We start from the raw sequence: 71,337 nt of genomic DNA, 5'->3' as shown, positions 1-71,337 counted from the left end.
GACAACCTGATTCCCTTGTATCTACCCAGCGCTTAGAACAGTGCTCTGCACATAGTAAGCGCTTAACAAATACCAACGTTAACGTTAATGGGGTCGGGGAGGGAGTTGTTGATCTTTGGTGAGAATTCTCAGTTCTTAATTCTCAATCAATCCTTTATGCCTGGCACTGAGGAACCCAGAGTACCTGGGGGTTGTCATTCCTTGCACATACTCTCTCCCTTTCTCCCTCGGTCGGGAGTTGGTGGGGGGGGGGAGTTCTGTGCAGACCTCATTATGCTGTTTCAGGGGCACCTGGCTTATCATAATAATATCTGCCCCCTGCCTCCCTAGGCTTATCAGACAATTCACCAACAGCATTTAATTAGCACCTCCTGTGTGCAGAGCACAATAATAAATGCTTGGGAGAATATAAAACAATAATAATAATAATGGTATTTGATAAGCACTTACTATGTGCCAGACACTATCCTACTCTTTAGGGGTGATACAAGCAAATCATCCCACGTGAGGTTCACAGTCTTAATCCCCATGTTAAAGGTGAGGGAACTGAGGATCAGAGAATAATAATAATAATAATAATGGCATTTGTTAAGCACTTACTATGTGACAGGCACTGTATTAAGCACCAGATGGATACAGGCAAATCGAGTTGGACACAAGTCCCTGTCCCATGTGGGGCTCACAGTCTCACTCCCCATTTTACTGATGAGGTAGCCAAGGCATAGAGAAGTGAAGTGACTTGTTCAAGGTCACAAAGCAGACAAGAGGCCAAGCCAGGATTAGAGCTTGAAGTCTCAATCCCTGCCCTCAAGGAGTTTACAGACCAGTTTGGGGAGAAAGATCTGTCAGGTATGATAGGGCAGGGAGTTCCAGGCTGGAGGGAGGACATGAGCTGGTGAGGACATCCCATCTCTGCCATCCACTTCGGGTAAAAATGAACTAGGTCCTTCATAGAGAGTGAGAAAGAAGAGGAAAAGTTTTACAAAATGATTAGAACCCAGGTCCTCTGATTCCCAGGCCCATGCTCTTTCCACTAGGCAACTCCGCTTTCCTGTAATTAAGAAAGAAGCCTGGCTTTGTCAAAACTGAATGGTGCCTGTTTGTCATATGTCTGACAGCATCCGTAGGGAAAAGGAACAGAAGGCAAGATGTACTCATAAAAGCAACCTGATCAAAAAAGATCTGCTTCCCAGACTTTTCCAGAGAATTTCCAAAAGCAGATGAGCTTTTGCATGAACCTTAGAGAACTGGTGGGAGAAGGCAGTGTAATCTAATAGTGCGCGGGACTGAGTTTGAGAAACTGGTCAGTCAATGAGTGGCCTGCAGTGTGGTTATGGGCAAGTCACTTAATGGGATCAGCACTGGATTGTAAATTAATTTTGAAGTTCCTTAGATTCCTGATTTAGGTCACTAAGCTCTGTGAGACTAAACTCTTTAAGGGTAGAAATTGTGTCTTGTTCCTCTACTATACTCTCCTAAGTACTCATTTCAGTGCCCAGAACATAGGTGCACAATAAGTACTATTGTATTTGTCTGCTGTGTGACCTTGGGCAAGTCACCTGGCCCTCATTTACCTAGTCTGTAAAATGGGGATTGAGACTGTGCACTCCACATGGGACAAGGACTGTGTCCAACCCAATTTGCTTGTATCTACCCCAGAACTCTTAGTATTGTGCCTGGCACAAAGTAAGTGCTTAACAAATACCATAATTATTATTATTCTGTTGTACTCTCCCAAGCACTCAGCACAGTGCTCTGTACATAGCACTCAGTAAATACCACTGATTGAATGATTTAATTAAGAGAAAAAAGCAGAAAGCAGCCACATGGGAGCCACATTGAGTTGTCTCTGCATTTCCAATATCTTTTGACCTAAGCAGAACAACAAGTTGCCGGATTCAGGGTCCTCATAACCAAAGAGATCACATTAACCCCTATAGTTTATTAAAACACTACACCCTAGGTACCATCACACATAGGACTCACAGGAACACACATCTATTTAATTGGCTGTGAATCAGCCTGTTCAACAAGAACTGGTATTGTGCAATGGATTATTTTTTTTTTACTGCCTGGAATTCAAATATTGCCAGTAGAATGTGTCCAGCTTTATTCATCCAACCTTTTTTTTATTCCAATAAAAAGTATTTATCCTTAAAATGAAAAAAATAAACAGAGATGAGAGAAAAATATTGGATTATGTGAATGCTGCTTGCCCCATTTGGGTCCATTTTATCCACGCTTTCAAGCACTATTGCCTAGTTTCCAGTTCATCATTAACATGTTTAAAATTGAGATCGCAATCTAGAACAGAGCTAAAAAAGATCAAAGGCTCAAGTTCTTCTCCTTATATTAGCTGAGACATGTTTTATCTAGTCAAGGGAGTGTGTTGGGGCACTTTAAGACTGTAACTTCTACTTTTTAAATTGTGAAGCACAGTGTGTAGATAACAATAATCTAGTCTTAGAAACAGCAGTAAAACTAGCTACATTATATGTAAAAGTTCTTCAAACAGGCACAGCATATCTATTCAAAGTAGGACTTCAGACCTCACCTGATGAAACTCATTCTCCAGTTGCCAGCTCTTCATCCACTCTCCAAGAAAGCAAGCACTGATATAAAGGATGCTTTAGGTCCACTCATTCAATCGTATTTATTGAACACTTACCATGTGCAGAGCACTGTACTAAGCACTTAGTCCATAAATTCATACGCAGTGGCCTTTCCGGCACAAGTCTAGTCAGAAGAGAGATTTCAGGGACTGCATTGATTTCAATGACTGGGTTTCGAAAGGTTATTGGGGTGTATAGCATTAAGGGGCTCTTGTGCCTGATTTGGAACAGCGAGAAGGAAAAACGTGGCCTGAGTGGGATGTTCCTTTCTGGGTCTTCCCTAAGCCCTTATTTCCTCTTTTCCCAGTCTCTTCTGTGTTGCCCTGATATGCTCCCTTTATCCACCACTCTCCCATCCCATCCCCACAGCAGTTCAAGACTGCCTAGCAGGAGGTGCTTAAAAGGAGAAAAAACAATTTGCTCTTTTTCCACAGGCACATGAGCACAGATCAGCCTGATTTTTTCTTTCAGGTAGTAGTCAGTGCTAACAGTGCTGAGGTCTTTTTAGCCTCTTGTGTGTCATGCAAGACCTAGAGCAGCAGGGTTTGAGATGGTTCTCAGATGGGCCAAAGCTCATCTGCAGAAGGAAGGGAGGCACCCATTGTTCATCAACCACATAGTATTCCAAGGTAGGAGAGCAAGACAGAATACTGTTTTAAGGAAATGAAAAGCACACTTTGGCTAGGAGGAGTGTAAGGCAGTTGTCTGTTCAGATGGGGAATCATCCCCTCTCATTTGGATTTTCTTCTCGTTGCTGAAGTCATCAGAGTGTGAATTCCTTTCAGCGCTGAACTCTACATCCTGAACTGTGTTAAATATTGAAAACCTAGTGGAAAAAGCCTGGGGTTGGGTGTTAGAAGACCCAGGTCCTAGTCCCAACTCTGCCAATGGCCTGCTCTGTGACCTTGAGCATGTCACTTAACCTCTCTGGGCCTCACTTTCTCCATGTGTAAAATGAAAATAATCCCGGCTCTGCCATTTGTCAGCTGTGTGACTTTAGGCAAGTCACTTAACTTCTCTGTGCCTCAGTTACCTCATATGCAAAATGGGGATTAAGACTGTGAGCCCCACGTGGGACAACCTGATAACCTTGTATCTCTCCCAGTGCTTAGAACAGTGCTTAGCACATAGTAAGCACTTAACAAATACCATTATTATTATTAGTAGTAGTAGTAGTAACAACAACAATAATAACATTTGTTTAGAGCTTACTATGTGCTAAGCACTGTTCTAAGCACTTTAGGTAGATACAAGTTAATCAAGTTTTAGACTGTAAACCCGTCAAAGGGCAGGGACTGTCTCTGTTGCCGATTTATACATTCCAAGTGCTTAGTACAGTGCTCTGCACATAGTAAGCGCTCAATAAATACTATTGAATGAATGAATGAAAGTTGGATCCAGTATGGGAAAGACACTGTGGTCCATCTCATTGCCTTCTCTATAACCCAATGCTTAGACCACAGTGCTTAATAAATGCCATAGAAAACCAATGCATAGCATTTTGAGAATGGGCATCCTTAAGCATAACTGTTCTTTAAGGAAGGTTTTGCTTGATGTTTATGTGCTGCTGGGGTACAGATGGGGTATTAGAAGGAAGAGCACACAATGGGAGTCAGGAGACTTGGGTCTTAGTCATTCATTCATTTGTATTTATTGAGGGCTTACTATGTGTGGAGCACTGTACTAAACACTTGGGAGAGTACAATACAACAGTAAACAGAGACAATCTCTGCCCACAACAAGCTAGTCCCTGCTCCAACATATGCCTTTTGTGTGTCCTCAGACAAGTCACATCATGGCTCCGTTTCCTCATCTGTAAAACAGGGATAAAATACCTGTTGCCCCTCCCTCTTTGACCATGGGACAAGAATTGTTCTTGATTCAATTATCTTGTATCTACCTCAGTGCTTACTTAGCATGCTGCTTGGCACATAGCGAGCACTTAATAAATCCCACCAATAGTAAAAGTATTTATTGAGCACCTATTGGGAGCACTATACTAAGCACTGGGAGAGAACACACAGGTGGGAATTTGACATGATCTCTGTCCCTTGGGGGCTCGTTATTGTTATTATCATCATTTCCTGCTCCAGGAGTACATTCTGTCAGGACAACAAGCAATGAAAACTCAAATGACATCGGAAGGGAAAGAAAAGGAAGAATACTCACAAATGCAGTGCTAAACCCTGAGGATTTGATAGGTAAAATAGAAAAATATTATCATCAGTAGTATTTATTTAGCACCTTCCATGTGCAGAGCATTGTATTAAGCGCTTGGGAGAGTACAGTACAAAAGTAAACAGTATCCACTAGGCCACACTGTCTCACCATAAATCATCAGCAGCAGCAGCATAAGTATTCGCTACGTGTATACTATGTGTCAAACACTTTTTTAAGAGCAGGGTAAAGACAAGATTATCAGATCAGACACAGTATCTGTCCCACACAGGGCTCACAGTCTAAATAGGAGGGAGAACGGGTATTGAATCCTCATTTTACAGATGAAGACACTAAGGCACAGAGAAGTTAAGTGACTTGTCCACCATCTCACAGCAAGCAAGTGGCAGAGTCAGGATTAGAACCCAGGTCCTTTGACTCCCTGGAGTATGCCCATCTCCATACATGTTTTCTATAGACCACCTTTTACTTAAATTGTGCATTCACATTTCCCTTGACCTGTAATTTGGCACCACATCAAGTGACAGTTCCATTAGCATTACAGGGAGAGGTGAGTTTCTCATTCATTCTTTTACTCCCAGAACAGAAGCAATATTAGTTTAGTGGCAAGAGCACAGGACTGCGACTCAGGAAACTGAGCACACGTGATGATCCTGTGCCTACCCCACCTTTAGCACAGGGCTTGGTATCTAGCAAGTCCTTAACAAATATCACAATTATTATTAGTAGTAGTAATTCAACTGGAGCTGGAGCCTGTTCAGAAGGAAATCATGTCAAACTGCATCTGAGCCAGTAATTTGATTTTTTAATGGTGCTGCTTAAGCACTTTCTACATGTCAAACACAGTTCTAAGCACTGGGGTAGATACAAGTTCATCAGGCCAAATTTTGAGAAATGTTGGGAAAATGCCTTTCAACCTGTTAAAGATATAAGCTTCCAAATACCGGGCAAATGACAGTGTTAGTTTGCAGGTTAATTAGATAAGTATCCTCTTGGTAATGTTTGGCTTTGACATGAGTCGAATTCCCAACCTTCATACTTGTTTGAGTTTGCAGTATTGCCATGGATTGTAACACGATACAGGTGACTGATCTTGACAGAACATTTCTCATTTTGTGTCTGGCAGTTATTTGATGGCCCTGGATGCAAAAGAATTGAACAGTCAGTGACTCCGTTCTCAAACTGGAATAGTTTCCCAAGAGCCAGTCCTGTTCAACTGTAGCATAGTTGAGAATATCGCCTATGGTGATAACAGTCGTACTGTGCCTCTTAGATGAGATAAAAGAGGTAGCAAAGGCAGCAAATATTCATTCTTTTATTGAAGAACTCCCTGAGGTAAGAAGGTGTCTGAAGCCTCATACAACAAAGAGTGTTAAAGTAAGGGAAGATGGCTTTTTTCACAACCACCCAGTACTGCATTTTTATGGAGTTTGCAGTGGGATCTTAAATTTTGACTTCAAAGGAGTCATCTTTCAAAGTGAGATTTTTTTTTTAAATTCTGGCTTTTTTTTTATTTCTTTTAACATCACTATCACTAACTCTTAGTAGTCACTGGACAACAGAATACCAGGAGTGACTCTCCAGTAGATTGTGACCTCGCTTGATTAGCCCAAGTTTGATTAGCCCAAGTTTATGGGGAGCTTAAACCATGTTTTCATTATCCTTTGGAAGGAACTTTATCTTGCTGCTTTGTCCCTAGCACAAAAGCCGAAAATAGTATAAGATTATAAAACTTGCATCAGAGGGGGGTAAATGACAGTTCAACCTTCCACCAAACCAAGAAAACTTGAGCCATCTTGGGAAAGTGCAGAACAGGCCTTGTTCTCCCTCCTCCTCCTACTGTAATCCCCACATGGATTGTGTCCGTTCTGTTTATAGCATATCTACTCTAGCACTTGATTCAGTGTTCCTCACATAGTAAACTGCAGAGTGGCTCAGTGGAAAGAGCCCGGGCTTGGGAGTCAGAGATCATGGGTTCAAATCCCGGCTCTGCCACTTGTCAGCTGTGTGACTGTGGGCAAGTCGCTTCACTTCTCTGTGCCTCAGTTCCCTCATCTGTAAAATGGGGATGGAGACTGTGAGCCCCACGTGGGACATCCTGATTCCCCTGTGTCTACCCCAGCGCTTAGAACAGTGCTCGGCACATAGTAAGCGCGTAACAAATACCAACATTATTATTATTACTGAAATGAGAAAGTTGAAGCCAAATACCATCTTGATTCCACATGCTCGTTATGGGCAGGGAATATGTCTTCTAATTCTGTTGTACTTTTCCAAGCGCTTAGTACAGTGCTCAGCACATAGTAAGTGCTCAGTAGATACCATTAATTGATTGTTGTAAAACCATACCGCAGTCACTGACCCCTTGGGTCCGCCCCAGTAACATTAATTATTATGGTATTTGTTAAGCGCTCACAGTCTTCATCCCCATTTTACAGATGAGGGAACTGGGGCACAGAGAAGTTAAGTGACTTGCCCAAAGTCACACAGCTGACAAGTGGCGGAGCTGGGATTAGAACCCATTACCTCTGACTCCCAAGCCGGGGCTCTTTCCACTGAGCCACGCTGCTTCTCAGGGAAGGGCTTTGGCTGTAGGGTAATTAACTATCATACTTATTAAGCACTTACTATGTGCCAGGCACTGTTCTAAACGCTGGAGTAGATAGAAGTTAATCGGGTTGGACACAGTCCCTGTCCCCCATGGGGCTCACACTCTTAATCCCCATTTTCCAGACGAGGGAACTGAGGCCCAGAGAAGTGAAGTGACTTGCCCAAGGCTGCAGAGCAGACAAGTGGAGAAGCCAGGATAAGAACCCAGGTCCTTTGGACTCCCAGGCCTGTGCTCTATCCACTAGGCCAGGTTGCTTCTCCCTCCTACTTAGACTGTGAGCCCTGGGATGGCAGCAGCTGGCTTGACGTGCCTCCTCGCTCCTGCTGCTCCTGCTGCTGCTGCTGCTGCTGCTTCCCTGCTCTGGGCTCCTGGCCAACATGCCAAGAGAAGCAATTAGAAGCAGCCTGGGAGTGGCCGGGACAAGTAGGAACGCCCCATCTGCTGCTGCTCCTACTGCCGCCACCATTATACCCACCACCACCACCATCCCCACTTTCGCCTTGGGCAGCAGTGACCCGAAACCCGCTCCTACCTCTAGGCCGCAACCGCCATCAAGACGGTGACGGCGCCAGCCGGGACCAGAGTCGGCACCCTAACCCGCTGGACGGTGCCTCTCTGAAGACACCAGCCTCGGAGATCGAGAGGTTGCTCTATTTCTTGTTTTTACACAATTCCAGGGTCGGCGATTCCACAGACTAACTCCCCCTTCGAAGTTCCTTTCGACGTTCCCTTACGGTACTCATTGACTATCAGTACCATGCCGGCATTTAGCCTTAGATGGCGTCTACCACCCGCTTCGGGCTGCATATTCAAACAATCCTACATGGAATCGTCAGAAAGTAATAATAATAATGATAATGATAATAATAATAATAGTATTTGTTAAGTGCTTACTAGGTGCCAGGCATTCTACTAAGCGCTGGGGTAAATACAAGCAAAAAGGGTTGGAAACAGTCCCTGTCCCACCTGGGGCACAAAGCCTCAATCTCTGCTATACAGATGAGGTAACTGAGGCACAAAAAAGTGACATGACTTGTCCAAGGTCACACAGCAGACAAATGGTGGAGCCAGGTTTAGAACTCACAACCTTCTGACTCCCAGGCCTGTGCTAGCTCTTGTTAAGCATTTATTGTGTGCCAAGTACTGTCCTGAGCACTGGAATTGATACAAGATACTCAAATCAGAAACAGTCTCTGTTCCACATGGGGCTCACTACCTGAGTCAGGAAATTTTACCCTATTCTTAATTTAATTCTTGTGCAATGGTTTTGTTCTCACTGGAGATGGAGAGCAGATAGTCATTACCCTCTGAATGTAAATCCATTATTCAATCAATCGATCATACGGAGCACTGTACTAAGCACTTGGGAAAGTACAATAGAGTTGGTCTGATCCCTGTCCACACTGAGTTTACAGTCTGCAAGAGGAGGCAGACATTAAAATAAATTACAGTTAGGGAAAAAATTACAGGCTGGTCTTTGTTTCCCACTCTTCACTCCTCTTCAAGGCTCTCCTTCGAACCTGTCCTATGGTCTGCATATCATTCTTTTGCTGGGAGGGCAGACTGGAAATAGCATTCTCCTTAGGGTGTGCCAGTGTTGTGGATAATGAGAGGATTAGCTCATTTGTTCCTATCCACTCTGCTCCTATCTAGGAATCCCAGTGTTGTCAAGGGCTTCTTTCACTCCAGCTCCACATTGCTGACTCATGGCCAACTTCAGTCCATCCTCACCTCTAGCTCCTTGTCCTGCCCCGCTTTACAAAGCATGTGACTCACTGGCTTTCATCAACTCATTTTGCTTTTTTTGTCACATTGCTGTCTCCTGGTTCTTAATGTATTTTCACTCGGTTTCTGATCTCTTCCCCTACTGATCAGAAACTCTGCAAATAAAATCAATAAATGGCATTTATTGAGCACTTACTGTGTGCCGTGCACTGTACTAAACACTTGGGAGAGCACAAAACAGTAGAGGTGGTAAACATGTTTTCAGTTTTAAAAAAATTCAGGTAAAATTATTATTCTTAAGGGAATGTTAGCTTCCTTACAGTTGTACTTAAATAACCAACTTGTCTCCTTGTCCTTTCTCTCTCCCCACTTAACACAGTCACTCTCCCACACACACACAAAAAATCACACGTCAATGGAAATCCAACTTTCTATCTATAGGACGGATACTTAGGGTACACCTGTACCTCACTGAACTCATGCTGAATCCAACTGCCCACCTCTAGTTGTAACTAAATAAACTGTAAGTAAACTCCTTGTGGGCAGGGATTCTGTCTACCAACTCCATTATATTGTACTCTCCCTAACACTTATTACAGTGCTCTGCACAGAGTAAATGCTCAATTAATATGATTGACTGATTGATCGAATAGAGGTTTTTCTCTCCCTCTTGAGACATTACCACTTGATGTAACAAAAGAGTTTTTCTGGGACATAGAAAGAGTTACTCTCATCAATCAATCGATGGATGGATCAATCAATGAATTGTATTTATTGAGCACTTACTGTGTGCGGAGCATTGTACTAAGCACTTGGGAGAATACAAAACAACAGAGTTAGTAGACACATTCCCTACTCACAAGAAGCTTACCTAGAGGGACTGTGTTTATGTCTTTTAGGGCATACTACAAAGGAAGGGCTTTGGCTGTAGGGTAATTCGTAATTCAAATCCATTATTCCCAATGTGATGTGCCCAGAAGAGCACTTTGAGAAGCAAAGACCTGAAGAGATTCACCGCTGTTTCTCCAAAACCCTGAGAAATAGTTTGGGAACACTTGTTACATGAACACAGCCAGAATATTGGTTGGTTAGCAAACACTTCTGCTTGAGCATAAAGAGTTTCTGAACAATCAACAGCTGCCTTGCAAATTTCCCCATCCTCCCTGAAAAAGAAAAGAACTGGGGAGAGATTATTATTGTTGCCATTATCATCATCATCATTATTATTATTATGTTACATACTTACTATGTGCCAAGCACTGTTCTAAGCTCTGGGGCGAACACAAGATAATCAGACCGAACATAGTCCCAGTCCCATATGAAGCTCACAGCTTGAGAAGGCGGGAGAACAGGAATTGAATCCTTATTTTACAGATGAGAAAATGAGGGCACAGAGAAGTGATACGGCTGATACAGCAGGCAAGTATCAGAGCAGGATCAGAACCCAGGTCCTCTGATTCCCAGGCCCATGTCTTTCCATTAGGGCAAGCTGCTTCCCTAAGATGGATGAGTTGCCAGTGGAGTGTGCTGAGGGGACCAAGATGGAATGGGAGGAGGGAAACCCCAGGGAATCTAGCCACAGCTGAAGCCTCCCAACTCCTTCAAGCTATCCCCACACCAACAGCAACAATACCACTGCCCCCCATCATCTGATGGGACCTGAGCCTGGGATTATTAGAAAGGTAATATTATTTAAGTGACTTGTCTAAGGTCACTCAGCAGACTGGTGGCAGAGCCAGAATTAAAACCCAGATCCTTGTGACTTCCAAGCCCGTGCTCTATCCACTAGGCAACGCTAACTTCTCTAGGTCCTGCTTGGCAACAATCCTGGCTCAAGAAGTGCCATTACTTTTTCTATTAGCTGCCTGGTTTTTACAGAGACAAACACACTAGCTTCTGGTTTGCGTCCTCGATCGCAGGCTCTCTCTTTTCCAGGTGGCTTGACAAGCCCTGGATGAAGCAAGAATAGGAAGGCCCTGCTTCATGTTTGCTCAGCAGCTGTCCGCCATGCAGAAAGGAGATGTCATCGTTGTTAGCCACAGTGGAGATCGGGAATCTCATCCCAAGCTTCTGGGAAAGCACACCCCAGACTTTAAATGAGTTCATGCACAAACATTGCCCTGCACATGTGGGAAAAGTAGCAGCTAAGTGTTCAGCAAAATACGTGTCCTCGGTGATGATTCAGCCCAGCCCAGTTCTCTGTAGACTTTTGCTGCTGCTCATATTGCCGCCCCTGCATACCGAAAGGCTCTGCTATGGCAAAACTTCATGTTAGAGAGATTTAAGGTACGCTAGAGTGTAACCATCAGGGGAAAAGGTCCTGGAAAACAGTTATATTCCATAGTAGCCAGGCATGAGGTTTCAAAAACAATACTTGAGGAAAAGACACTATGGAAAATCTGTCATTCTACTTAAAAATGTTTGTTGAGATTTTAAAATTTAACCCTGCCGCAGTTTAACACCCAGTTTCTAAATAATCCAACTCCAATACTGTAGAACTAACTTAAGGAGGTTATAATGAATACTAATGATGAAATATTTAAAATAGCAGAGCGGTCACAATTGTTTACTTCATATTGAGCTAAAGGTTAGGTGACAGAAGAAAAACCAAGAGGTGGATTTATTGTCTTTTTCCACTCATAAAACCAAATCTTTACAACAGATCTGTCAAAAGGTGAATGTTTATCTCCCCCTGTAAACTGTAAGGTACTTGTGGGCAGGAACAGCATCAACCGTTTTTTTTATTTTATTTTATGGAGTTTGTTAATGTTGGTATTTGTTAAGCGCTTACTATGTGCCGAGCACTGTTCTAAGCGCTGGGGTAGACATAGGGGAATCAGGTTGTCACGTGCTTGTTAAGTGCTTACTATGTTCCAGGCACTATACTGAGTCCTGGGGTAGATGATTAGACTTTAAGCCCCTCAAACAGCAGGGACTGTCTCTATCTGTTGCCGACTTGTTCATCCCAAGCGCTTAGTACAGTGCTCTGCACATAGTAAGCGCTCAATAAATACTATTGAATGAATGAATGAATGAATGAATGAATGAATACAAGCTAATCAGATTGGATACAGTCCAGATCCTACATGGGGCTCATAGTCTTAATCCCCATTTTATAGATGAGGTAACTGAGGAGCAGAGAAGATAAGCCTCTTGCCCACGGGAGACAAGTGGCGGAGCTGGTATTAGAATCCAGGTCCTTGTTATTTCCCTAGTTGTCTGAGTCTCACCTTTAGCCCTTATGGTTCCCCCACATTCATCCCAACTCCCACCTAGTGCTGTTTATAAACTTGCTTCATCCCTACATCTGCCATTTCCCCAACCTTCTAGTCCCTGGAGCCATTCAGTCATTCATTGTCATATTTATTGAGCACTTACTTCATTCATTCATTCAATAGTATTTATTGAGCATTTACTATGTGCAGAGCACTGTACCAAGCGCTTGGAAGGTACAATTTGGCAACAGATAAGAGAGAATCCCTGTCCAATGACAGGCTCAGTCTAAATGGGAGAGACAGACAGCAAAGCAGAACAGAACAAAACAAAAACAAGACAACATCATCAAGATAAATAGAATCAAGGGGATGTACACCTCATTAACCAAATAAATAGGGTAATAAATAATATATACAAAAGACCACAGTGCTGAGGGGAGTGGAAGGGGGAAGATCAGAGGGTGGGAGGGAGGTGAGGGAGAGCAGAGGGAAAGGGGGCTCAGTCTGGGAAGGCCTCCTGGAGGAGGTGTGGGGAGACAGACCTTAATACATTCATACAGACATTAATATCCTTAATATCCTTGCTCCCTTTGTTCTTCCCCCATCCCAACCCACAGCACTTATGTACATAATTGTAATTTGTTCATTTGTATTGATGTCTGTCTCCCCCCTCTAGACTGTAAGCTTGCTGTGGGCAGGGAATGTGTCTGTTTAGTGTTGCATTGTACTCTCCCAAGCACTTAGTACAGTGCTCTGTACACAGTAAGTGCTCAGTAAATATGAATGAATGAATGAATGAATGAATGGGAGGGATCAGGCAGAAGGGCATCACCTCATGGCCTTGCCCCCAGTGTATCCCAGCCAGGGATGTCAGCAGTAGTGGGATCAAACTGAGGATAGGGAGGGGCTGCCTAGTCACCTGCAGCTGCTGTACCCTCCCAAGCACTTAGTACAGTGCTCTGCACACAGAAATGCTCAATAAATGCAACTGAATGAGTGACTGAATGAATGAAATGAAAAACAAATTTAAAAATTGGCAGGAATGGGGAAAGAGTATATAAAATGTGGAGTATACATGTCAATCTGCAAGGCAATAGGGAAACAATCTTAGAAGCTGGGGTGGGGGGGTTGGGGGGAGAAAGGCAGTTTAAAAGGGGGTGGGGGAGATGAAGAGCAGGAGAAACTAGAGGCACGCCTACCTATACCATGGTAGATACCACAGTGAAAATACCACATTGAGGGAGACTCAACAATTTTACTTCTGAGGAAGCCAAAGTCAGTGCTCTCCCAGAAGCACCTCAGAGCCTTTCTAAGAGCTTTGAGCAGCTGGAATACCTGGAAAGAGCCTGGGTCCCCTGGAAGAGCAGGCCCACAGCTATGTGTTTTTCCTGCACTCCCAGGTTCATCAAGGGGGCAGGAGATGGGCAAGCGGCATGAGAAGTTCAGAGCACTATAATGTCCAGTACGAGCTTGTTGTGGGCAGAGAATGTGTCTACCAACTCTGTTATATTGTACTCTCCCAAGTGCTTAATACAGTGCTTTGCACACAGTAAGCGCTCAAAAAATACTATTGAATGAATGAATGCTCTGCACACAGTAAGCACTCAATAAATATGATTGATTGATTGATTGATAAGCTGTACATGTCTGGGCAGCTAACAGAAGACCAGAGAGGCCCTGAGTTTACTAATAAACCAGCAGATGCTCAAACTACATTTAGCAGTTTCCTTACCCTGCTCTCCATGACTCCAGTCCACTCTCCAGCCTCCATCTTCTAATCCCTTAAGTCCCAATACGGTCCTGCATGTCTGTGAAAACACTCGCATAATATATAGTAGCTATGTGGTTTCTGAAACAGACAGCTCCATGCATTTCTCTGCCATCTTTGTTTTCTCTAAAATCAGTAAATTGCTAGTATTGATGGACTTTTTTTCTTGCACTGTATCTGTAGAGTTTTTATTTTTCCGAAGTACTTTAACACCAATGACCTGATTTTGTCCTCAGAAAATTTCCCTTGAGGGAGAAAGTGGTAGATAGTATTATCCTCCTTTTACAGATGAGGAAACAGAGGCCCAGAGAGATTAAATGACTTGCCTTAAGTCACACAAAAGGCCAGTGGTGGAGCTGGGATTAGAATCAGTCTACTAGCTGTCAGATCCATGTTCTTCCAACTACATAGTCTTATCATAATCTGTTATGGTAAAAATCGCAAGGCATCCAGCAGCTCCAGTGATCTCAGGACTCAGCTCCAGTGATCTCAGGACTCACATCCTGTGAAACACTTTAGTTCTATAAACTTGAAGAGTCCCTTCAAGCCGTTTAAATCTTCACCCTGAAGTGCCGCAGGACTTCAGCTAGAGAAGCCGCATGGCACAGTGGAAAGAGCCCAGGCTTGGGAGTCAAAGGACATAGGTTCTAATCCCAGCTCCTCCACTTGTCTGCTGTGTGATCTTGGGCAAGTCACTTCAATTCTCTGTGCCTCAGTTACTTCATCTGTAACATGGGGATAAAGACTGTGAGCCCCACATGGGACAACTTGATTACCTTGTATCATCTACCCCAGTGCTTAGAACACTGCTTGACACATAGTAAGCACTTAACAAATACCATGATTATTATTATTATTATTATTATTATTATTAGAAAAACAAGTAGAACCTTCAGACCACCACTTGAAGAGATGAGAGATGGTTGACCTGGAACACGGTTTCTAGAATAACGAGTAGTCTTTGGGCTTTTGACTGGTGTTGTTCCATCTGTGAGAACACGTCACCATAGGAAAGTTTAATGAGGGTAGAACGTATGTGATGAAGTACTTCAGGGAGGAAAATAGAAGCATGCCTCACTTGCCTCTCAACAAATTCATGCCAACTAGGTTATACCATGCCCCTCCTTAAATCACATAGCTGGCTGTCTAGTCATCTGGGGCCTACTCTTTTAAAGGGGGACAGTTTAGGAAAATCTTTGTCAGAGTTTCACGATACTCCATCCCCAGGAGCTGACCCACTCTCGAGGAAAATCTCATTATCAGCTGATTTGCTCTGAACCTCCTGGCAGGCTCTGCCAATCCAGTCTTGGTGACCTTCTCTGACAGAAATTCCAGAAGGAAAGGAGGCATAGTGGGGGAGGAGAGGAGAGGGGCTTCAGTGTCTCATCTCACCCCTACAGAGGCTGATTTTACACTCCACACATCTGGAATTTAAAGCCAGAGCTAGAAATGAAGGGCAGGGCCAAAAGCCCAGACAGACACAGAAAACACCCACACTCTCTACTGGGAACAGAGAAGAAGCAGTTATTGGGGACAGGTTATTGCTTAGCTTGGCAGCATCACCACATCAGGGCTTCCCATAGTGCTCTGCCTCAAAGCAAAACAAGCCATCATTTCAGTTTACAGTATCCATCCTGGATCAATATTAATACATGGGGGCACTGTCTGAGAAGAAGAGGAGAGGGAGAGAAGAGGGGGAGAGGGAGAGGAAAGATTATCCCCTCTCTGCATTCCAACACTGAGAATTACAAGCATTCTGAGAAGTACTCATTCATTCATTCATTCAATCATATTTATTGAGCACTTACTATGTGCAGAGCACTGCACTAGCTTGGAATGTACAATTCTGCAACAGAAGCAGTGTGGTCCAGTAGATAAAGCATGGCCTAGGAGTCAGAGGACCTGGGTTCTAATTCTGACTCTGCCACTTGTTTGCTGTGTGACCTTGAGCAAATCACTTCACTTCTCTGGGCCTCAGTTCCCTCATCTGTAAAATGGGGAATAAGACACTGAGCCCTATATAGGATAGGGACTGCGTCCAACCCGATTATCTTGTATCTACACCAGTGCTTAGAACAGTGTCAGGCACATAGTAAGGGTTTAACAAATACCACAAAAATAGGAGAGGGAAAGGGAGAGCTAAAGGGAGAAGAAGAGGGAAAGGATATGAAAGGAAGCACTGCCCCCCTCCGCATTCCAAAGTTGAGAATTACAAGCATTAGGCTCCACTCTAAGGGTCATTTTATCAGTTGCTGGCCAACTACCCTCTGGAATAATAATGCCTGTGGACAACCTAGTATTAAAAAAAGTAGATATAAAAGTTGTGAACGGGGGATTAATGATGAGAGAGATGAGATCGAGGCCCAGTGAGTAGCTTGGTAATAAAGGAGCAAAGCATTTATTCATTAATTCATTCACTCAATTGAATTTATAGAGCGCTTACTTACTGCACCATACTAAGCGCTCAGAAATGTACAATATAACAATAAACAGATATAGTCCCTGCCTGCAATAAGCTTACAGTTCGGAGGTGAAGACAGACATTAATATAAATAAATGACAGATGTGTACATAAGTACCGTGGGACTGGGATGGGGGATGAAGAAAGGGAGCAAGTCAGAGCGATGCAGAAAGGAGTGGGAGAAGAGAAAAGGAGGGCTTAGTTGGGAAAGGCTTCTTGGAGGAGGAGATGGGCCTTCAATAAGGCCTTCAATAAGGGGGAGTAATTGTCTGTCGGATATGAGGAGGGAGGGCATTCCAGACCAGAGGCAGAACGTGGGTGAGAGGTTGGCTGCGAGATAGAAGAGATTGAGGTAAAGTGAGACAGTTAGCAATAGAGGAGCCAAGTGTGTGGGCTGGGTTGCAGTAGGAGAGTAGAAAGGCGAGATAGGAGGGAGCAAGGTGATCGAGTGCTTTAAAGTCAATGGTGAGGAGTTTCTGTTCAGTGTGGAGGTGGATGAGGAGTGGAGAAACATGTCCTGAATGCTCCTGTAGAAAAATGATCCAGGCAACAGAATGAAGTATGGATTTGAGTGGAGAGAGAGAGGAGGCAGGGAGGTCAGCAAGAAGGCTGATAGAGTAATCAAGGCGGGATAGGATAAGTGATTGAACTACCATAGTAGCAGTTTGGATGGAGAGGAAAGGGCAGGTTGGGTTGTAGTGGGAGAGGAGCAAAAACAGGTAGAGGAAAGAGAGCTTACTGAGTGCTCATGATTGAGGTGGCAGAGTAAAAACAGGTTTACTGGCATAAAGCTTATGGAGCATTTGTGAGGCTGCAAGTGCACAAGATACGGCTCACGCTGATACCAGATGTAAGTGCACAAGATATGGTTCTCGAAGGTCCCAATGATGCAAGGCATGCCAAGGCTACATTTAATAAGTAGATCGAACAGGGAAGCATATTCACATCCCAGTCAGGGAGGGGAGGCACCGACATAGATTCCCTGGGGGTCCACAGGCAGCACATCATGGTGGCATCGCAATCCTCACACCTCAATCGGTGCAGGGAGACCAAAGCATAGCTGCTCGGGAGAGTCTCGGGGAGCAGGAAGGACGGTTCACTTGAACGGCCATCGTATGTCTCAATAGCACGGGGGGAAGCAGCGCATTTTTTAAGCCATGCTGGTTTGAAGCACAATGGTAGAGGGAGGGGGGCTAAGGGTGTGTTTTCACCTTGGGAAGTATCCTCCTGACCAAGTCCAGCATTTTTCTCACTGTCCAGACTTTGGGGTTTGTCCTCATTCTATAAGGACCACATTCCCGGAGTTAGGCTATTCTGCACTTGGTGCAGGGACGTGGCTCTTCTTTATTGGGAACCTTCCTCCTCCCCGGAATATGAATCGAGGAGGCCTCAGTTTTCGGGTTGGCATCGGGAGATCCTCACGTGCTAAACTGGTTAAGTATCACTAAAATCCCTCCTTGTTATTCTTCCGTGGTATCCCCCTTTCAGAGGCAGAAAGGTCCATTTGCAAATCCTGGTAACGGCAAGGGATGTGGCCCACTCTGGGCTGGAAGCAGGGCATTATTCTGTCATGCAAACTTGAAAATCCTGCCTCAGCCTCATACACGCCTCAATCTCCATCTTCCTCTAAGATCAAGTCTCCTTGGCTCTGGGAAACATCCTTTATTGAAAAGGGAAGATGACAAAATTGTTTAAGGGCTGTGCCGTGGCCCAACAGAAATGTGTCGACTTTAATTTAAAACTCTTCTTAACGGGACAGTTAAAGGAAAGACATGATCGATAAGAGGAAAACAGAATCATCAGGACATGGTGCCGTCTCTCAGTGGCAAATCTGAGGGAAGAAAGGAAGGGAATTATGAAGTGACTGGGGATCAAGATGAATACTGGATAAGCCAGAGAGAATTACAAAATATGGTTTCCCTAATGACCATGATCTGGCGAATTTAGATTCTCTCCTACTATGGTAGAGCTTTCCTTGGACTGGATTAAGTGGGGCTTCTGCCTGGCCGATCCCTATCCAGAGCCTTCCTTTTTAAATTTCAATCAATAGTATTTATTGAGCGCTTACTATTTGCACAGCACTGTACTAAGCGCTTGGAATGTACAATTCGGCAACAGATAGAGACCATCCCTGCTCAATAATGGGCTCACTGTCTAAACGGGGGAGACAGACAGCAAAGCAAAACAGAACAAAACAAAACAACATCATCAAGATAAATAGAATCATAGAGGTATACAGTCATTAACAAAATGAATAGGGTAATAAATACTGTATACAAATATGCACAGTGCTGAGGGGAGGGGAAGGGGGAAGAGCAGAGGGTGGGAGAGGGGAGAATAGGGAGGGGAGAAGGAGCAGAGGGAAAGGGGGGCTCAGTCTGGGAAGGCCTCCTGGAGGTGAGCTCTCAGTAGGGCTTTGAAGAGGGGAAGAGAGTTAGTTTGGCAGAGGCAAGGAGGGAGGGCATTCCAGGACAGCGGTAGGACGTAGGCCAGGGGTCGACGGCGGGACAGACGAGAACGGGAGACGGTGAGGAAGTGAGTGGCAGAGGAGCGGAGTGTACGGGGTGGGCAGTAGAAAGAGAGAAGGGAGGTGAAGTAGGAGGGGGCAAGGTGAGGGAGAGCTTTGAAGCCAAGAGTGAGGAGTTTTTGTTTCATGCGAAGGTGTGCTTGCGGCAGGTCTAATACTCAAAGAGGGCATGACCTCTTTAAATGGCCAAGAGCCTGCACACTTAGCTCACAGCACAGTCCCAATCTGCTTCCTGCTTGTGTCATCTGGCTCCTTTCCTTCAGTGATCTTCTGTACCTGCTTTGCCCTAGGCCTCAAGACAAGAAGGGGCTAGGTGAGTCCAGCACAAACCTAAGTGGGTTTGGCTTTACTCGGATTTCTAATCAAGCGCTTAGTACAGTGCTTTGTTAGCAGTAAGTGCTCAATAAATACAAATGAATGAATGAATCATCTGTGGCCCTCTCTGAGCAGATCATGTAAGACAGGAATCCCTGTCCCTTCTCTGTGCTCCAGGTTTGAGAATTGCTAATCATAGTAATAATAATATTTGTTAAATGCTTACTATGTACCAGGTACTGTATTAAGCCCTCGGGTGGATACAAGCAAATTGGGTTAGACACAATCCCTGTCCCAAATGGGGCTCACAATCTCATCCTCATTTTACAGATGAAGTAACTGAGGCACAGAGAAGTTACTTGCCCAAGGTCACACAGCAGACAAGTCACAGAGCTGGGATTAGAACCTATGACCTTCTGTATCCCAGGGTCACGCTCTATCCACGCCGCCATCCACCATGGAGCCTAGTAGACAATAGGTTGTTTCATCGGTAGCTGGCCAACTTCCTTCTGGAATAATCCTTGTGGGCAGGCCAGTATCAGAACACTAGTCAGAGGTAACCATCAAATGGTGAGGGGTTTCCTCCGTGTGAAAGCTGAGGTTGCTGAAGCAGCACATACCCCAGTGGGAAAGGCGTATGGGGGAGCCATGAGACCTTGAAGAGAAGTTAGCCAGTAAGATATGTGACTGGGTAAGAAGAGTAGCTCTGGTATTTGTTAAGCATTTACTATGTGCCAAGCACTGTACTAAGTGGTAGATATGAGTTAATCAGATCAAACACAATCCATTTCCTACATGCGGCTCAAAGGGAGACTGAGTCACAAGGATGTTATGTAATGGTAATTGTATTTATAGTGCTGTTCACTCTACAAAGGGCCGGCTGGGTGAAATTGCTTTCCTGGACCCCACTTGCCTCCTCTCCCACAACTTCCACAGTTCCTCCTTAGTCTCTCTTTCCTTGTGGGGAGTAATGGGGAGAAGGTTGACTAGCCAGTTCCTCCTTGTTGCAGGTATAAGAGTTTCTGAATATGAAGCCAGGATGTTGGCTGGTTAGTCAAGAAGAATGTTTCAACTTGCAACAAAGTTTAGATGGAATTCAGCAGTGACAAATGTAGGTAGGTCAGATTTCTGCCCAAACTCTTCACTCTGCCTTGCCTTCAGATGCAATTTGTTTTTGAAGATGTAGGGGAAAATCAAGTCCCATTATCTATACAAATTGCCCTGACTATTGATTCATCACTGCTATCTTTATTTTCGGTGTTTATCATAACTCTAGCTTCATTTGAAACCCAGCTGCTGGCACAGCATTGGTTTTGGGGTCAGATTAAAAAATAGCTATGTCATAATTCTAACTGGAAAAACAAAATGGGCAAATCCTCAATTTAAAGTGCTATGAGTTGCAATGAGCATTACAGTGTTTCTAAATTTGCAAAGTTTCAGCGTTACCACATGTGGCTCAGTGGAAAGAGCACGGGCTTTGGAGTCAGGGCTCATGAGTTCGAATCCCAGCTCTGCCACTTGTCGGCTGTGTGACTGTGGGCAAGTCACTTAACTTCTCTGTGCCTCAGTTCCCTCATCTGTAAAATGGGGATTAAGACTGTGAGCCCTACGTGGGACAACCTGATTCCCCTATGTCTACCCCAGCGCTTAGAACAGTGCTCGGCACATAGTAAGCGCTTAGCAAATACCAACATTCATCACATTAGTTTGACTTTACAACATGAGCCTTCTTTAAGGCACTAGCCCTGAGGGGTGGGCAGTGGGGAAGCAGTTTTATAAACTGTGATATGGATGAGAATTAGAGGAAAGGGAAGGAAAGTTTAGAGAGGGTAGATAAGTTTATAGCAGGATGAACAGAGTGAGATAATCTGGGGAGGTAGGGGACACAGAGAAGGGGAGAGTTAGTCCCTGATGACCACAGTGTGGTTAACAAAATTGAGTGAAAGAAAATTTGGCTACCCTATCATATCACCCATTTGACAATATAAATACGTCTGTAGATGCTGTAGACTGTGAGCTCATTGTGGGCAGGGAATATGTCTGTTTGTTGTTATCCTGTACTCTCCCAAGTGCTTAGTACAGTGCTCTGCACACAGTAAGAACCCAATAAATACAATAATCAAAGTGGTTATACTATTCACTTATAAAGGAATACAAAATTCTGAGTAATCTGGGTGAAAATAAGGTAACCGACTGGATAATAAGTCTGGTATTCAACTCGCAACATAATTCCTATGAGAAAATTGGCTCTTTTTAAAAAAAATTAAAAAGTTTGAGGCAGCTTTCAGATACCCATTTGACTGTAAGTCCAAAGACTCCCTGTATCAACACATGTATCCAAATGTTGTCTTCACCCCCGAGACATTGGCATTAAAATTTATGTTGCAACTGGGCTGGCTAAAATTTGGAAATGGCTTCTCGTACTTACCTGGTAGGGTAAAAACTACTTTCAGGAAAAAACAGAAATGCACATATTGTCTGACTGCCCTATATCTCAGTAAGAGAGAGTGACTTAGATAACATCAGAATTTGGGCATAGCTCCCTAAAACATTTTTCACGCCCAAATACTGGAATAACAGGACCCAAAGAAATGCAGAGATTAATATCACTTGCATTTTTAAAAATTTCATCTGGAAGCAATCCTCATGATATTTCTCTTCCTTTTTGGTGTTGCTGTTTTTCTGAAAATGATCCTTTTCCTATGAAGTTCGGAGTCTGGCTGGAATGAGACAGGAATTCTCTCCACTCATTAGCTCAGGTTATTCATTACTGCATTTTGGAGCCACAGAAAGAGGGCCCCACTCTCCTCCATTTGCCCCCTAATCTATGCAATTTTATCAGGGATTCAACCCTAGCTATTCAACTAATTCCTAACACTAGACCAAAAGATCAACCACCAAACAAATCACCGTAGGAAGGCTGTTCATGATGAAATGTCATATTGCAGGTTCATTTACTTAGCCTTAGTGTAGGAGAGGAAAAAATTAAACTTATTTTGAAGTTTCCCTAAGTGTCACTTCTTTGTTGCAATGTAATTTGAAAAGGAATATTGGCTAGTCTCAGTTTCTTTTCCTTGACTACTCTCTTTTTCTTTTTTTTTTTTTAGTATTTTGGAAGTAGGATTCTGAACAGAGCCCAAACCCTGAGAAAAAGCAGCTAGACCTTATTTTTTATAAAACAGTTTTCTCTTCAAGAGGTCTACGCTTGTCAGCATTGAAATGCCTCTTCTTTTGCAAAGGTGTAAGTAAATTTTGGGAAGAGCCACACTTCTTATAATCACTTTTTCTATTATATTTTAAATAAAATCATTGATGGCAACGTGGCAGAATGCCTCAAGCTTTTGCTGTTTACTATATCTAAATAATATCTTTTAAAGAAAAATGTGTGACCAATAAACTCTCTGGAGGTTATACATTTTGTTTGAATTAATTTGTGCAAACATCCAGTTATAGTACGAAAGAGATTGTGCTTCCTTACTGTAGGAAGAGAAAAAGTCTATTTTTCAAATAAACTTGCAAATGCAACTTTTGACAAGAGCCATGAAAAGGTTTAAACTTAAAATGATCTCACAGGAAGGTATTTCCATAATCATGCTTTGACTTAAGCCCGTGTGGCTACTATGCAAACATGGTTTCTTTGGGCATTCAGGCAGACTTGCTTGTCCTGGCAGTCACAGCTAATATCCTGAACCATGAATGCTTTTCCTTCATTGTAACCAAGGTTTCATTTCACTTCTTATTACTGCTGAGGACTCTCAGTACTTATGGATACAATGTAACCAAACACCGTCCCGGTATACTACATGAAAAAAAATAACTTTGGTCTTTTCAGTCCTTAAACTGAATCCTAGATACTCCTACACACAAATACTCTAAATCAAAGGGTTTTTAAATAGAGTTTTAAACCCATGCAACTCTAGTATTCATTTTTTTCCATTTGTGGAGTAAACTAATTTGAAAGATCAGAAAGCTTTATTAACTCTGTAACGTGGCTAGTTATGAAACAATGAATTTACTTTCAAACCAGCAGCATTCTTTTCTTTCAAAAAAAAAAATCACTTCTTTAAAGACCCCTATGACCAGTCATTAAACATTGTAAGCAATTTCTCATGTTAAAAATGTCACAACCAACCACTTAATAGTCAGTCTTCAGGAGTCTTTCACACCTGTAAAAGTAGATGGTTAAATGCCAGGCAATCTAGACTCTAGCCAGAACTACACTAGAGAATTGATGGCTTTACCTTCATGGGAAAAAGCAATGTTTATTTCCTCCCCAAATACCCCAAATCTAGACAGCTCTGACCTGCATGTTTGCCGGTTCATGCAGATTTGTCACGACTAGTCCATTAAAAAATGACTGCATAAGGTCCAAGTTTCTTTCCAAGTTTCTTTCCAAGGGTTTAGATTCACCCATTCTTAACAATAATATCCTAACCACTTTTTCCTCCCTTCATTCCCATTCTAAACAGACTGGTGACTAATAGCCACTTCACTCAAAATAATAACAATTCACCTCAGTGTTGTGGACATGGGACAATTCTCTCACTCACTTTGCCTCAATTGGCAGCAGAGGCAAACAATTTCAAAGGCTGGCAAGGGTCTGGGAAACAAATTAGGGGCCTAACATACACCGGCCCTCATGGTTGACAAAATCAGTTTAAAAAAATGTGAAAACTACCCAGATCAGTTCTAGTCTGTTCATCCTTTAAACCCGGGTGGCAATTAATAATAACAACTGTAGAATTTGTGTGCTACTTACAGTGTACCAAGCCCTGTACTAAGCACTAGGGAAGTACAATTTAATCAGGTCAGACACAGTCCCCGTCCCACATAGGGTTCACAGTCTAAGTAGGAGAGAGATCTGGTATTGAATACCCATTTTCAGAGATGAGGAAAGTGAGGCACAGAGAAATTAAGTGATTTGCCCAGGGTAGCATAGCAGACAAGTAGTGGAGTGGGATTAGAACTCAGGTCCTCTGGCTTCTAGGCCCATGATCTTTCCACTAGGCCACCACCCTGCTTCTCTGAATATTCTGCTGCAGAATCTGTCTGAATGACACACGTGACTGACTAGTTTTTACTGTTGTCATGTAATGATGGGAAAATGAATGAATCCTCCAAGCAGTGGGCACGCTTTAGTTCTTCATCATTTACTAATGTTTTTTAGGACACTTTTTTTAGGATGCTGTCCTAGATGCCACAGAGACAAAGCACGTCTGCCAGCTCTCTACAGGTACTGCAGATACCAGCAGTATCCCGGCTCTGCCGCTTGTCAGCTGTGTGACTGTGGGCAAGTCACTTAACTTCTCTGTGCCTCAGTTACCTCATCTGTAAAATGGGGATTAAGACTGTGAGCCTCATGTGGAAACCTGATTACCCTGTATCTCCCCCAGCGCTTAGAACAGTGCTCTGCACATAGTAAGCGCTTAACAAATACCAACAAAAAAAAAATAAAATAAAAGATCACATAGTGGTGAGTTGGTTTGGTGTGTGTCCAACTATAAAACTGCTAGCATAGAATCAAAGTCTAAGTAAGAAGAAACTCTCAGGAAAAGAATAGGGAGGGAGGAAATCAGAGAATGGGACTCTGGGAGAAATGGCAAAACATGCTCTGAATGGATACATTCACCTTTATTTTCTTACCTAAGTTAGATGCCTAAACAGAAGAAAAGAAGGCACCCCTCAGAGAGAGAACTCTATTCTTCTTCCTGGGTCTCTAGCTCATGGATTTGATGTATACTGCAGCCTCTTATCATTTTACTACTGCTACAAAATATACAGGACGTCCAGAAAAGTAGAAGCCTGGGTTTGTGCAGTTCAAGTGAAAGCAATATAATCGGGCAGAGCGTGTAAAGGGGCAAGAGAATGGAAACTATGGGAGCAAGATTTCCGTTCAGGGTCTTAGCTGCATGACTCCAATTAAGGGGAGCCATGTGGCTGAGTTCTACCCTGAAACTACAGCCTTTGGAGCCTCTGGGCTATTTTATTGTAGATTTCTCCTTTCTTCCAATATCTACATTAAAAAGAATAGAGCTGAAATTTACCAGTCATCACCAGAGTAAATCTTTACTTTCTTGGTGCCCATTTTTATGCGTACCTTATAGAAAACAAATACCATAGTATACTAAACTGTATATTATATAGTTAGTGTTTAAAAATGGTTAAAAATATCACCCAAGTAGCTAAAAAGCTGACAGTGCACACGAATGAATGAATAATAGCATATACAGTTTCATAAATAGCACCTCTTCAGGAAAAAGTTAAGTGCCGACCTGAATATTTTCAGGATTCTCCTTTTTAAAATACTACATAATTCTACCATTAGCATCTTGGTGAGGAGCCAAGACTTACATTATTAAACGATCCCCGCTACCTGCCAAAACACCAAACCAAACAAAATGCCAATGTAGTAGCAATTTGTTTGTGTGTGTGTATGTGTGTGTAATACACGCACCCACACACACGCATAAATGTGTATATCCGTCCTATGACAAAGTATAACCTACTGAGGATTTATTTAAGCAGTTGAATAATATGTCTATTTTTTAAATTCAATGAAAAGATATTCTTTATAAACACTGCCTTTTATACTCCCCTATCTTAGTTATCCAGAACAGATTTCAAAATATCTTGACTGAAAAGGAAAGCCTATATTTTAAAATGGGGAATATTAAAAATGAAAATCACTGAAGAAAATGTTAACATTCACTGCTCCATAAAGCTGGGGAGGACTATTGTCTAAGTTTTTTAAAGCTAAGTTTAAAATTCGACATATTTTGACATTAAAAGAGATTGTGCGGCAAAATAATCCCAATGATAATTTAAGTGGAAACGTTTACTAGAAATGAACTACTGAAGTTAGATCATTTCAAATGTATAAATACTGGGCTGGGGCAGAAAATGATTTTCAAATACAAAACCGGGGGCTGGTTTTTTTTAATCAAAACATTACTAGAATTACAAAGTGATTTTTATACTGAGATTGAAATAAAAGTTATTAAACTGAGTTTTTAGGTTTCCATGGGTAAAATTTAATTCATTTAAATTCTTCAGGGTTATATAATGAATGCTTTGACTTTTGGTACAATAAGGCGTGACAGCAGAAACTTTCTAACTGAAACATCAGAATCCCCTGTTATACAGTATGGGAATTGTCTCAGCTTAAATGGATAAAGAGACAGCTAAGGGAAAGGAGTTGATGTTGTGAACTCTTCCAGTATAAATGTTTAGGGAGGTTTTATGATTAAACAACAGACAGGCCGTTATTAATTCTGGTCACAGCCCTGTCACTAATTTCTCTGTGCCTTGGTTTCTTCATTTGCTAAAGGAGAATATTAGGGTCTAGCTGGCACAGCTGCTATGTGCCCGCACCAGGAGTCACTTTTGCATCCAAGACTCCTCTCACATCCCCCTTCCCTGGCCTTGCCGGGGAAGACCCAACCAAAACCCAACCATGATCCACTGGCAGCACCCGCTCCCATCAGGACTTTGAAAGTTGGTACCCACAGCAGAGGCAGCCACATCCTCATCCCCCCGCCCCTTACCAGAGGCTCCAGATTTGCCAAACTCTGCCCGCTCCACGATGACCCTCACATCGACCCACCCTTTTCCCCAGCCTGGCACTAGGGCGCACATCATCATAATACTAACTGTGGTATTTGTTAAGTGCTTACTATGTGCCAAGCACTGGACTGAACCCTGGGTCCAAGATTCAAGGTAATAAGGTTGGACACAACCGACATGGGGCTCACACAGCCTCAGGATATTCAAAGTGCTTAACAAATATAAAATGGCGATCGCTACAGCAATAAACAATTACATCTCCGGGGTGGAGAGCAATTAGCTTGCTTGTGTGCAACAGGTGGAATTTAAGAGAAAAAAAATCAAGGTGTTTCTGATCCTTCTCAAGATATAGTCCATGATTCGTTCACACATTTAAACATCCAAGGGAAATGTTGATTTAGTAATGGGTGTCTGTGATTTATAAATCACGGCAGTCAAAAGAAAACTTTCCCAATGTTACAGTCCCTGCTTCCTGCAAGGTGAGTGACTGGAGATCGTAATAAATTGCCCAAAAAAATTAGAGGATTTTTTTTCTACATTTGTTCTCCTTAAAGCAACGGGGACACAACCACAAATCATGGAAGAAAAATTAAATACCAAAAGACAATACTGAGGCTCTATCTTGCATATCAGCTGTACTCCATAGTGTCACCTTCTATATTTACTCCAACTGGCTATAACCTTTTGCTAAATTAGCTCATTAGGAGAGGAAACAACCCTAAATTGAATTGTATTAGAGTCCAGAGAAACATGAGATACTATTGAATGCTATGTAAATGAATTCTAACCTAAGCCTGTTTTCTGTAGTTCGGGGGTAAAAGATGTTTGACTTTCTTGAAAACTAAGGTCATTTTTTACATTTCCTGGGACTTCAGGAGTCTCAAGGTGCATTACTTTCTAAGACACTAAAGAAAGTTGGGAGAATAAAATTGGAGTACTGTATTTTAAAACTGCAGACGTCTTCCAAAAGAATTTTTACCTGCTACTAAGTTCTCCCTTAACTACAAAGGCTATTGTTTGATTGAATGAAAAGGGGAAAGGGCCTGCCTACATAAGAAAGCAAGAATAAGGGGCAGGTATGTTAGAGAGAAGTGAAGCATTGATCAGTGTTCAAGAATGAGCACAAAACTTCCTGAACTGATGGGAAACCTGATGATAGGGTGCCAACATAATTAGGGGCATTAAATTAGGTGCAAAATCGGGCAGCACAAATCCTTTATTTTCCGTTGAACTAGACAATCACCTGCCCTGCTGGAAAAAAAAAAAAACACAACCAATTTCTTCTGTTTCAGTGCTTAGCAGGCATTGGTTGAAAACCTAGGCTGAAAAGAGTTATTCCCCTCAGAAGATGTAAAGATAACCAACCGTAGAGCGCTGGGAGTCCCTCAACAGTGTTTGCATAGAGTGGAGTGCAATGAACATAATGTAAATTGACTCATTGTTTAGTCCCTTTCAAATTAGTTGCCAGTAGAATTGTGAAAACTTGATAAGCAGGCTCTAGTTTCTGTGTGTGTTTGTGTACTGAAAAATCCTAAAGTGGAGGGAAGCTGAATTCCCTTAAAGGAAGAAAGTTTACAAAGAGAGAAGGGTAAAGCAAGAAAGAAAATACCACGCTAGCATTTATCTTGAATGGGGTCTGAAGGTTTTTTTTTTCCTCCCCCAATTAAAACCACTAAAGGTTTCTGTTTCACCCTCCATCTTAATACAAAACGCCATTCAAAAATGCTTTGATTTAAGGGGAAATGGATTTTTTTCCTCTCCTGGTGTCAAAACTTCATAGCCCACTCATCAGTCCTCCCCCTGCCTTCTTCCCCTTTATGTGTCAAGCTTGATTCTATCTCCTACTCAGTTTTGGAACATGAGTAAAAATGATATCAAAATAATATCTTAGGAGATGTTCTTTCAGAAAATACCTACATAGTGCTTTTTGTCAGGGAAGACTCTGTCTTCAGTACTACCAAAATACTAGCTGGGTACTTGGCCCATGAAGAACACATTTTTAAACTGCCCAAAGGAAAACTGCTCTGACACACCAAGTAAAGGTCCTTTAATCGGTGCGAATTTAAAAAGCCTCTAATTAACCTAAAGTGAGGAAAAAAAGATAATTTGTGGTTGTGTGTGTGCATATTTGTGTGTGTGTGTGCGTGGTGGGGGGATATGGGGGTTGGGGGGGAGTGGTGAGAATGTACAGTAAAATAGATTTGAAAACCACTTGTGGCTCTTACTTTTGAAGCCTCATTTAGCATCAAGTATATCAGGGGAATTCTGTGCTGGTGATGGCGCGGTGGGAATTCCCAGTCCAACAACCCATGAAATGTAACTACATAATTATTCACCTTCTGAGGCCCATTAAAACTTATCAGCAAAGAAAGAAATTTAATTTAAACTCACCCCTCTGAGCTTAAGAATCACAGGGATCAAAGTGGGGGCACTACGAACTCCTTTGGGTTGCAGCACCTAGGCACAATAAATAGGATGGGGAGAGGGAGCTGAATTCCTATGCTTTACTACTTTGAGAGAGACCCTCTGGATGGCCGGGGGTGGGAGAAAAGGAGGCGGGGGTCCTTTCTCTGGAAGGGTCCGCTCGATGGAGAAGCGTGGGAGTGTCTGCCTGCCCCGTGCTTCAATTAGGGGGGTGGGGGTGGGGGTCCTTCGTGGGCTCCGTGTCGACTAGAGGCCTCGGTGGTTTATCAGGCGCTAGTGGGCGGTGTGCACGGGTTATAAACAAAATGGGCCACTCCCTTTTCTTCCATCCGTTTGTGATCTATTGTATCAGCGGGAGCGGGCGCGTTTGACAACATAGTGGCTGCCACTGCTCAGTATGGATGAGTGTGGATTCGGCAGGGGCGCCGTCCTCAAACTGCGATGCAAACCTTCACGAAAGTCCTCAAATCGCCACCCCCAATCCTTACCCTCGAAAAGTGGACGCGAAATGCCCTAAATGACATACAGGCAAATACATAGCCAAAGAGGTGTTTGGAAAGCCAAATAACTCGACTTAGGTTAGCCTGGACACAAAATCCGGAGGGCTGATTCTCTGGAGGGGACACTAATCCTAGGAAAGTCCCGGAAAAACGAGGAAGAGGCAGACCAGCAGCTAGATGGATAGAGACCATAACGCGATAACAGAAGAACCGTTAGAAAGGTGGCGGATTATCAGATGACAGGTCGTTCTGGAGAGAGTATATCCATGGAGTCGCTATGAATCGGAAACGACTCGATGGCACTTATTAATAATAATAACAACAATACATAGGCATGTTCTGGAGAAATGGGGGATTGGCAAAGCATCGGAATTTTCAGCTCTAAGGACGAGAGGCCTCACGTCTAAAAAGAGGACTCGAGACTTCTGACCAGCCCCCAGAGGAAGGAGGAAAGCTGTAAGCTTGTCGCGGGCCGTGAGTGCCCTCTCGTCCCCCTGTGCCAATCTGCAGAGGTGCTTCTCTGCACCAGGCTCAGCGCGACCCCCTACCCTCAGCCTCGCCCCCTTGCCCTCGGGGGGCGGGAAGGGCCCTGCGAGGTGACCCACGACGTCTGCGGGTTGCCCAGATGGCACGGGGGGACGGACTGGGCCTGGGAGGGGGAGAAGCGGCCTCCGCCCGGTTTCCGAGAGCATCGCTCCCCGTCGGGGCTGGGCATCGGGGAACCAATGCCCCCGTGCAACGGGCAAAACTCCTCTCCAAGGCCTTCACAGCCTCCGAGCCTCCCCTCCAGGACCCCAGCCCCCCGCCCCACCCCAGGCCCATGGCACCGGAGGAGAAGGACGAGGCCCCCCTGGCCACGGGTGATCTGCAAGAGATGCCGTCCCGAGCTTCCCCCAACTTGCCCCTGGCAACCGACTCGACTCCGAGAGATGCTTGCCCGGCTAGAGACAGACGCGGCTGAAAGCAGAATCCTTGCTCGCCAAGCAGAGAGAGCAACACCGGCCATAAAACTAACAGCCCCACGTGGGACTGGGACTGTGTCCAACCCGATTCGCTTGTATCCATCCCAGCGCTCAATACAGTGCCCGGCACTCAATAAGCGCTTAACAAATACCCCGATTATCATTATTAAAGCCAGGCCTTCGGCTCCCTCTGGCACACAGTGAGCGCTTAACAAATACCACAATTATTATCATTACTATTATTATTATTAAAGCCAGGCCTTCCATCCCCTCTGAACAGAGGGAAGTCCGGAAATAAATCAGAACTCTTGAAACAACGACAACAACAACAAAACACTTTCAAGACTCCAATTCCCCGATTCTTTCTGGGTCAAGAGAAAGGACTCACCGCATCCTCCCGGCCAGGCCCAGGGCCAGGGTGGAGCCGGGTAGGGCGGGGTTTGGGTTAGAGGACCCTGGGAAGGGTTGGCGCAGGTGGGGGGGAAAAATCATCCGTTAAAACCTGGGGAGAGGAGAGGACCCCTAAACGCAAAGAGCAGGGCCTGGTTGATTCCCACGCCCCCTTCCCCCCCATTGCAGCCAGGAGAGAGATGTGCCCGCAGCCAAACGGTGGTGGGTTGCAGACAGAGGTAGGGGCGTGCGGACAGACACACACAGACACTCACAGACACACAAACACACACACACACACATTCCCCATCCTGTGCGGTGACAAGGTGGGAGGCGGGAGTCTTTCCTCCCTCCCTCCATCCCTCTCTCTCCATCCGTCTCCCGGTGCCGCCCCCCGGGATGAATCTGCCGGGTTGGCATGGGAGGGGCAAGAAGGGTGGGGGGCGTCTTGGGACCAGGCCGGGGGTCGCCCTCGCCGGGGGACCCCGGGTTGCAGCGCGCCCGCTAGGACACCGGGGGGCGCTCTCCCTCCGCTGCAGGCCAGGCCGGGAGCCGGGGAAGCCTGGGACCCTATCGGGCTCCTGGAGAGCTCATCCGTGCCCTGTGCCATCCCTTTTTGTGTGGCACCCTCCAGCATCCCGGGGCAAAGGGGCGGGCTAAGAGCTCTGGCGGTAGTAATAATAATAATACTGGTATTTGTTAAGCGTTTCCTTTGGCCTAAGCACTGTTCTAAGCGCTGGGGTTGATACAAGGTCATCAGGTTGCCCCACCTGGGGCTCACAGGGATACAAGGTAATAATAATAATGATGGTGGCATTTGTTAAGCGCTTACTCTGTGCTAAACGCTGTTTGGAGCGCTGGGGGATAAAAGGGGATCAGGTTGTCCCACGTGGGGCTCACAGTTTTCATCCTCATTTTACAGATGAGGGAATTGAGGCCCAGAGAAGTGAAGTGACTTGCCCAAAGTCACACTGCTGGCAAGCGGCGGAGCTGGGATTAGAATCCATGACCTCTGACTCCCAAGACAGGGCTCTTTCCACTGAGCCGCGGTGCTTCTCTAAGGTTGTCCCATGTGGGGCTCACAGTCTTAATCCCCATTTTATAGATGAGGTCACTGAGGCCCAGAGAGGTTAAGTGACTTGCCCAAAGTCACCCGGCTGACAAGTGGCGGAGCCGGGACTCGAACCCACGACCTCTGACTCCCAAGCCCGAGTTCTTTCCATTAAGTCATCAAACAAGGGACATTCAATGTCCTTGTATCTACCCCAGCGCTCCAAACAGCGTTTAGCACAGAGTAAGCGCTTAACGAATACCATCATTATGATCATTATTCACTGAGGAGCCCCTGTTGCTCTCAGGGTGGAAAAATAGAAAGACCAAGCAGGGAGCAACTGCCTCTACACCTGAAGTTGCCGCACCTAATCAGGGCGAGCAGTTAGAGAGAGGGAAGGAGAGATAAGATGATGTTTAATTAACTCGTAGGAAAAGACTGGGGGTGAGGGATCGGAAGACAATTTGGAAGAGCCGAGGCTGCTGCTGCTGCGGCCGCCAGACTGCAAAGTAAAGAGCTGCTTCCCTGTGCCTTCCTCCGGAGGTGGGAAAAAACGGGAGAGAAACACTAACGTTGCACTTGGGATAAACAAAGTTTCGGGGACATTTGAGGGAAGTGACCCCCTCTATCCCCAAGAATGGGACTCGGAGGAACGGGAAAGAGGCGAAGGTGAGGCGGTATTAGGCGTTAAATCAGACCCCGGGCGCTAAAAGAAAAACAAAAAAGAAAAATCCCCTTGTTAAACATCTCCCCGCTGTCGGTGCAGCTCGGTCCCCGCGGCCCTCAGGGCGGTTGTCAGGTTATTCCGAATAGAGGCTTTCCTCGACCTCTTCATAAACCTCGCACCTTCACTTCACCCCCCCCCCCCCCCCCGCCCACACCTATCCTGAGTAGGAGAAAACGGGTTCTTTATTTTCCCCCTCCATGGAGCTCCCTTCAAATTCAGAACTAGGCGCAAAGGAGCCGGCTAATATCCGGAACGTGCTGGGAAACCCTCCTTATTGCTTCCACTCCTCTCCTCCTCCCCCACCCCCCACCCCCCACCAAAAAAATCACGTTTCCTGAAATCTGCGGGCCAGGGGCCCAGAATTTAACGTATTTCTCCGCAGATCTGGTGGATTTTCCCCCACATTCATAATCCCCCCGCTGAACCCCCGAGGAAGAAGCGAAGTGCCTGTCCCCTTGGTCAGATTCAGGCGCTGCGGCAAGGGCTAGGAGCCAAAACGCAAAGTAAAATGTCAATCCTTAACTACACTTTTTTTTGAACCCTAACTTCCAACATTTCCCTTAAATGTACTGAGTAAATTAACCTTCTGACCTGTTTTTAAAAAAACAGACGGCCGTAGGAACATTATTTAAACAGTAATTGCTCTGATATTTAAAGGGCAGAGCACGCTGAGCTTTTCCCGTAGAGGGGGGGAAAAAAGAAACAAAACCAAAAAACCCGGGTCGCTTAAGCCTTCTGCGTGAAAAAAGTCAACTCAATGAGAAAACGCCAAACTAGCTAAATAAACCCAACCAATCTCTTTCCGGAGATGTTCAGCTCCGAAATGTTTTGGCAATGTAGAAATTCCTTTATCACCGGCTTCATCTCTCCAGATACTAAGTCTTCTGCAAACAGAAATACGCAAGTTCACACTTTCCTGCTTTGATTTTATTCTGTTACTAATTCTTTTCAGAGCCTAGCAGGTCGCTTCATGAACCAGCGCCTGACCTTTGGGCTAATCCCACAGCCGGAAATATCTATTTTAAATGAGAATTCCCCCGCCTAATACCCGTTCTAACCGCTGGCTCCGATCATCTCGCCGCGGCCGGGACCGACTGGGGGTTATGAAACCGTCCGTGGCGGGATGATCGATCCGCCCGACCTAGGAATCCGACCCGCTACTTGCTTGTCTTTTCATTTTCCCCTCTGGCCCTCTTCTCCCCGTGGGAGGCCGGGCTCCTGGCTGGATTGCGCAGGGCCGGGCCGGGGAGCCAGGCGGAGGCGGAGCCGCAATCCCCCCGGACGCTTTTCCAGGTGATTTAGGGCAGGGTGGGAAAACCGTCGAATGCCAAACAAAACCAAACACGAGGTTTCAAGAATAAGACGATTTCGGTCCAATTACCAGCCTCGTCCAACCCTGACGACGGATGACACCCGTGTGGGTCCCGGAGTGACGGGCCCATTACTTGGACCAAGGCGAGGGGAAGGGGTGAGAGGTGCGCACAAATTCAAGATGGCAAGTCGGGCCAAGGGACTCATGAGGTCAAGGAGAGGCACAGTCCCTTCAGAGCCGTGGGAGGGTGGGCCAGTATACACCCTCCTGACCTCGGGGTCAACAACTAGTTCACTCTACCTTGATCTGTGGAGGAGGAGGATCGCTTCAACCCAAGGCCAGGAGCCCTTTTAGCTGTGCAGGGAACCAAGAGGGGCTTACATATGCTTCCTCCTTCCTCCCAGCCCCCTGCCGCCTTCTCTCTACCCGGTCCCAGGCAGCTAAAAGTCGCCTTCACCAGGCAATACATTCCCAAATTCTCAAAAGATGGTCCTTTATTCCCGGGAGCCTAAATGAGGGGTCCACTGCAGCCCCCTGAGGTAGTACCCATAATCAAGAAGCAAAAAACCACACACACACACACCCCCAAAAAACCCAAAACAAATAACCTCTTGGCGGGGGGGAGGTGGGGGTGTGGGGAGATAGAGCTTGGACGTCACAAAGAAGAGAAAGTTTGGGCCTTCTGGTCAATGCCGAACAACTCATCCCCATTCTGCTCCCTAGATAAATATCCCCCGACGGCACATCGTCTTAGGGAGCCCACCTATTAAATAACAACAATGATTGTGTGGGGGTATCTTAACGCAATCGATATAGAAAAGTACCAGAGGAAACTTTCTTCTTACCTGCCACTATAATTAATGCCTTCTCCTGGATTTCCACTGTATCCCTCAGCACTGCAACTTTCAACAAAAAGAGACAACACTTTAATCTTGTTCTGCAGGTTATCCCTAGGAACAAAGCATCAGAGTGTTTTATCTTAAAAACGTCTGTCCCTTTCCCGGCTCCCAAAGCTCAGAGAAAACTGAAGCGAGTTTGCCATGGTTCAGTTGGTGGGCCTCAAAAACTAGAAGCTCCTTGTGCCTTGACCTACAGCCAAATAGGACCAAAATTATATACTGTTCATATCATTTGTAGCACTCTGTCTCCTTTGTTCTCTTCCTAGGGGTGGGTTCTTTTGAGGGAAAGGCCCCAGATCTGAAGATCCCCTAAGACCACGAAGTACAAATGCACTACTACGCACTGTCCAATTTGAATACAGAGTGAAGGACTCATGGTTTCCTCCAACCTTACCTATGTAACGACTCCCCGTTCCAATGTTTTCCACGAGTAAAAGAATTACTCCGAAGTCCTTTTTACTGGAAGAGAACAGTATTCTTAAAGCGGTGTTCATCGAGATGCACGGAGGGTGACCGTGCCGCAACTAACCTCCTTCTCCTTGGGAACTTTTGGGAAAAAAAAAAATCAACTCAGCTTTAAATGACCATTCCAATAGAAAATGCTGGTAATTTGCCCACCAAGTAATCCTGAAGTGAAGACACCCCAATGCCCAAAGTAGGCTTTGCTAACTTTACCCACCCATCCTTTCTCCCCCACCACTCAACAACAACAACAAAAAAATTACCCCAAATTCATATTCCTTTTTTGTATTTGTTGAAACTGTTGCAGCAGTTAGAAATTCACTTTGCTCACTGTAGATCAACCTGACCCAGTTGTGAGGGTGGGAAGGGAGGAGAAGAGGGAGAGTGGGAAGGTACAGGGGGTGGGAGGAGAAAGGAAAATCAAGATGAGAAGAAAATTAAAATACACAGGTTAAGTCATTTAGGAGATTTAAGATGTTTAGTAAATTCGGGTCCTTTGGACTCCTGACAAATAATGGATTTACATTTGAATCACCGCTGATGCTTAGGTTGGTAAATTCAGAGCCCAGACTGCAGTCAGCAAGAAGACATATTAAAAAAAAAAAACCGGTTGACCAATCTTATTCCTCTTTAAAATGCAAAGTTTAAAACGCGTCTCTTGAATTAAAGCCTATCTGACCGTTTCTCTGAGACATGTAACTGAAAAATCTGGTATAAAAACAAAAAAAAATCCTCCATGAACTTCAGACAACAAGAGAGTAAAAGGAAAATAAATTACCTGACCTAACAGTGATTCTTTTATCTGTTTATTAATACCATTTAAAATATTACAAATAAATCAATTACATTCCATGCATTTAAAATGCAAGTCTAAAATGTTCCAGCGAAAGACTTTCCATTTCAATGTGAAATATCCAAATTATTTCAACATTACAATGAGCAAATTAGTTTGCAGAATTTGCAAACCCTTAACGTAGCGTCAGGAGTGTTTATTAACAGTTACCAATATCACCTTCAGGAAATACACATAGGCCAAAGTTAGTTCAGTTTCACTTGGACAGTTTATTTTAATACATGGGTTTGGGCAACCCACTTGCTATGAAATATAGGCGAAACTCTCACTTTAACTATGCCTGAACTGCCAGCAAATGCAAATAAGTACATGCGCCATTAAATTAAATGTCATTCAACATTTATCAAATATTGTCTTAGTTACAGTTTGAATACCTATCTAAATTCATATTCGAGCAAAACTAGATAGATCCTGAAAGTGCGTTCCGATAGACACCTCAAGAAGTAAGTCCCAAAAAACTGCAGTTAACTAGGACTGCAACAATAACTCTTTATATTTTCTCGTGACCAAAAAAAAAAAAAAGCTCAAATTTACTTCAATATATTTTTCAAATATTTACTGGAAATAATGTACAAGAAAAATACTATACAAAAATCGTCTCCTGGACAACTGCGTCTCACACCGGTACACTGGTGGGAGTTATATTTGTTAACTAATCTAGAACGATTCTCCAGTTGTACAAACCATTAGGTTCAGATATATTTTACAAAGATTTTTTTTCCATTTTTATCCTTTTTTTGGCATTTGAACGACAGCCTCGTCTGAAACGAACGATAGCTTGCTTCACTCGTTTTTCAGTTTAAATCACAAAAAAATAAGTTGAATCCTCAGTATTTTCAACGTATTGCATGACTATACAGAAACAGGAACTGTACAAATGAACCGCTGGGCTCGCCAAAGAGACTCGGGAGGGTGACACTTGGGACTGGTGAAAGAACGAGGTAGAAAAGGACAAATACAGAGATACTTATTCTGGTCTCACCGGAAACGAAAATTTTTTTTTTGCATAAGAAAAAAGACCTCCTCCCCCCCCCCCCCTAGAAAAGTTCACGTGGGATGGGGACAAACTTTTGGGATCACCATGTCTGTATCCCGACCTGGAGATTTGTAGGGGGGAAAAGAAGCCAAGCCAGGTGGGCAGTTAAGACTCCGTGGGAAAGGGAGATGTAAAAATGCATCCGAGGACCTACACGGTCCGTTGGGAGAACTTTCCTCGGGCTTGGCTCCAGGGGGAAGAGCACGCTGTTGTTTGTGGCACGGGAATGATGCCAACGGTGGGTGGGTGGGTGGCGGGTGGGCACAACGGGCGCGGGCCCGGCCGTTGGGCGGGTGGAAGGACCGGCCCGCGGGGCGCGGCCCCGGCCGGTGGCACGGGGGGAGGGGGCAACCCCTTGGCGTTGCCCCCAGCCCAATCCACAGGCCCACCCCCCCCCCGCCCCCCTCGCACTTTTTCCCGGAGAGACCGGGCCCGCACGCGTGGAGGCCCCCAGCCCTCCCGCAATACTGTATTTGTCCCGCTCTACTTCCACGCTGCGGACACGCACCCCCACCCACACATCCCCTCGGTTACACCCCAAAACACACACACCCTTCGGCCGCGGCGGGGGGGGGCGGGGGAGGGAAAAAAAACCCCACTCCCAGGGATGCCGGGGCGGATGATGCGGGGCGGCAGCCCCTCCGAGAGAAGGGGGCCAGGACCACGACGCAGGTTACTTACACTTCCGAGTCCCCCCGTCCCGGGCCAAGTTCAAATCCCCGGGGGGAGAGGGGGGAATGAAATAAAAATAAGAAAAAAAAAATCAAAGGAAGGAAAGGGAGGGGGGAGGGCCGGTCCTTCTCCTCCCTACTCGAGGCCGTTCCTGTGTCCGGGCTCCGGGGGCTGCAGGAGGTCCGGGGAGTGGCAGGCCGGACTGGCCGTGGCGCTGCGGTCGCTGTCGGTGTCGCTGCCCTTCTTGCCCCCGCTGCCCGAGCCGGCCGAGCCGGAGCCGCCCCCTCCGCCGCCTCCCCCGCTGTGGGTCTTGACGTGTTTGCTAAGGTGGTCGCTGCGCATGAAGCGCTTGTTGCAGACGGGGCAGGCGAAGCGCTTCTCGCCCGTGTGGGTCCGCAGGTGCCGCTGCAGCTCGTCGGAGCGGGTGAAGCGCTTGCCGCAGAAGAGCCAGTTGCAGACGAAGGGGCGCTCGCCCGTGTGCCAGCGCAGGTGGGCCTTGAGGTGCGACGTCTTGCCGTACACCTTGCCGCAGCCGGGGATGTGGCAACTGTGCAGGCCCTTGCGCCGCAGGCTGGCCCCGGCGGGGCCCAGCCGCTCGGCCTCCTGGCAGTTGGGGCAGTCGCAGGTGGCCCGGCCCGAGTAGCGGCGGGCCGAGGAGCGGGGCGACCCCCCGAGCGGCGGCCCGCTGCCCCCCGCCGGCCCCGCCGGCCCCGCCGGGCCCCCGCCCAGCATCGACCCCCCGGCGCCGGCCAGCGGCGACGGGGCCGGGTCGGGGTAGGAGCCCGGCAGGACCGGCTTGAATCCGTCCATCAGGTGCTGGCCGGCGGGGCCCAGCAGGTGCGGGGAGGCGGCTCCGCCGAAGGCCGAGTGGCCCAGCCCCGAGTAATCCGAGTTGTAGCCCCCCAGGGGCGAGTGCAACGAGGCCTGCAGGCCGGCCCCGGCCGCCGGGTGCAACGAGCCGGGCAGGGCCGCCGCCCCGCCGGGGCTCTGCACGTCCAGCCAGCCGGCGCCCACGTCCCACCAGCCGGAGCCGCCCGCCGGGCCCACCTCGCCCGCGGCGCCCAGCCCCGGGTGCGACGGCTTGAACCACGACTCGTAAGGGTGCGCCATGCCCACCCGCGGGTAGATGCCCTGCAGGCCGTCCACCGAGGCGTGCACCTTCGACAGGAACACGGGCTGGTGGGAGCCGTCCTGGGGGTGCGAGGAGCTCCCTCCTCCTCCTCCTCCACCTCCTCCTCCACCTCCTCCTCCTCCACCTCCTCCTCCTCCTCCACCTCCTCCTCCGCCTCCGGGAGCCTGGAAGACGGAGTAGTCGTTGGCGAAGGGCGAGGCGGCGGCGGCGGCGGCGGCGGCAGCGGCGGCGGCGGCCGCGGCGCTGCTCGACGTGAGCGAGAAGGCGCTGGAGCCCGGGGCGCCGCCGCAGCCGAACGAGTCCGACACCAGGGCGGCCGCCGCCGCCGCCGCCGCCGCCGCAGCCGCCGACGACGAAGCCCCGGTCCGGGTGGACCCCGTCACGCCGAAGCCCGACAGCCCGGCCCCCACCACGTTGCAGCCGCCCGACGACGACGACGACGACGACGACGACGACGACCGTTTCCAGGGGTGGAAGCCTTTGCCGAAGGACGAAGACGTGTCCGATAGGGAGGAGGGCGACGGGCTGGGGCTGCCGATCTTATTGCAGGTGGCGGCCAGCATGGCTAAGGGGGTCGATCCTAACCTCGGTTCTTCCTGCGGGGAAGGGAAGAGGGCCGGGGGGAGAAGAGGACGTTAGTGTTGCCACGGGCACCCGGACGGACACGGCTGCGCCCCATTTCTTTTCCTGCCAACCGTCTCCCCCGACTCACCTCTGCACCCCCGGCAGCCCGGGGATCGCTCTGCTTTTCCCTTCTACCGCCAAGAGGAGAGTCCGCCTGCCGAACACCTGATCCCACCGGGACCCACACTACACAACTTTTACAAGTAGGACCGGTCAAACCCCCGCCCCCCCCCCAAAAGCCACCAAAAAAAAAAAAACCCACAGAAAAAAACAACCCCCAGCACACAGAAGGGCCCTCGCCCAACACAAGGCCCCGGGCACTTTCGAACAACAAACTAAAAGCCTGGGTGGTGGGGGAGGGGTGGGGGGCGCCCAGGGATCCTTCCCCAATTAGTTCGGCAAAATCAGATGAGGATCTCTTCACGCCGGATGGCCGGGCTCCCCCCTCCACCCCCCCCTGCATATCCACGGTGAGTTTGGCATCGTCATCCAATCCCCCCCAAACTCATCCATGTTTATTTCACGAGGGCAGACTGCGGTGGGCTCGTTCGTTCTCGCTCCTAAGAAAGTCCCATCCACAACAGCAAAAGAAACGAGACGAGTTCAACGTACCTGCGAGGCCCGGCGGACTGCGAAATTTTAAGGGGGTGGGGGTGGGGGGCCGCGGGGAAGGGGGAGATCTGGAAATTGCAGATTGCCCACGACGAAAAGCTTGCTTTCCCCCTCCCCCGAAATAGTCACATGTAAGCAAAGTTGACGCTGCCCTTCTTCGGGGGGTAGAAGCAGCCGGCTGCTCTGAGGTGCTTCGTATAAATGCCTTTTAAAAAAAAACCTCTTCCTCTCTGAAAAGGTGACGCTGCCCCCCTTTCCCCCTCTCTTTCTTTTCTCCAAACTCACTTGTACTTTAAGAAAAAAAAAAAAAAACCTCAATAGAGAGACTGATAGCCCCTGTCCTGGCCGGGGCTATTTTAACCCCCTCCAATCGGCAATAAAAAAGAAACTAATTAAACCAGCAAGAGAAAAATCCTTAAACTCACCCCTAGAAGTGAAGTTGCCATCACACAAAAGTGCCCTCCTCCTCTCAGAGGATCTTTTTTATATTGATAAATCAGAGGCAGTGTTTTTTTTAGAGGTGTGCAATACAATGATCAGTTCCGCCCATTCCACCACAATTGTAGCTCCCTCTCAGGCTTTGAAGTGCCGCTGAGTCCTCGCCAGCCAATCTGCAGCCTCGCCGAGCCGCTGAGACACGTTGCTGCGTGAGGTCATCAGCACCGCGAACACATTCAACAGCAGACCCTCTTCAAAGGGAGGGAGAGTGTGTGTGTGTGTTGTGTTGTGTTCGTTGTGTATGCGTGTGTGCAAGGAAGCTTGCAGAAAGAGGGAGAAAGAAACGTGGCCTCTGTGTGGTGTGTGTGTGTGTGTATGTGAGAGAGAGAAATTGTAAAAGAGTGTGTAAATGCAACAGATTGGCAAATTAAGGGAAGGAAGCCCGGGCAGATAAAAGAGGCATGCTCTGCTGAACGCACTCCCCCTCTCCTCCGTGAAAGCTCATTTGGAAACTGCTCTTGGTCACTGTCGCTTCGCTTAGTAGCCCGTTAGGTCCCTGCTTCTCCATACTCAGTCAAACCGTGGTAGGGATTTTGCTGTTTGTTTAAGAGAAGGCGTGTAATGCTCCAGAATCGAGGATTTTCGTCCTTCGCGTTTGAAGTCTGGGTCTTGGTAGATGGGGTTCCGTGCGGGGTTTGAAAGTCCAAATTTCACTGAGGGGGAAGGGGGGCGGGGGGGGAGTGTTTGCCCGTAACGACGTGTAAATTTCAATACAAAAGGAACCAGATAGAGCCGGGGCGGGTTGGAATTGTTTTTCATTTGTGGGCGAAGATCACCACCGTTTTAGGGAATTGAAAAGAATTCTCATCTCCACAGACAGCAAGGATCCTCCGCGTTGAGGCAGATTCGGGTGGTTGTTTTTTTTTTTTTCGCTCTTTTTATCTGCGCCCCCTAACCCCTTCCTCCTCCTCCTCCACCTCCTCCTCCCACCCCACCCCCCGCCCTGGCCCTAAGGGTTAATGACTTTTGACAAAGCATGGACCTCATTGCAGAGGCGTGTGTGCCTAACGGTGGATGTCTGTCTCTGATTCGGAGTGTGAGCCTGTTCAGAGAGACATTTCACCTTCCCTCCGTTGGGAGCCCACCTCCAACGCAACGTATACTCTTTGGTGTTTTTAGAAAATGCCGTTGGAGTTTCACTGCCACAGCAAGGGCACATCTCCCCTCAATACTCTAATCAGTATTTCACCGAAGCGAAACCAGCAAATTGACTTGACACCGCGTATTTAATAGAAGGCAGATTCCGTAATTTGTACATTCAGTCGTTGTCCAAAGGCACCGGGAAGCTGAATTTTAAGTTGGAATTGATTAATTCCATATCGCAGGGAGCAGTTTTGTTTTGGTCGGGCCTACACGTTTTTGTTGTTTAACGCTCAGCAATTACCACCCAGCCACCCAGAATGCCGAAAGATACTCCAGGGGGTTACCGAATTAGAAAGTCAGGTTGTATCACTTTGTGTAAGTTTCATTTAGCAAAGCAGGCGTCAGTGGTTATCGGTGTGTGGAGTTTTTGACCCTTTTTAATAGTGTTAGGATATTGACTGCACATCATATCTATTGATTAAGGGGGTAACGTAGACTCTCATACTTTGAACTAAGTGTGAAGTAAATTAATGAACTGCTTTCTTTCCCTGAAGGCTGACGGTTACCATAAATGTCGTGTTTCTCACTGCGAGGTGCTCTGAATGATTTTAGCCTGTTGAGAAGGCGTGACAGGCCAGCCCAGAAGGAGGAAGGGGTGGAGGTAGGAGGGAACTCCGTTTAACAAATAAAAAAGAATTAACTTCATGGCTCGAGTCTTCTTCTAGGACGGTAGTTCTTTTACGGACGTAACGCAGTGCTGTTGAAATTTTTGATTTAATTCTAATCAAGACCATGCCCTTAACGAGAAATTCGGGGGTGGGGGGTGAGGAGGTGGGGGAGTAGGTACGCGTATAGGAAGATTTGATAACTTTATCTTTTTACCCTCTTCTCTGCTAGAATTGAAGCAGAACCTCAAAAGAAAAAAAATCTTAAAAAGCTGGGTCTAAATATAAACCAAGGATTTCAATATATTGGGTTTGCACTTTTTAATTTCATACTTTTCACAAACGTATCCGCGTGTTGGCTCGAGGACCTGAGTTTATTTCAGAATTTACTTTGGACTCACAATTAAAAATTCACCAAGATGTTTATATGACAATTAGCACGTGGGGGGGGGTGTCCCCAAATGTTTCCATGGCCACTATACAATAGACAACCTACTTTTAAAAAGAAAGATAAAGCCAAATGTAATATGAATGCTTGAAAAACTTGAACCATTGAAATGCTCGAAGTATTTTTTTAAAATGGTTTTCTTGCGGCTTCGCTAAACCGGGCGTTTTTCACTTTGAAGAAGTGACCTGATCATTTCTGAATTCACCATAGGCGACATCTGTAACCTATTGTGTACATTCCCTGCTGGACAGAGTATTTATGGAGCCTTACAGTGTGGTGCGCTTGGCGATATTGACCATTGCTCTTTGGGGTTTATTATATCAAGATAATATTTGGGTTTGGGAAGGACAAAAAAGAACTAGCAAGTAGAGGTTTCCTGAAATTAATTAAAACTTTCCATGTGAAGTTTAATGTACTGAGTTAGATGAATGTTCATGCTGTTTCTTGAAAACCTGTGGGATCCACTCTCAATAAAGTGAAAATCTATTAGCATTCTGTATGCATCTGCAGCATAAATTTCATTTGAATTTCAAATTTAATAAACCAGGAGGTTTTTAATCATCCCTGGTTTTATTTGTTTGATATTAACATGCTTATTGACCGGGTCTGTTGACCAGTTTGATCATTACAGGACAGCAAAAAGTTAATTAAAACGACCACAGCTCCTTAATCATATCATCTGTCTCATCCATGTCACTCCCTTTATTACAGGCTATGATGGATAGGGTCCCAGATTAATTTCTCTGTTTCTTCGATTTGGACAACAGCTTTTGGGACCTAATTTACATCCTGGGAACAACTTGCTGAAGCACACCTAAGCACCTAGTCGCTACAGTATACATTACCAATTTCAGAATTTAGATGGAGTCTCGTTTTCGGCCAGCCGACTCTCACTCTCTCAAACGGTGCCCTCGCTTTGTGGAATCTTCAAATGAACCTAAGGCTCTAAATTTATGAATGCTTCTTTAGGGTGAAGGGAACTGCTGCCCAGTTAAATATCGAGCAAAAATGCGGATAGCCTGATATGCAAATTAAGTCCTTGGGAACCATTAAGGGCAAATTAGTATCAATTCATATTCTAAACATCAAAATGGTGATGGATGCCAAGCATGGAGCAGTGCGGCGGTACCACCAGGACACTTTCAAAGGGGGTCCCTGTCTGAGCCCTGTCCATCCTGCGAATAAGAACTTGGCCCTCCGGATAGGGCAGGTACGAGGTCCAGTCGATGAGCGCGGACCGATTTCACCAAGAGGGTGGACGATTTCAAGGAATACGAGGGCTGCAGGTCAACCTGACCGTTTCAAAAGGGAAAGATTTTAAATGGAGCTAGTGCACTTTAGACACCTAATTCTCCAGGCGCCGGGCACCAACCTCCCTCCGACCTCATAACCTCGTTCCTCTCCTTCGCTGGACGTGGCTTTGGGGAGTCTTGAGGCTCTGGCTAGTTTGCAGTTAAATACCCCTTGAAGTCACGGGCGGCGGGGGGAGGAGAAGGAGGAGGACGACGAGGAGGAGGTGGAAATCCGGGAGGGAGGTGGGAGGGGAAGAAGGTGTCTCGGGGCTGGGAACTCATTTTAAGGCTCTCGGGGTTGAGCTGAACGGTCTAAATTCCCTCTCTTCATTTAATCCGGTTTTTAAAAAAGCAAAAAAAAAAAACCTGGAAATGCTTATACCTGTGGATTCCCGCGGGCTTTTTCTCGGCCGTTCCTGCCTTCGGTCCGTTTCACCTGGAAGTTGCCTAATGATTTATTGGACAGTGACAATAAACCGCGAGTTTTTCTCGCATTTTCTAGCAGCCTGCTTTAAGGTAGCCCTTACCCAGTGGCTCCCCACAAGGATTGTGTTCCCTTAATTATTTAGGGTTTGAAACTTTCTACATTTAATAGTAGAACATTATTTGGAGGGGATGTTTGGTTTTATCTTGTCCCGTTCTGCCAGCGATTCTGCTGTCATTACTTGAGACCCTGGTTGATGACAGTGGAGCAATAGTGAATTTTGATCTGCAGGGAAGCATAATCCTAAAACAGGCAAATAACTCTTTTCTGTGATTTTTTTTCTGACGAAAACATACACTCATTTATCGAATCTCACAGAGCCGTAGAAGCATCGCCGCGACACTGTCGTATTACTGATATTTTCATGTTGTCTCTCGTCAACTTCAAACTTTTCAAATGAGAATTAGTGTAATCTCCAAAATCAAGAAGTCCTGGAAATTAGCTTTTCTTTCCAATTTCTGAAGGTGCTTCAGGCTCTTTTAGCTGGGATATTTTGGAAGTTCAATGAAGCTTCGCCCCTCGCCCCCCTCCTCCCTCCCCGCTCCAAAAAGCCCCTCCGGATTTACAAGTATTCAAGGCATATAATACGCGGTCACATTTACCTAATACCAGGCATGATACGTACGTCAATATGTATTCTTAAAGGGACGGTTAAGAAATACACACATTTTCGAATTGTGTTCATATATATAGTCTATGACTCAAGGTGACACGTCTTTGGTAATTATCTAAAAGGAAGAAGTACATGAGGATTGTACTGTATACACACACACCCCAGGACACTTCCTACAATTAAATAAATAATCCCTACACCCTCGGTGTCCGGAGCTGATCGAGTAAGTGAACGAAGAAGGTGGTAGCGATAGGATTCTCTCTCCACGGGAGTGGCTGGCGATTTTGCTCTTCGTGTAGAGGTGGCCGGAGAGCCCGCAGATTCCAGGAGCCGCTCAGTTTCGGGATTTCTTCAAGTGGATTTGTTTCGGCAAGCGTAGCCCGCATCGCATTATATATTACTTTCTCACCACCTACACGGAGAGTTAAAAACTACTAAATTCTAAGCCTCAGCATTATTGATTTCTTTTCATCCTATCCCGGTGCAGCAAGAGAAGGTGATGCCTTCCGACTACCCCGCGCCTCGCAGTTTCGGGAAGATGAATGTTTCTTTGGGAATCGTGTTTTAATTACACACCACATAGGAGCTGCTCGGGGCTACTGCTGTAACTACACATGGATTTCAGCCCATCCCCCGGGGCTCAAAATCGGGCGGGATTGGGAGGATTTGAAAAAAAAAGCGGTGGGCAAGTATGACGTTCCCATTTTGGGGATCAGTCTATTTTAACGCTCCCTGCAGCGGCTCGCTCTCCCCCAACCCAGACACCCCCAGAAAACCAGCCTACACCCTTAGGGGCCGTTCGTTGAGCGTAGGAGCCTAGAACTGTACCATTTCCCCCTGGAGTTTGCCGGTCAGTTCCTGGCATGAAAATCAAAACCTGAAAATACTGTTTCCGTAGAGTGGAGTTAAAGGGATGTGCCCTAAAACCGGCTGATTTGCAAGGGGAAATGGTTTTCTTTAGCTTGTGGCTCCCTCGGCGCAGCTCGTCTCCACTGACACAAGTCCCGCAGATCAGATCCACCTCGCAAGAGCTCACTAATTCTCTTTCCCATTCTTCTCGCCAGTCAGCTGCCACCGGCGGATGCGTTGTTCTGGGCTTATATGGCAGCGCAATTAGTGTTGTTTGTGTGTGTGTGTGTGTGCGTGCATTTTTTCCAACAGTCTTATTAACAAACAAACAACAACAACCAAAAAAAAGGGTGGTGAACAGGTTATTCTCCTAACCTGACCTGGCTGAAAGAGTGAGATGAGCAACACTGAACAGATGTCCCCATTTAAGCCATTCTTTCCCCACAAGCCTGCTGGATATTGCCGTGGTGCAGGAAGCTCGCTTCAAACCTGGCCCATTCCCGGCCATAATGGCCACGTTATTCTGGACCAGTGAACACGAACAAAATGGGCTTCAGATCGCGTGCTTTCGAATCGTTCCGTTCCGACTCCGAATCCAGGGGGGCTGGGGAAGGAGAGAGCGAGGGAGGAGCGGGGAGGGAGGGAGAAAGGAAGAGAGAGAGAAAGAGAGAGAGAAGCGGAAGGGACAGACTGAGATTTCATCTTGGATCGCAAGAAGAGAACTTGCTCAAAAGATTTTTTTTGCGGCAAATATGGTATAATTTACAGGGCAATTTAATAATCCGAGGGACAATGCAAAAGCCCTTTGCGTTGTAAACCGCTTCTAATTACTTGCCAGAGCAATTAGCTGACTATCACGAAGAAATTAGATCGCTCAATGTAGCATAAATAATGCGAATAATTTTGTAAGGAGAATGGAAAGCGAGACCTGGTGTTTCTTTATAAGGAAATAACACCTCGTACTGTACGAACCCTACATGAACACATATTAATGTCTAGGCATGCATGGAAATGAATCCGAACAGGAGCCCTCTGGCTTCGATTCAGCACTTTCTCCATTTACGTATGCGGGGTGAAAGTCGGCTTCCAGGCGTTTAGATCTGCAGCTCTTCCAGATCACAGTAATTAACACATAGCGACTTCAATAGGAAAACCTGTTTTCCAGATGATTTTTACAATGCAGCTTTATGTCTCATTTGGCAGTTTAAATAGCTGGAGCTGTTTTCTGGCTGCATCTCTAGTATCATCTGTTGAGCCTATTTTGCCTAGAATCCTGAATACTGACCAAAACTTAGGTGCTGGCTTTTATATTTGCTCTTTGGGAGAGGGCGTGAGGGCGGGAGGAGGATTGGGAATGGTGAAGAGTTGTAAATGCGTTTGAAGGGTTGACGTTTCTCTGCTCTGCTCTTTCGGATGATGGAGTCAAAGCAGATTGCATATTCCTTTTTTTTAAAAAAATGTGGCTGTCTTTAAACTTTTTTAGTCCGTGTCAATCATCTTTTATATTTATCTCCCTTTACTTGTCTGCTTGTTGTTTCACCTGGGACAATAGGAAAAAAAAATCCCTCGCACATTTCTCGCTAGAACAAACCACCAAAAAGGTGAAATCGAACCCAACTCTTCAGAAAAGCCTATTTATTTAGAAATTTAAGTACCTGGTTATTTGAAACTCAACTTGAACACGTTCACCTTCCATTTGTTTTGCAGCAACTGGGTGACAAGACTCCAGAGACTATTAAAAAAAATGGAAATACAGAAAATGTGGATTGAGCACAAACCCTGCTGGCGTGGGGAGGGTAATGGAGCATTTAACTCGAGGAGCATTTGCAACTGAATTCGGGAACCGCGAAACTTGATGGAGTTTTCTTCTCCCACTGCTAGTTTCTTCCCAGTAAACAAGCTGTCGAACACGTTTAACCAAGACATGGGCCTCCTGAAATGCTTCAATTTATCAAATGACCAACAGCTGCCTGGCGGAGTCACTGAACACAGTGGCTTGCGAATTCATAATTATGAGTCATCTGTCTTCTGGCCCTTTAAACCAAGCGGCGTAGGAGCTGGGAGCCCTAACACTCGTCACGCCGGGGCTTTTGGTCGGGGGAAAGGTCAGTTCATAATTTTCCCCACGAGCCAGTCGAGGGCAGCAATTTGGGGGTGATTTCCCCTCTCCCACCTGACCAGATCGCTGTCGCCTTCCGGGAATCTTCCTTGGATCCCTGAAGACCTCGAGAGGAGTCCCTCTTTCCCCTCCAAGTCGTCCGCCTCTCATTCGGGGAGATCGCAGGATTACGGGGTGTCCTAACGAGAGGCCGTGTAGGTCCCTCCCGTCGGACAATGATGGGCCTTTTTCTGGGCGTTGGTGGGAACTTGCCACAGGGGACGGATCCTTGTCAGTGGTGTTTCCGGACCGTCGCCCCTTTAATGCTGGTTTCTGTCGTGGGCCACAGATGGAGGGTCCCCTCCACCCCCCAGACCCCTCAGCCTCTGGTCGAGGCGCAGTCCCCACTGTCCCACTGTCCTGGGGCTTCCTGAGACCGAGGGAGGTCGACCCCCTCGGGCCTTCCCTGGGCGGGGGGGGGGGGGGCGTGACCCCCGGCTCCTCTGGACAGATCAGGCTTTCAACCAAGCAGGGGTCTCTGTTTCCTAAATGAGCCTGAGGAAGCTCCATTTCTCTCCTATTACTAATAATTATTATTATAATTATGGCATTTGTTAAGCACTTACTGTGTGCGAGGCACTGTACCAGGCGTTGGGGAGAATACAAGCAAATTGCGTTGGACACTTCTAATGATGGTTTTGTTAAGCGCTTACTGTGTGCGAGGCACTGTATTAAGCGCTGGGGAGGATGCAAGCAAATTGCATTGGACACCTCTAATGATGGTATTTGTTAGGTGCTTCCTCTGTGTGAGGCACTGTACTAAGCGCTGGTGAAGATACAAGCAAATTGGGTTGGACACAGTCCCTGTCCCACGTGGGATTCACAATTTCAATCCCTGTTTTACAGATGAGGTAACTGAGGTGCAGAGAAGTGAATAGACTTGCCCAAGGTCACACAGCAGCACGACTGAGCCGGGATTAGAATGCATGACCTTCTGACTTCCAGGCCCTTGCTCTATCCACTAAGCCATGCAAACCATTGCCCTTCCCCTTTTGGGGCTAAAGCAACGACTGGGAGTGTGGGTGGGGTAGGGGGCTATCGGGCCTTGCTCCCCAAAGGACGCTGAGGCGATCTCTTGATTACTTCCTGTGAAAGGGGCACACCCTAAGGAATGGGATCAGAACAAATTTCTCCAAAAACGTAGGGTGCACATTGGTTTGGTAGATCACCTCCTTCTCCCCGCCCCCACCCTTTGATGGGTATAAAAATGACTATTAAAATACTATTTTTCATGCCTAGTTTTCAGGACCCAGGGCCTCCTCCTCTTAGTGCTCTGGGCAAACTTTCTGAAAAGGAGAACTCAAAGCACAAAATGGCAGGTCATTGATCAGTGTCAGACATATCCTTGCTGAAAGAAAGGAAATCCTCAGCCTTTGCATTAGAGCTCCGAGATCCGATCCAAAAGCAAGGGAGATTAGTAAGGAGTCCTTCAGTGTCCATTGCTTCTATTGTAGTTGCATTGGTTAGTGGTGATCCCCAGGGAAGGGGAGGAGAGGCTCCAGACCAATACTAGCCCCGATCAGGTTGTCGAGGTCCAGGATTATAAAAGGTAAGTTTAAAGTGATTAATAATTAATAATATTTGTGATATTTGTTAAGCGCTTACTACGTGCCAGGCACTGTAGTAAGCACTGGGGTAGATATAAGATAATCGGGTCAGATGCAGTCCCTGTCCCACATAGGGCTCACAGTCGTAACCCCCATTTTGCTGATGAGGGAACTGTGGCACAGAGAAGTGAAATGACTTGCTAAGATCACACAGCAGACCAGTGGTGGAGCCTGTTTTCGAACCCAGGCCCTCTGACTACCAGGCCCGCGCTTTCTCCATAAGACCGTGCTGCCTCTCAGGTAACTGAGGCTTAGAGAAGTTAAGCGACTTGCCCAAAGTCACACAGCAGACAAGTGGTGGAGTCAGCATTAGAACCGAGGTTCTTCTGACTCCCAGGCCTGAGCTCTATCCACTAACCGACGCTGCTTCTCAATGCTCAGTGAGGTGATTAATCCATCTCATTGACTTTTTCCATTTCTAGATGTTATGTGGCTTCTATGTGACAATAAATTTTGCCCTTTTTGTAGGAATTTCCAAAGGCGAGCTTTTATGAGCAATGCAGAAAAAGATGGATGACAACCAAGAAAAATGGATCATTGCCACAAGACGGCCAAATGTGTTGATTCTTGAGATGGGTTGGGTTCTGATGGGATGGGTGTCTCTCTGCGGAAACATGGGTGCCTGTACCTAGGCCCATTATTAGGCCTAGATTTCTCACAAACCCTTGACAAATGAAAGGAAGCAGGGGGTCTCCAAAATAATAGCACAGCCATTAAATTTTAACAGGTGATTTACTGGACTTTCAACTAAGAATTCTGGATCCTAAATATATATAACTACCTATATAATTCCCGTTCCTAAACTTAACACATTCATTGATCAAGACTGCAAAGCTGCAAGTCACATTTATAGAACATGAAGATTCCATCCTCTCTGTCACGGTATAAAGGAAACCTTCAGTAGCAAAACTCCCAAGTCTTAAAAGTGTGTTGTAACAGCTGAATAAAACGGGCAAACTAGATGGCAGGGGAAGAGAATATGGAATGTGCCACCTAGATGCCAGGATAAGCAAATGTGGACTTGAGACCCTCATGAAAAGGGCTCCTATCCTTGTTGAGGCAACACCTGGTGGCCTCGGACAGACCAAGAGACGCCTGGACTTTGGTTTTTTGAAAACACGTTTTGCCCCACAGTATCCCAACGATTCGCTTTTCGGGGAGCGAAAGCCGGGTGCGTGGGTGGGAGGGCGCGGCGCAGCAGCAGTAGTCATTCAAAAGTATTTATGGAGCGCTTACTATGTGCAGAGCACTGTACTAAGCGCTAGGAATGTACAATGCGGCAACAGATCGAGACGATCCCTGCCCAGTGAAGGGCTCACAATCTAAACGGTGGAGACAGGCAGGAGAGCAAAACAGAACAAAACGAGTAGCCAGCCAGCCTCGGCCCGGCCACCGGGGAGGTGCGTTTCTCAGATAGGCGAGTGTCGGGGGCTCTGGGTGGGAATCCTCCTGACGCTTCAGGCTGCTGTTCCGTTGGGATACCCAGCTTTCGGTGCGGACCCCGGCCTTGTTATCATCAGTCCCGAAGGCTGTCCGGATCCGGGCAGGGGGTCGGGCTGAACTCACCGCGCCGCACAGGAGGGCGGCAGAAGCGCAGTGTCTGAGCGGAGTCCTCCGGCTGACTTCCAGAACGGTGCCTGGATGGGAATCCCCGAGATTCCTCCCCAGGTGCTCTTTGGAGTCACAATATTTGGCTACGGTTTGCCCTCCTCCCCCTCCCCCTCCCCCACGGCGTCCTCACCTCCCCGTCCCGTCCCCCCCCCCCCCCCCCTTCCCGAAATCTCCGCCCGGGGCCTCCTCCCATCCCCACCGGGGCATCCGCGGCCGGTCCTGAGTTCGGATGTTGCGCGTTGGGGGCGGGGGGGGGTGGGAAGCAAGGTGTGGGCCTGGGGCAGCGTCTGGGGTCGTTGGGCGCTGCAGGTCAGCCGCGGGGGCCGTGGCGATCCGGAGGCGGCGGGGCCCGGCCTAACAGAAGCCCCTTTTCTACCAACGAAGACAGGGAAAGTCTAGAGTGCAGGGGCCACCCCCGCCCCTCCCCTCCTCCCAGCCCCCTCCCCTCCGCCCCTCTCCACCCCCTGCCCCTCCTCCCGCCCCTCCTCCCGGCCCCCGCCCCCCCTGCGGGGTTTGTGTGGGGGCGGGCCGGGGGCTGGACTGCGGGGAGGGGGCCGAGGGGAGGGGGCGGGCCGCCCGGCACGTGCTGCCGCCGCCCGGAGCCCACCCCGGCCCACCCCCCGACGGCCCCTCTCCTGCCCAGCGGACCCTCTTCTGTCCCGGCTAGGGCCTGCCGACAGGAGGGGACCAGACGGACGGTCAACGGGGCAGGAGAGAGAGGTTGGAGCGGGTGGAGGGGAGGGGGCTTAGAGAGAGCATCTCCTCCTCCTCCTCCTCCCTCTCCTCCTCCCTCTCTTCCTCTCCCCCTCCCTCGCCTCCTCTCCCCCTCCTCTTCCCCCTTTCTCCTCCTCTCCTCCTCCTCTTTCCTCCCTCTTCCTCCTCTTCCCCCCCTCCTCCTTCCTCTTCTCCTCCCTCTCTTCCTCTCCCCCGCTTCTTTCCTCCCTCTTCCTCCTCTCCCCTCTTTCCCCTCCTCCTCCTCCCTCTTCTCCTTCTCCCTCTCCCCTCTTCTTTCCTCCCTCTCCTCCTCCTTCCTCTTCTCCTTCTCCTCCCTCTCTACCTCTCCCCCTCTTCTTTCCTCCCTCTTCCTCCTCTCCCCTCTTTCCCCTCCTCCTCCCTCTTCCCCTCCTCCCTCTATTCCTCTCCCCCTCCTCTTCTCCCCCTCCTCTTCCCCTTCTCCCCCTCCTCTTTCGCCTCCTCCTCCTCTTCTCCCCCTCCTCTTCCTCCTCTCCCCCTCCTCTTTCCCCTCCTCCTCTCCCTGCCCCCCTTCTTCTTTTCCTTCTTCTCCCTCCCTCTTAGAGATCCCATCCCCGCGGGAGACTAAGATGATGCGCTCTCTCTCTCTCAGGAAAGTGAGTTGACCAATATTGCGGAGGAGGAGAAGGAGGAGTCGGAGGTGTCCCCGCTGAGCCCTAATCTTTCTCCAAGGGTCATTTCTAAGGAGATCATTTCGCCGCTTTGTTCGGAGCTGACAATATCTAGAAACCGGACGGTGCCCGAGTGTGATCACTGCGGCCCGTGAGGCCCGGGCAGGACGTTCAATGAGCCCGACCAGCGGGGCTGGGCCAGGAAGGTCATGAATAACAAGGCTTTGATGGACGGTTCTCTGCAGAGCGAGGTGGCCCACCGAGTTGGAGATGACAGTCTTGATCAGCCAGCCAAAAAAAAAAAATCACCCCAGAAAGCGTCTCGTATTGCACATTTTGTGGTGACAGTCCTGTTCTGTGTCCTTAGTACTGGGTCCCCACTGCCCCTCGTTTACAACTTTCTGCATCCTTTGCTTTTTTGTTCTGACATTTTCTAATGTTTCACCCCCAAAGGGCAATATTTTTTGTTTGTTTGTGTGTTTGTTTTTCTGGTGAGAGACGAGTGGGATTTGGAAAGTGTGCATGTGAGAGGAGGCGGGGGGGCCGTGAGAGGGTCTGGGGATACAAAGTGGGCAGAAAGGAGAGACTTGAATAAAACTCATTCAAAAGCGAGCCAACCAGTTTTTTGAATTACTTGTGGTTTTGTTTTTTTTTTCAAAGTTCTGTTGTATAAAGCACTACTCTTCCTGATTTTAAAACCCTTTATCATGCTCGCATGAATAACTCAAAAAAAGCTGGCTTTAACATTTCAGGCTTTGTTTAAGGTTAGTCCTCAACCAGATGTGTCTGTTTTCCAAGTCACGCCCGCATTGTCAATAGGAGTGTTCAATCATCTGCCTTGGGCCTGCAGTTTTTATTTTCAAGTTACCTGATCCCTTTGAGTTGGGAGGAAAAGTTCTGAACCTAGATTCACCACCCCCCTAAAAAGGGGAAAATGAAATATAAAAGCTAGTTAATTTACCCCAGGATATTTGTTTAAAGTGTAGGAAGCCAAGAAATGCAAAAGCCGAGAGTCCAACACAGACGTTTAGCTTTCTCTCATTGTCCGCACTTTGTGACTCATTTTTTAGAATTTAATTATCAATGAAAGCTACTACATGGATGCAATATGGGCAAATTACAAGAACCTTTTTACATCTTCCAAATGTGTTTAAATTGCAAATCTTAACATTGAACAGTGTGCTTTTGGCATTGAATATTCAGTACAGTGAAATGTGTCTTAAGTGTACCACCCCAAGGGACCAGGAAAATTTGCTTAATAATGATAATACTTTGCAATTCTATAGGCCCTTTCAGCCAAGGATCTCAAGTGGAATGCTCTTTAACTATACACTGTACTGGAAACCTTGGGAATATGTTAAAGTGTTCACTTAAGACCCAGGATTGCCTTTTTGAATCTGGCCTTAGTATAGATTTCACAGTATGGCATTAGAAAATTGTTGTGTACTGAATAATTTGACATCTCTAGGGATATTATAGTCGTGGGCTTAGAATTTGCTTCTCATTTTATTATTTTGTGTAAATTTTAGATTTCACAACACCATGACAGTGATGAAATGCTTGACCTTTCAGTTCATTCCCAGGACTCTCATTGTTTTAGCAAGTTTTGCCTATAAATGGACTTGAGGGCAGGGGTCTAAATCTGAATTTCTGGTCTGGTCAATGGATTAATTTACAAATAGATACCTCACTTTAGAGTTTTGCCACCTGAAATTTTGAGAAACTAATTGAGGACATAAACTCGAGTCGTATGTGATCTCAAAGACAGTACGAGAAAGCGAAAAATTGTACTTTCCAAGCACTTAGTACAGTTCTCTGCACATAGTAAGCGCTCAATAAATATGATTGAATGAATAAATGAATGAAGAACAGTTTGGAATAAAAAGATTAGGTCTGCCCCAGTAGCCATTTCTGGGTGGAATGGGGCCCTACCAATTCAGCTGGCATGACTCCGTAGAGATGGTGGAAGGGGCTTTTTAAAAGGCAGAATTCCTTACCGCTGGAATAGTTCCGCTCCTAAACCGTCGTCTTTTCCCCTTCACCCTGGACAAAGCTCCGCTTCGGTCCCACACCATCTAATTGCTCCTGGCCCTGACCACCCTGCTGCTCAGGATGGGAGGGAGGGGAGGAGACTGCTAAAGCGCAGGAGGATTTGAGCTGACGGAAGTGGAGAATTGAGGCGACAACCCAGACGTTCAAGGGAAAATTCCATCTTTTTCCTCATTTATCTAGCTAGTTCAGCGAAAACCATTTTTTTTTGTTGTTGTTTTTCAGGGTTCTAAATGATTGGGATTATTCTCTCATTTCTCCATTTTGTAAGTGAAGGATTGGTAATTATCTGGGGAATTCAAGCAGGATAGCTAGGCAAACTCAATAGGCCTGGCCAAAATACCCAATTTTCCATCAATTATCTGAGTAATCTAGACAAAAGGAGGTAGGGGGTGCCTGGATTATTCGTATAATTGTGGCCATGTTAATCTACATGTAGTAAGTAGGAAGGAGTTAAAATCTGCCCCTTGTAGTGCTGTCAAAGTTCTAACATTTAAAAACCCCCCACATTTCCTCATGCAATGAATATTTTAACAATTTTTCCATTTAAAATATTCGTGTGCTCTTGTACTTTAGTATCATGTTAATTAAAAATAATTATCTAAAGAATTTCAAGTGTTCTTTCCTCTTACAAGTCCTTAAATTATTACATAACTCAGTATGTGTGATTTATCCCACTTTTAGAAACATATGTAATTACATATTTACCTCTGCAGTTCTAGTGTCTTACACTTAATAATCACTCATTAGAATTAGCCTGCCACTAAAGCCAACTTCTAACTGCATGAAATTCCTGGAGCTTAAAAGCATTTTATAAGTAAAAGGAGATGAATTTTTGCAGTGTGTTAGGTGTGAAATTCATAAGGCTCGATGTTAAAAACTAGTGGCAACATTTAATTTCTTGCATAAAATTAGTCTCTTTAGGTCAGTGTCACTATTTCTTGGATTATTTCTAATTTAATCTAACATTTGCTTGTATTGTGGCTTAAGTTTTAAAATATAACTTTTTCTCTCCAATGATGGAAAAAGTCACCCTTCCAAAACTGTTTATCCATTACACAAAGCAAATTGAGCTGACTAGTGTGTTAATCTTATTAAGCAAAGAGCGGGGGTAAAAACAGATTTGTTCACAAGCTAAGATTCAGAAATAGTTCAATTTACATTTTAAGAGGGGTGAAATTTTTGACAATATGGGTTGCCCTGGGAAAAAAGTAGGCGATTTGGGAGGAGAAACTAGTTCATGCACTGTATTGCCCCTGCTTGCACAGGCCAAATATGTTTTCATAAAGAACTGTTCTGGGAAATTTTTGCTCTCATCCAGACCTGTCACAGGCGAACCCATGTGAGGTGCCAACATGATAGCAGCAATTGTGCCCTATCAACAGACTAGGTAAGCATTCTCAGAAGCAGGTTTTCCTCAGTCATCATTAATAGCATCCAGGTCTGACCCAAGGGCACGTCCACTTCACAGGATTTCAAGCCCCCAGCCATGGGAGGGTGGCCTTGACTTCAGGCAGGATGGAAAGCTGATGAGGGGCATCAGGATAAGCTCAGGGAGTCAGTGGATTGGGGGCTGGCAAGTCAATCTACAGCACTTCCCCCTTCCCCCCTCCCCATATCAGTAAATCAATTAGTGGTATTTATTAAATGCTTCCTGGATTTGGAATACTAAGCACTTGGGAGAATACAATGTGTAAAGGGGATCCTTGCACTCAAGGAGCTATCAAAGACAATTTCAGGGAAGAATTCTATCTTCATAATGTCTGCAGAATCTCCACCCTTTCCTCTCTATTCAAACCACCACCAAGCTGGTCTCTTCACAGCTCTTCACAGCTCAAAATCCTGCAGTGGTTCCGAATCAATCTCCACATCAAACAGAAACTCCTCAACATCTGCTTTAAGGCACTGTCAGCTCACTCCTCTCCCCTCTACAAACCAGCCCACATTCTTCTCTCCTCTTAATACCAATTTACTACCTGGAACTCTCTCCCACCTTACATCTGGCAGATCACTATTCTCCTCATATCAAAATTCTACTAAAATCACATCTCCAGGACTAATCTCTCATCTCCATGTCCCCATTTTCTCTCCCTACTCTGTTAACTGTGCATTTGAGTATTTACCCTCTACTCAAATTTATGCATATGGAATAATGATACTTACTAAGCATTTACTATGTGTCAAGCACCATTTTAACCCTGGGGGGGGGGGGGAGATATAAGTTAATCAGGTCCATCCGACATGTTCCTGCCCCACAAGGGATTCACAATCTAATTAGGAGAACAGTGCATATCTTTACACTTGGCTGTTCTCCCTATTTATTTTAATATCCGTCTCACCAGAGATAAACTTCTTGAGGACAGCAGCCATGAGAGGCAGCATGGCCTTGTTCATTAAATAGTACTTATTGAGCACTTACTATGTGCAGAGCACTGTACTAAACACTTGGAATATATAATTCGGCAACAGATAGAGACAATCCCTGCCCAATGAGGGGCTCACAATCTAAATGGGGGAGACAGCAAAGCAAAACAGAACAAAACAAAAACAAGACATCATCAAGATAAATCGAATCAAGGGGATGATTCCTTGTGGATGATTCTTTCCTTGTGGAAAGAACACAGGCCTGGGAGTCAGAGAACCTGGGTTCTAATCGCAACCCTACCACTTTGCTGTGTGACCTTGGGCAAGTCATTTAACTTCTCTGCGCCTCGGTTACCTCATCTGTAAAATGGGGGGGGGGGGAGTTAAAGCTGTGAGCCCTTTGTGGGACCTGGACTATCTCCCTCCAATGTGATTATTTTGTATCTATCTCAGCATTTAGTTCAGTGCCTGGCAATCAATCAAATTTATTGAGCACTTACTGTGTGCAGAGCACCATACTGATTGGGAGAGTACAATATACAGAGTTGTTAGACTCGTTCCCTGGCCACAATGAGCTTACAGTCTAGAGGAGGCAGACATTAATATAAATTGAAAAATTACAGATATTTACATAAGCTTTTCAAAAGGGGGTGGTGGTGAATGAAGGGAGCAAATCCGAGTGGAAGGGAGATGCAGAAACGAGTGGGAGAAGAGGAAATGAGGGCCTATTCAGGGAAGGCCTTTTGGAGGACATGTGCTTTTAATAAGGCTTTCAAGGTGGGGGAGAGTGATCATCTGTCAGATATGAAGAGAGAAGACATTCCAGGCCAGAAACAGATTGTGGGCGAGAGGTTGGCAGTGAGACAGATGAGACTGGGATACCAAACGTAGGTTGGCATTAGAGGAGCAAAGTGGGTGGGCTAGGTTGTAGTTGGAAATCAGGGAGGTAAGGTTCAAGGAGCAAGGTGATTGAGTGCTTTAAAGTCTACAGTAAGGAGTTTCTGTTTGATGCAGAGGTGGATGGGCAACCAACCGCTGAAGGTTTTTGAGGAGTGGGGAAACACGAACTGAACAGTCCTGTAAAAAAATGATCTGGACAGCAAGCAGCATGGCCTAGTGGATAAACCATGGGCTTGGGTGTCACAAGATCATGGGCTTTAATTGCTGCTCTGCCACTAACCAGTAATAAGTAAAGAAAAAATGAATAAACAAGAAAAATAAAACCTATAGCTATACAAGTACTGCAGTTGGCTACTGGGATAATCAGTTAAGGTCAGTAATGGGTTAGTTGGAGGAATGAAGACAGGGCTTTGTCTTTAGCACCAGGGAATTTTGGGTGGCCAGCTGCTGAAAGGAACATTAATTACAACAATATTTATATTCCTTTAAAGTAAGTGGGGATAAAATATTACTGTAGAAATCACAACTTCAGATAGGGAAACTAAAGCAGGAAGGATAAGAGGCTTCCCTAAGTAGCAGTCACGCCTGATAGCTCTTTCTACTTACTTACCTTTTAAAATGTAAACTCTGATTTCCAAGTCTCTTATGTTGCCCGCTGCTCCCCAAGAGACTACATGGTTTAATGTGATATCCAACTTTTATTTTCACAATTAAAAACTCCCTTCCTGTCTCTCTCCATTCCCCCAAAAAGTTTAAATTTAAAATATTTCTGCCAAGGGCAGGATATTTACAATCTTTTTTTTAATTTGCTAAATTTTAATTAAGTTTCTAATTATACTTTGGGTGTAGGAACGGTATCAGCTAATTAGGAAATATGCATGTTTAGAAGATGGCAGGTTTAAATCCCACTTTAGAAACCTATGTATTTGCAGGGTATGTTGGGCTAGTAACAGAGGTTTTTTTATGTTTTTTAATGGTATTTTTAAATAATAACGTTGGTATTTGTTAAGCACTTACTCTGTGCAGAGCACTGTTCTAAGCGCTGGGGTAAATACAGGGTAATCGGGTTGTCCCACGTGAGGCTCACAGTTAATCCCCATTTTACAGATGAGGTAACTGAGGCACAGAGAAAGTAAGTGACTTGCCCACAGTCACACAGCTGACAAGTGGCAGAGCTGGGAGTCGAACCCATGACCCCTGACTCTGAAGCCCAGGCTCTTTCCACTGAGCCACGCTGCTTTAAGCACTTACTATGTGCCAGGCACCGTAGTAAGCGCTGGGATAGATACAAGCTGATCAGGTTGGACACAGTCCATGTTCCACATGAGGTTCACAGCCTTAATCCACAGCTGAGGTAACTGAGGCCAGAGAAGCTAAGTGACTTACCCCAGGTCACACAGCGGTCAAGTGGAGGAGCCGGGATTAGAACCAAAGTCTTTCAGACTTCCATGCTGAATCCATTAGACCTCACTGCTTCTCGTATCTGCTCTAGCCACGATCTACTACACTCTTTGGAATAGGATGTATACTGCTTCTCTTCTCTTCTCCTTTTGAAGTCTAGTGGAGCATTTTGAAGATGAGTGCTGCCCATCTTCAGAATCTGTGGTGTGATGTTGGGCCAGTCACTTGACTGCTTTGGGCCTCAGTGACCTCATCTGGAAAATGGGGATTGAGACTGTGAGCCCCATGTGGGACAGGGACTGTGTCCAACTTGATTTGCTTGTATCCACCCCAGTGCTTAGTACAGTGCCTGGAGTGATTAACAAATATTATTAATATTATTATTACTACTAATAATGATAAATTGACTCGACTTGTCATTTTGTCAATGACACCAGAGAAACACAAAATAAAGTAGATTATTAATCATTACACAACAAATTAACTTCTCTGTGCTTCGGTTACCTCATCTGCAAAATGGGATTAAAACTGTACGTGCAACCTGATTAATTTATACTTACCCTAGTACTTAATACTGAGCCTGGCACATAGTAAGCACTTAACAAGTACCATTAAAAAATTAAAACAAAAAACAGGTTAGAGCTGCCTAGATGACGATTCAGGTCATTCAAACCAAATTCTCCACTTCTCTTCAAGTATCTGGGAATTTTGGGTCAAACCAGCTTGCTCTTAAAAATCTCAGATATACAGATGATACTAGTTGTGTAGATATGACCTAAGAATACTCTCCTGAATCCATGACTGTAAAAAAGCAGCTGGCTTTAAAAAATCAAAGTAAGGCTCTGCGACTCACTCTCCTTTTGTATGTCAGAGAGGAGTTTCTGCCTGCTTTGAGAGGTCAGAACTACATCTGTTATTCCATTCACAAGTGTGGCCCCAAGTCAGGAAACTACAGCTGGCCCATTCCTTTCAGAAACTTCTGGGATGGCGAGTAAGAGGTGAGTTGCTGGTTGGTCAGTGTGATCATCACACACTAAGCAAGACTGAACCGGCCTTTGCTCATAATTGCATTGTTTTCTCCTCTGTTTGGAGAACAGCACTGTACAGTTTAAAAGGTCACTGGCATGCTTATTTTACAATGTGTCCCCTATCTAATTATTTTGGTCTGAACTCACATTTGTTAATAAAACAATAGTATTAAATTGCTAGCAATCATTTCTAGCCAGCATGCACATGCATGCATTTGCATAGAGGCAGTTAGAGGGTGAGACTAGAGGAGAATTGCATTTGGAGGTTCAGTCACTTTCTAAATTTTCAGGCATTTGATAATTTCTTAAATTAGGTGTGTGGAATCAAGAGAGGAGCAAATCCTGCTTACTAGGTGCTAATAAAGAGAGATGCCTCACATGGGTGACAAACTTCAAACTACATAGACCTCAAAGAAACCAAAAAACCTTCTTCTGATTTTGCAAATGTTAAAATAGAATGTATTATCTCCAATCTAGGTAATGCTTTTAAACCAGCAGGGAATAGATTTTAAAATGAAGACGTTTCCCTTTTTAACAATTTGCTCTGTCCCCCTCATAATCCTACCATTTTTTCTACTCCACCATCTTCCCCTTTTCCACTTTCTCATCCTCCTGACCCTCCCTATCATCATCCCCCTCTGCCATTTCCCTCTCAGTAACCCAGTTGGGAAATTCCAAAATCTAATAGTAATTGTGCTATTTGTTAAGTGCTTATTATATGCCAGTCACAGTACTAAGCTCTGGGTTGGTTACAGGCAAATTGGGTTAAATCCAATCCAATCCTATCCCACATAGGGCTCACAGTCTCAATCCCCATTTTATAGATGAGGGAACTGAAGCACAGAGAAGTTAAGTGGTTTCGCCAAGGTCACATAGCAGACAAGTGGCAGAGTCAGGATTAGAACCCAAGTCCTTCTGACTCCCAGGCCTGGGGTCTTCCCACTAGGCCATGATAAGAAAATCCTGTTTTGTCACTGGAGTTAAATACTCTGGTTTATATTTTGTTTGCTTTGCTAGAAATTTGCAGAGGTCAAAATGAATGGCCCAGTTCAATCTGTTGGGGCCTGCCCTTGTCTGCTAGCTCACTGTGAACTGGGAACCTGTCTAACAACTCATTACTTCTCCTAAACACTTAGCACAGTGCTCCACAAATAGTAAGTGCTCAATAAATACAACTGATTGATTGACTGATGATTATGATGATAATGGTAATTGTTAGGTACTTACTATGGGCCAAGCACTGTTCTAAGCATTGGGGTAGATACAAGTTAATCAGGTTGTCCCACGTGGGGCTCACAGACTTAGTCCCTATTCTACAGATGAGGTAACTGAGGCACAGAGAAGTTAAGTGACTTGCCAAAGGTCACACAGCAGACATATCGTGGAGCCAGAATTACAAAGCAGGTCCTTCTGACTCCCAAGCCCATGCTCTATCCACTAAGCCATGCTGTTCCAGTACAATGCATTTTACATAATCAGTACTCAATACCACACTCAATAGATAGTTCTATTGTGAGCCCCCTGAAGTTCAGGACTTGTGTCTAATTGGCACATAATAGTTGTAGTATTTGTAAAGTGCTTCTATGTATCAAGTATTGGTCTCAGCCCTTGGAATACAAGTTAATCAGGTCAGAACCAGCCCCTGTCCTGCACAGTGTTCAGAATCTAAGTAGGAGGGAGAATACAGATTGAATCCCATTTTACAGATGAGGTAACTGAGGCATGATGAAGTTAAATGATTTTCCTATGGTCACACAGCAGGCCTGTAGCGGAGCTGGGATTAGAACACAGGTCCTCTGACTCTCTGGACCATGGTTTTTCCACTAGGCCACACTGATCCTCATAGCACTGTTCCAACCCATATTGATTAAATTGGATACAGTCCTTGGCCCACTTGGGCCACATGACTCTCTGGCCTGTGCTCTAACCACTAGCCCTATCTTTTCCTAGTCCCTAAAATAGTGCTTTGCACACAGTAAGCACTTAATAGGTACTATTACTACGAGCACTCAGTAAATAACGTTTCTGACAATGAAGATGGCATCAGTGAAATTTAATAAATCAGTAAAGAGCAACAAACCACACAATTCTGGTTTGGTGTAACTATGGAGAAGAAAGCAATGACTTCCCCTTTACTTCACTGGTCCCCGCTTACGGCATACAAAGTTCAAGATTTATAATGTGTTGCTCATTTTGGGCAGGGGATGTGTCTGTTAATTCTGATTGATTGTACTCTCCCAAGAGCTTAATACAGTGCTCTGCACACAGCACTCAGTAAATACCATTGATATTGATCCATTGTTGTGCAGTTTTGTTTTAATTTATCCAGGCTTCTCCTTTCTCTTACTGCCTGCTTATTGGACATTTCCTTGCTCATTAACTTATCCATCAGCCATCTGGGTACAGGACTGTTGAGAGAGAAGGCTGAAACAATGGATTAAAATAGGTTTTTTCATCAACTAAGGATTTCTCAAGGCGCTGAGAGGTGATGAATAAAGTTTAACCCCTGAACCAGGATGACCCTGGATTAAAGATCACTGTCTGAAATCTAATGTTTCTGAATTACAAAATAATTCCTCTCTGGACCTCCTTACTCCTAGCTTTTAAATCAGCTTCACCTGTATCCTTTTTTTTACCTTTACTCCTGTTACCCACTTTTCAGAATCACACTTGCTTTCAGTTGTCAGGGAAAAAGGAGTTAGTGAGGCACAGAGAGAGAGACAGAAAGATTGAGGCAGGAAGACACAGAGATAATCTGAGACAATCAGAGGAAGAATATCAGAGATCAGGACTCAAGCAGACAATGAGTGAGAAGCAATCAAATGGAGAGACAAAGAGTCAGTGTGAGAGAGTCGGTCAGAAACTGACAGAGAAGCAGTGGTACAAGTGGAGAGGATAAACACAACTAGATCTCGTTTTTCCCTTTTCCTGCCCTGGGTTCAACACAGACTCCAGCTGGGTTTTCAGGATTCTCCCAATCCCCTCTGGTTTTGCCCCCCGAGTCTGGCCCGGACACATCTGCTCCTGTAGCATCTGGTCCCTCAAACCCCAAACAGAAAAAACAAAATGAAACAAAATGGTCCTGACCTTTCAAAAAGCTGCCAGTCTCTAGCTATGTGTACAACTCTCAGTTTTGCCACAAAGTTCCTGGGGTGGCACTCACCACGGATTTGGAAAGGTACCTGGAATTGAAGTCTTCTCCTTCTGTGAAGCTAGATTAAACAGGTATAGAGAACTCTCCCCCCTCCCCCCCCCCCCATTACACTTAGTTGGCAGCCTGGGAAAGGGGAGAAAGTGGGAGGACGGTGTCACTCAGGTGGCCTGAATCCCCTGGGTTTGACTATCACGGCCCATGACAACCCCCAGATTCCACAGACCGAAGACCCGTTTGGAGACTTTGGCCTGTATGGTATCTGCAGGTTGTGCGCCCAGGGAACGATCTAGTAATTGCAGTATTTGTTAAGCACTTTATGCCAGGCACTGGACTAAGAACTGGGATGGATACAAGCAGATCGGGTTGGACACAGTCCCTGACCAATGCAGGGCTCACAATCTCAATTCCCATTTAACAGCTGAGGTAACTGAGACACAGAGAAGTGAAGTGACTTACTCAAGATCACACATCAGACAAGTGGTGGAGCCGGAATTAGAACCTAGGTCCTTCTGACTCCCAAGTCCGTGCCCTATCCACTAACCTATGATGATGGCAGGCAACAGTGACCCCTGCATTTGTGGGCATAGATGAAGAAAAATCTGTTTATTCCAAGCCTTTGTATTCTAGAACCGAAATAACCCTCAAAACTATGTTTGGCTTTAGAACAGTTAAGTTTCACATAGTTAATGGAGAGAAAAACCAAGCTGAATTTGTTTACTTCCCTTTCACAGTAACAGCGCTTTACCCTGGCTGTCTGGGCCTTGTGTGGGATAGTTCAGGTGTTGGGGATGCTGCTGAATGGGAGTTGTGAAAACAGCTGCTCCTGAGATCAATCATTATTGTTTTTTATTCACTGTCTACTGTGTACCCAGCCCTGTACTAAATACCTGGCCGGTAGAATAGAGGTAGTGGGCAAAATCCCAGCCCTCGAGGAGTTTACAATTTAGTAGGGGTGTCTAATTCATGTTTCTGTCATAAGGCAAGGTCCAAGCCCTTCTAGGAAAAGGTTCTGCATTTTTGTTAAAAAAAATTCCTAAGAAGGTGACCCCCAAAGTCTTTTGGAGATGGCCTTAAACTCTCTCAACTTTGTTCAGCTTGCAGAGAAGGTTCTCAAGAGGTTCAGAGATGATCATGGCCATCCCATGAAGACTCTTTTGATCCTTGTGGCAGTTGCTGTTTGGACCGACTGCCCTCATCTTGAAATTTTTCTTGCAATCAAGAATGATCACAGGTGGATCACTTGTTCTTGGCATCCAACTGCAAACCTTCCAAAAACAATTCAATCAATCCATCAGTGATGTTTACTGAGTGCCTCCTGGGTGTTAGACATTGTACTTGTCTCATGCTGTTTCAATGTTTTATTGTTTCATTGCAACAAATTGTGACTGTCTCAAGTCCTCTTCCCCACCTTTATTTGCAGATTGTGAGCCCTTCAAAGGACAGGGTCATCTAATTCCCACTTATATATACTCTTTCCCAGTGCTTAGTACAGTGCTCTCCACACGGTAAGCACTTAATAAATACTGCTACTACTACTATTACTAGTACTTGGGAAAGTCAATCCTTTCCTGGACATCTAAGCGGTAATCATGAAGAAAAGGCCATAAAAAAAAAATTTCAACCAAAGGGTATTTTCTACTCTGCTTAGTAGTATAGCAACGATCTACACTCAAGCCAGATAAAGCAAATGGAGCCCAGGAAACGTGAAGGTCAGCCGATTAGGAACTTTTTACTGACCTTTTATTCACGGTGGTGGAGTCTAGTGGCACATGACTTGGATGGCAAGTGAGATTCTGGGGTTCACAGAGAAGCAGCGTGGTGCAGTGGAAAGAGCACGGGCTTTGGAGTCAGGGCTCATGAGTTCGAATCCCAGCTCTGCCACTTGTCAGCTGTGTGACTGTGGGCAAGTCACTTAACTTCTCTGTGCCTCAGTTCCCTCATCTGTAAAATGGGGATTAAGACTGTGAGCCCCACGTGGGACAGCCTGATTCCCCTGTGTTTACCCCAGCGCTTAGAACAGTGCTCTGCACATAGTAAGCGCTTAACAAATACCAACATTATTATAAGTCAAGGCTGCCTCCATCCTCCCAGCGGCCACCATGGGAGAGACAATCCCAACCCAACCTCTAGGATGTTGGAAAAGTTGTGACTGTTTGAACAGAATAGCCTGGGATGGAGCCATGAGGAGCCTGAGTTGTTGTGGAATGAACTGCTGTGATGTCTGAACTGTTAAACTGAGCTGGTCATATTTTTCACCTCTTGGTCTGTTCTTTCTTGCTCTTGGATTGGGAGCCTTTGTGGGCCAGGTTGGGGCTCTGAATTACCATCCCTGTACTGCTCAGAGCCTCACTGATTTAAGAACTTGTATGTGCAAAAAATAATGCAAACTTCTCAAGATGGTCTCAACCAACTCCTGTCTGTACAGACATCAAGAGATAGTCCAGTACTGGAGAGAAACCTTACTAGTAAGACATGGAGAATGGATGAAGAATTGGTGTTTTCCACCAGGCTTCCCCTCCTCTTGAGAAAGCAAAGGAAGAAAAAGGAACATTAAGGTAAAACTGTAACTGGGTAGGCTCTTTTAGTGGTATTTGTTAAGTGCTTTACTATGTGCCAGGTACTTTACTAAACACTGGGATAGATACAAACTAATCAGGTTGGACACAGTTCTTGTCCCACATAGGACTTACCATCTTACTCCCCATTTTACAGATGAGGTAACTGAACACAGAGAAGTTAAGTGACTTGTCCAAGGTCACACAGCACATAAATGGTGGAGCTGGGACTAGAACCCAGGTCCTTCTGACTCCCAGGCCTGTGTTTTATCCACTAAGCCTCACGGCTTCTCCCACTCTCTCTTTGCCCTGGGGCTTTTGGGGGTAGGGATTGGTTGTAAAAATTGGTCTATACATGAGGACCTAGGTTTTCTGATATGGAGGAAAGCTGATTGGGGTTTACCCTTTCCAAAATTTATATTTTTTAACTGATCTGCTGATCTTGCTGAGTGCATATGGACTCCTTAATTTCCCCTTTGGATAATTAATTCATCATTCCCAGGAATGAAGAAGGGAATTTTACTAGATGTTTTCCTATAATGAGTTTCCCTCAAGTGGAAGAACTTATGCTCATTTTAAAACAGATGTAACAAGCTGGCATTTTGTATAGATGAGTATTTATTGAGCACTTACTGTGTGCAGAGCACTGTACTAATCACTTGGGAGAATACAGTAGAGATGGTAGACACAATCCCTGTCCTCAAGAAGCACAGCACTTTGTGATCAAAAGAGCTCGTCCGGCTATCCCCCAGCCCTGAAGAAATTGTGATTGTTAAGTAGGAATGCCCTTACATTACTCCTTGCTCCCCAAGAGAGGAATTATTAGACTCCCCTGAGGATTTTTCTTCAGGAAATCAAAGTTGAGATGCCTCAGCTGTATTATACTCAGTGAACTATGGCTAAAATTACTAACTGTCCTGTGATTGATATCTGACAAAAATAGGATTTTTACCTCCTTGAAGGCAAAGAATGTGTCTACCAACTGGGCAGTTCAGTACTCTCCCAAGTGCTTAGTACAATGCTCAGCACACAGTGCTCTGTCTCCCCCTATAGACTGAAAGCTCGTTTTGGGCAGGGAACCTGTTCTACCAACACTAATGAATCGTGCTCTCCCAAGCGCATGGTTCAGTGATCTGCACATAGTAAGCACGCAATAATGATGGAAATAATGATGATCCTCATAGAAACAGTTTTGATTGAGAGGAAAGGACAGGTTTTAGTGATGTTTTGAAAGTAAACCTGACAGGATTTGGTGACAGATTGACTATGTGGTTTAAATGAGAGAGATGAGTCAAGGATAATGCCAAGATTATGGGCTTGCAAGACAGGGAGGAGAGTGGTGTTGTTTACAGTTACGGGGAAGACAGAAAATAAGTTGAGATTTATAAGATACTATTTACTGCCACTGTGGTTCATGACTACCACGGTCAAGTGGATGATTTGGCTACCAGAAGTCAGATGCCAAATGCTTTGGCTGTGAGAACTTTTTTTAGGGAAATGGCTGGGAATAAGGTTCAGTCTAGGATGACCCCCAAATTAACTTGCCCTAAGTTCCCTTTTACTCCATGCATAGCATAAACCAAAGTAAATATATTATCACATGAAACACTTCTGGTGGATGTTGGGAGAATAGTCAGGAGCACACATCACAGGCAATCAGGTGCTCCAGCTCTCTGACTTCCCTCTTTTTTGCCCTCAGGAGAAGTTGGCTCCACCCCAGTGTGATTGCTCATTGGTCCTTCTGCCAAAACTGTGACCTTGTTGTGTATGGGAAGCCTTTAATCCTCCTTCCTCCTCTTTAGGTATAGTCATTGAGTGCCTACTTTGTGTACTAGGCTCTTGGGAATGTACGATAAAAGCAGAAAACATGGTCTCTTCTTCCCCACTTTCCATGAAGCAGCATGGCCTAGTGGATAGATCATGGGCCTGGGAGTCAGATGGACCTCAGTTCTAATCCCAGCTCTGCCACTTGTCTGCTCCGTGATCTTGGGCAAATCACTTAACTTTTCTGGGCCTCAGTTACCTCATCTGTAAAATGGGGATTAAGACTGTGAGTCCCATGTGGGACAGAGAGTGTGTCTACCCCAGTACTTAGAATAGTGATCGACACATAGTAAGCACTTAACTAATACCACTATTATAATTATCAGAGAAGCATCTTGGCATAGTGGATAGAGCATGGCCTGGGAATCAGAAGGTCGTGGGTTCTAATCCCAGCCTCACCACTTGTCTGCTGCGTGACCTTGGACAAGTCATGCACTTCTCTGTGCCTCAGTTACCTCATCTGTAAAATGGGGATTGAGACTGTGAACCCCACATGGGACAGGGACTGTGTCCAACCCGATTTGCTTGTATCCACCCTGGCTCATAGTAAGCACTTGGCAAATATGATAATTCATATTATTATTAGGTTTCATATTTTTGAAAGAAAGCAGCCTGAAACCAATTCACCCTCCTGCTAGAATGGTTACTCTGGAGAACAGCACAGCCCTAGGCTAAGAAAATTCTGTCTCAGGAGCCAAGGGGCTGGCAAGGGCTAAGGGAGAAGGACAGGTTCCAAATTGGAACAGAGGTACAGGGGGGAGGGAGTTTGCTCACATTAGTTTCCATTCCTTTGGCGCCTCTGGAGATCACTAGAGTATTGTTGTTTTTTCTGTAAGCTTTGCTCTCTAGTAAATAGGCTGGCCTACCACGGTCCAAATATCCCCCACCTTCTATAGCTGGTAATTTGGAGAGCTTCAAACACGCTTGTAGCAATTCTCTATCTCTACCTACATCTCCTTTTTCACACAAATGCATTCTAGGCCATTATGATGCAGTCCAATTGAGCTAATTTCTTAATGTGTCTTAATTATATGTTCAGCAAGAAAAGGTAGCCAAAATATTTGAGACAGTTTGGGGGAGCATATATTAATATGGTACCAGTGATAGTTCTGCAGACGAACTGATCTGTCAAGCTCAAATTGTTTTACTAACATAAACTTGTCAACAACCCTCATTACAGCACAACAACCAAGTCATTCTATCCCCACTTTGCTGGCACATTGTAAGCATTTAACAAATGCTACCATTTATCATCATCATCACCACCATTATTAATTATTATTTACTAAAATTGATAATAAACAATAACTATCATTAATATTAATGATAATACTAAAAATAAAACTAATTCAAGTGTAACTTGCTTTATGCCTCTTTTTCCTCGGCCCCAATTAATTGCCTTTGAGATCTGGGAGAAAGTGGGGCCATGATAATAATGGTATTTGTGAATCCTTTATTTACGATTTGCCAAACTCTGTACTAAATGCTGAAGTAGATACAAGATAATCTGGTGGGATACAATCCCTGTTCCACCTGGGTCTCACAGTTGAAGGGGGAAAGAGAGCAGGTATTTAACCCCCATTTTGCATTTGAGGAAACTGAGAAATTAAGTGACTCGCCCAAGGTGACCCAGCAGGTAATTGGCAGAGCTAGGGTAAGAACTTAGTCTTCTAAGGCCCCAACTCTTTCCCCTTGCCAGGTTGATGGAAGGAAACGAGGTATGTAGGTGTTAGGGCCTTAATCTTCCAATCAGGGCCCAGAGGCAGGTTAGGGTGGGTATATCCGAATGTCCCCTGGCCTGCTTTGGGGCTAAATGCAGTTTTCAAGGAAACCACTGAGGCTTTGGGGATGGGGACCTTGCAGTAAGACAGCTAAGCTTTTACACAACTGGGGAGAAGCAGCATGGCTTAGATGAAAGAGCGGTCACCTCTATAGCGGTAGTATTCATTCAATCGTATTTCATTCAGTCATATTTATTAAGCACTTATTGTGTGCAGAGCACTGTACTAAGAGCTTAGTAGAGTAGAGTAGAGTAGAGTAGTAGAGAAGCAGCGTGGCTCAGTGGAAAGAGCATGGACATTGGAGTCAGGGCTCATGAGTTCGAATCCCAGCTCTGCCACTTGTCGGCTGTGTGACTGTGGGCAAGTCACTTAACTTCTCTGTGCCTCAGTTCCCACATCTTTAAAATGGGGATTAAGACTGTGAGCCCCACGTGGGACAACCTGATTCCCCTATGTCTACCCCAGCGCTTAGAACAGTGCTCGGCACATAGTAAGCGCTTAACAAATACCAACATTATTAGCTTAGGAAAGAACAATACAGCAGTAAACAGTGACAATCCCTGCCCACAATGAGCTCACAATCTAGAGGCGGGGAGACAGACAGCAATACAAATAAATAAAATTATAGATATATTCATAAGTGCTTTGGGTCTGGGGGCGGGGATTGCAAAGGAACAAGTTAGGGTGATGCAGAAGGGAATGGGAGATGAGGAAAAGTGGGAGTTAGTCTGGGAAGGCTTCTTGGAGGAGATAGTGGTAGCATTTACTGAGCATCCACTTGGCACTATAATGCAGAGTTCCAAATGTTTGGGAAATACAAAACCAGCAAGCAACACATTCTCTGTCCACAAGGAGCTTTGTGGGGGACAGACACAGAGACGGAGACAGACATGAATTTACAAGCAGGGTAATGAAAAGAGAGAGTTGCAAGCACAGTTGTATTACTAAGTACAGGTAAGTGCTGAGGATGGATATCCT

General features: G+C 45.7%; 2 protein-coding genes across 3 annotated transcripts; both read right to left on the bottom strand.

Annotated features, from left to right (window-relative positions):
• Positions 1-18,217: 18,217 nt before the first annotated feature.
• SP8 (Sp8 transcription factor) lies at positions 18,218-41,291 on the bottom strand. Of its 2 annotated transcripts, XM_039912939.1 has the most exons (8): positions 41,057-41,291; positions 39,538-39,991; positions 38,273-39,504; positions 35,966-36,044; positions 35,635-35,786; positions 35,187-35,243; positions 29,367-29,432; positions 18,218-18,401 (listed from the first exon to the last, which is right to left on the bottom strand). In XM_039912939.1, the coding sequence occupies exons 1-3, from the start codon at positions 41,075-41,077 to the stop codon at positions 38,399-38,401; spliced, it is 1,581 nt and encodes a 526-aa protein (XP_039768873.1). In that variant the 5' UTR covers positions 41,078-41,291; the 3' UTR covers positions 18,218-18,401; positions 29,367-29,432; positions 35,187-35,243; positions 35,635-35,786; positions 35,966-36,044; positions 38,273-38,398. The 2 variants fall into 2 exon arrangements, 1 of the variants encoding a protein (XP_039768873.1); XR_005660286.1 differs by lacking the exons at positions 35,966-36,044; positions 38,273-39,504; positions 39,538-39,991; positions 41,057-41,291 and adding an exon at positions 37,746-37,862.
• Positions 41,292-45,673: 4,382 nt separating this feature from the next.
• Positions 45,674-48,489, bottom strand: LOC114813903. The gene is made up of 3 exons (XM_039912817.1): positions 48,342-48,489; positions 46,543-46,782; positions 45,674-46,126 (listed from the first exon to the last, which is right to left on the bottom strand). The coding sequence occupies exons 1-3, from the start codon at positions 48,487-48,489 to the stop codon at positions 45,909-45,911; spliced, it is 606 nt and encodes a 201-aa protein (XP_039768751.1). The 3' UTR covers positions 45,674-45,908.
• Positions 48,490-71,337: the final 22,848 nt, after the last annotated feature.

This window comes from Ornithorhynchus anatinus, chromosome 8 (assembly GCF_004115215.2).
Source record: "Ornithorhynchus anatinus isolate Pmale09 chromosome 8, mOrnAna1.pri.v4, whole genome shotgun sequence".
Lineage (NCBI taxonomy): Eukaryota > Metazoa > Chordata > Mammalia > Monotremata > Ornithorhynchidae > Ornithorhynchus > Ornithorhynchus anatinus.
The sequence above is the reverse complement of the archived record's forward strand: the minus strand, read 5'-3'. Positions and strand labels throughout refer to the sequence as shown.

Excerpts from the sequence above, each read along its gene's own strand:
- LOC114813903 (XM_039912817.1), bottom strand. The coding sequence starts at position 48,489 with ATGTCTTGGTTAAACGTGTTCGACAGCTTGTTTACTGGGAAGAAACTA. Across the intron at positions 46,783-48,341 it reads ACCCTCCCCACGCCAGCAGG|CTGACTGGCGAGAAGAATGG; the intron begins GTTTGTGCTCAA and ends CGCCGGTGGCAG. Across the intron at positions 46,127-46,542 it reads GCAAACTCCAGGGGGAAATG|GTGGTGAGAAAGTAATATAT; the intron begins GTACAGTTCTAG and ends CTCTCCGTGTAG.
- SP8 (XM_039912939.1), bottom strand. The coding sequence starts at position 41,077 with ATGGCAACTTCACTTCTAGGG. Across the intron at positions 39,992-41,056 it reads TGGCAACTTCACTTCTAGGG|GAAGAACCGAGGTTAGGATC; the intron begins GTGAGTTTAAGG and ends CCTTCCCCGCAG. Across the intron at positions 39,505-39,537 it reads TCCCGGAGGCGGAGGAGGAG|GTGGAGGAGGAGGTGGAGGA; the intron begins GTGGAGGAGGAG and ends GAGGAGGAGGAG.